The sequence below is a fragment of the Mobula birostris genome, chromosome 14 (assembly GCF_030028105.1).
Source record: "Mobula birostris isolate sMobBir1 chromosome 14, sMobBir1.hap1, whole genome shotgun sequence".
NCBI lineage: Eukaryota > Metazoa > Chordata > Chondrichthyes > Myliobatiformes > Myliobatidae > Mobula > Mobula birostris.
Genome location: NC_092383.1, coordinates 97037030 through 97107011, shown reverse-complemented (window position 1 = coordinate 97107011; position 69982 = coordinate 97037030). Strand labels below are relative to the sequence as shown.

At 46.9% G+C, this 69982-nt stretch overlaps 1 protein-coding gene across 1 annotated transcript; it reads right to left on the bottom strand.

Moving 5' to 3' along the window:
• Positions 1-32953: 32953 nt before the first annotated feature.
• LOC140209574 (SLAM family member 5-like) lies at positions 32954-56979 on the bottom strand. The gene is made up of 5 exons (XM_072277849.1): positions 56863-56979; positions 42519-42839; positions 37165-37452; positions 35927-36025; positions 32954-33197 (listed from the first exon to the last, which is right to left on the bottom strand). Exons 1-5 carry the CDS (start codon positions 56915-56917, stop codon positions 33148-33150), a joined length of 813 nt encoding a protein of 270 aa, XP_072133950.1. The 5' UTR covers positions 56918-56979; the 3' UTR covers positions 32954-33147.
• Between the last annotated feature and the right edge of the window lie 13003 nt (positions 56980-69982).

The following is a 69982-nucleotide window of genomic DNA, read 5'->3' as shown; positions in this document are numbered from 1 at the left end:
TGCGACAAGAAAGCAACGTGCATCATCAAGGACCCCAACCATCCAGTCCATAATCTCCTTTCATTGCTGCTGTCAGAAAGGAGGTACGGACCTCAGGTTCCACACCACCAGGTTCAGGAACAGTTACACATCAGACTCCTGAACCAGCGTGGATAACTTCACACACCGCCACTCTGAATTGATTCCACAACCTATGGACTCACTTTCAAGGATTTCATGTTGTAGAGCATATGAGGAGCATTTGATGGCTCTGGGCCTGTACTCACTGAAATTTGGAAGAATGAGTGGAAATTTCATTGAAACCTATCGAATGTTGAAATACCGCGACAGAGGACGTAAGAGGACACTTCTTATGGTGAAGGAGTGTAGGACCAGAGGACACAGCCTCCAAACAGAGGAACGCCCATTTACCCTGATCCAACACAAACTCCATTTTATTCTCCATTTGCCTCTTCCTCTGCCCACCTGACGAAACAATCTCATCTCTCCGAAGTCTGAAGCTTTCCTACAACAACCCAAGGGATTGAATGCTGGCCCTGTGGATTGTCAGTCATGAAGGGATTAAAAAACTTTAGAACACCAAATGAGCCAGGGACAGGGGAAGCAGTAAAAACAAATATATTCTTGTAGTGGAAGGAATGGAGGCAGCCAGTTTATGTGTCTTCGCTGCGGCCACCATTTTGTGAGCTGGCTCCTCCCCGGGGACGGTTTGATCAGAGCAGCAAAAAGTAGATGCAGTGGGGTTGACAATCTGATAAATAAGGGATAATTTCCAAATAAAAAGCTGTTTTTGATTTTGTCGGACTGACAGGCTTATCAAAGAAACAGCCTGTGTGACCTGAGGAAGACTGAGCTGCGTATTTGGATGAACTGGGTTGAACAAAGGAAGTGACATGGGGCAAGAGCAATAAATTAATACTGTTTGTGGCCTTGTGCCAGATCCAGTGAGAGGCTGGCACAGGTCAGTCAGATGAAACAGAGCCACTGAAATCAAAACACAACAGTTTAATCGACAAGGCAGAGAATACGAATGAAGGGTTTCAGCGACACAAGAAGTGTGTGACCTTGGTGAAAGTCTTGCAAAGTTGTAACATGGTGGCAGGAAGTGGTTGAGGCTGTGAAACAGAAAATGGTGCTGGAGTCCAGTTGTCTCTGGAGTGAGAGAGAAAACACATACAGGTGGGCAGCAGGAAGTTCTGCTGTCTCACAACTTCAGCAAACGCAGTTTAAACCTGGTTTTAGATTCCATCTGTATGGAGTTTGCATGTTCTCCCAGTGAAGGCTCAGTTTACCCCAGGTGCTCCCATTTCCTCCCAGATTCCAAAGATACAAGGGTGGTGGGTTAATTGACCACTATAAATTGCCCCCACTGAGAGGGTGCGGGGTAGAATGTGGGGGAGGTGATGGGATGAATGAAATGGTATTGCTGTAAAGTGGTGTTTGATGATCGGTGTTCACTCATGGATCAAAGGGCCGGTTTCGGTGCTATTTGACGCTGCGATTCTTCTGAAGATCTGTGTAAATGATACCTGTCTCCAGTGGGTCTGTAGGACAGAAAGCAGAGGTGACAGCGTCTGTACTGAAACTATTTCCACTTTACCCCATCTAACCCCTCTCTCCCATCCCAGTTGTCACCTCCCTGCCCACCCGCTCTCTCTCTCCCTCTCCCAAATACCAGCCTCAATGACAGGGTGTCAGATCCACTTGCCTTCAGTCCCTGAAGTTACTTCCCTTCCCTCAGGTCCTCTCTTCCGTGTGTCCGTGAGGATCACAGTGAGGGCAAAGATCAGGAGGGTCCTCACCACGAACAATCTGATCACCCAGGTCACTGCATCTCCCGCTGCTGTTGCTTTAGGGGCTGTAACAGAGAGGAGAAAAGATTTCCTGATGAATCCAGTCCTCAGGTTCCCAGTAACACAGGACTGATGAATTCACTCCATCCCTCCTCAGTTGAAGAAAACACCCTGTCACCTCAGCACGGTCCCTCAGTACCCTACAATCACCATCACGTAACTACCATCCAAACTCCACCTCTCCACTCCGCTCCTCTCCCTTCCAACATCCCTCAGTCCCTCCACCCCTATTCCCTCCAATCTCCATCATATCTTGGTCCTGCATCGCTCCCCTCCAATACTTCTCTCCATCCCCATTCCCTCCGATCACTATCAAATCACTCCCCTCTCTTCTCCTCCCTTCCAATTCCCCTCAGTCCCTCCAATCTCCATAACATCACTGTCTTGTTCTGCTCCCCTATAATACCCATCAGTCCCCTCGGTCCCCATTCCCTCCAATCGCTATCAAATCACTCCCCTCCCTTCTCCTCCACTCCAATACCCCTCAGTCCTTCCATCTATATTCCCTCCAATCTCCATCACATCACTGTCCTGCACTGACCCCTCTAATACCCCTCAATCTTCTTGCTCCCCATTCCCTCTAATCACCATCACATCACTGTCCTGCACCTCTCCTCTCCCCTCCAATACCCCTCAGTCCCCTCATCCCCTAGTCACTATCACATCACTGCTCTCCACCACCCTTCTACACTGTGGTGCCCCCACTGGTACACAGAAGAAGAATACAGTTGACAGACATATTTGGAAATGTTTGTGACAGGAATTAAGGAAATGGTAGAGGAACCAAAACTGAAGTTGCCCACCTTCTCAAACAAAGGTACAAAAAATCTCCCAGAAATACAGAGACCCTGTGGCCTTAAACAGCGAGGAAAGAAAAGATGGCATTAATTAAATCTGTTCTCTAAAGCTGTTATCCTCTCCCTCATCCAGTCCCTCAGTAACGCCTTACACATCTTCAGTTCCCTGTAACACAGACTCTGTCCACTGCTGTTAATCATTTCCCTCATCTATTCCCTCGATAGCCCCTCTTTCTCAGTGCCTGTGCCAGTGACTGCAACTCCGCTCATGTCCATCCAGTTCTTTCTCACTGACTTCAGGATTGAAGGACGTCATTTTAGAACTGAGTTGTGGAGAAATTACTTTAGTCAGAGGGTGGTAAATCTGTGGAATGTGTTGCCACGAGCGGCTGTGAAGGCCAAGGGTGTATTTAAGGGAGAGATAGGGAGGTTCTTGATTAGCCAGGGCATCAAAGGTGTGCGGTGAAAGCAGGGGAGTGGGGATGACTAGAAGAATTGGATCAGCCCATGATTGAATGGTGGAGCGGGATCGAAGGGTCGAATGGCCTACTTCTGCTCCTATATCTTATGGTCTTATGGTCTTGTGATTGTTTTGTGTCTGATATTACCCCTGCTTGTCACAACCACAGATTCGGCAGTACAGTAGATACGGCAATCGCGCTTGTGAATTTGCACGTGTCAGGTAATTATTATTTAATCGTGATAGTATTTAACTACATTCTTGTCGTCGTCGTGCTTGTCGAGACTTGGACAGAGCATAGCAAAGCTTCGCTGCAGTTTTGCATTCGGCCTTCCCTGAGCCATTGGACTTTCAAAATCAACTGATTCTCGTCGTGGCTATCCCTCGAGGTCGAGGATGATGGTCTTCGTTCCGTACAGAGTGAAGACTCCTGTGCGTGTATTTGTTTAACGTGTACTTGATGTTGCACTCCAAGAAGCACACGATACTTCGCAAATCAACCAACTGATTCCAATGGCATGGAAACCACGACGATTGGAGCTGATGGATTTGTTGCAGCCTTCATCCGCCTTCACAGCCGTTGAGTTCGAAGTAACTTTGTCCACCTGTTCCAACTGACTCTGAAGACTAACGGTATTCGTTTAATGTTTAGATATTCTTTTCAGCCACTGTGTAGGCTTCGTTTCCCTTTCGAGAGTTTTAGTTAACGACTCTCTTTGGCCTAGCACTTATTCTTTTATTTCCCCTTGTTTGGATGAAAGTCTGAACTATCGACCTGCTTCAGTGTCTCTCACTCCGCACTTGGGCCATATCGGAACCGCGGTGACACTGCTTCCTGACACTGTCACCAGGAACCCCTCTTCCCCATCACCGTGTATCACTGAATGTACCCACTGATACTGACTGAGTTCCTCACGTTTTCCCTTCATCCCTCCTCTCCACAAACTCCCGGAGTCACTAAATGTATGTCCAGTGATGTCATTCAATCTCCCTTACCTAGTTCCTCAGAAACCCCTCTTCCTCAGTCTCCAGTGCCACTGACTGTTTCTCCACTGATGTTAATCCTGTTCCCTCACACTATCCCTCTGCAGCCCCTCTCCCCTCGTGTCTTTGTCCCTGTCTGTATCTCTGATGATGTTGATCCGACTCCCTGACACTGTCCATTACTGCTCTGTGAGATTTGCCCCGTTCCCCGCAGAACTGAGGCTGAGTCAGTGTCCTGATCCGGCTGCTCCGGGCTTCGTGTCTGCAAACGTCGCAACGATTTTCCCCATTGTGTGATGAACTGAGGCTGAGTTAATGTCCTGATTCACCTGCTCCAGGCTTCGTGTCTATGGACTCACTGGTTAATCTAACTCTCACATTCTCCCTCTGAAATCACTCACAGCAAGGGTCCTGTATCATAGACCAGATCTCCAGAAATATTAGTCCAATTCTGTCAAAAAGAAAACTCTCAGTAAACCCTCTTCCCCAGCACATGTGTCATGGATTGTATTTCCTCTGATTTTAATCCAGCTCCCTCACACTGGCCCTCAGTAACCCCTCTCCTCAAACTCAGCCTCCACCTCCCTGACCACTCAGTGCCTCAGCTATCCTAAATAATCCTTCCCTCCAATCGAATCACTCCCTCCCTCCAGTAACAGTGCACAGTTGATTCAGTGTGGACCTTCTGCAAAATGTACTGCAGTTCCTCACCCAGTCTGTGCTGACAAATATGAGCAGAGGCCTGAGTATAAAATACAAAAAATGAAGGTTGCCGATAAAGTAAATGGTTCTCTACAGTATTCTCTCAAACAGTGTCAGAGTGCAGAATAGATACAAACTGAAGCTCCTCTGTGCTGTCCCATCTCACACTTCTGGGACGGGGAGATAACTAAATCCCAACTTCTTCCTCTGACACTCACGACATGTGTCCAGATTACAGACGTCCCCCAGCCGGACCTGTGCGGTGTCCTCACTGATGGGGTTGCTGGCCTCACACCTGTACACAACATCCTCGATCTCTGCTGTGCAATGAACCTGTATCATCTTTCCGTCTTTCCAGATGTGATGGCTGCTGTTGTCTCCTGTAACTTCTCTCTTCCAACTGAATCTGGTGGGGTTGCCAGAGGTCACGGAGCAGTCAGGGTGAGGTTACAAGTCCCAGTGATGTTCTGAACTGTGATGTTTGCTCCTGACACGGGCTCTGAGGGTGTGAGGGAGAGATGAAAGATGAATAATGAAGATCCTTGTGGACACCTCAATCCCCAACTCCCCCATCCCATCCCCAACACTCCAGAGTGAACTTCAAGCCAACCCCACCTCAATTTTACCCAACGGTTTAACCCTTCCCTCACCAGTCACTTGCTGCTGGAGAAAGTTCCCACGTGCACTACCCACACTCATCGACAAACTCTCCTCCATTTCCTGTTTCTAGCTCTTTATTCCAGGAATTCTCTCCATTTCCATGTCTTTAGTTCTTCCTCTGTGTGGACGCGGCACACAGGGAGAGAGTGTTTCTCAGACAGACACTGCTGAGTGAGATTATTGTGAATGTGATATTACTGTTGGAGTGAGTCAGCAACCATATTGCTGTGTGTGAGTGTGCTGTTGTGTACATGTACTGTGTCACTCACTGGGACACTATATTCAGTGTAATGTTACATACCTCATGGATACTTTCTAGGAAGTTTGGGGTGAGATTACTGGGATACCCTCACTGTGAGTGTGCAGGGGTCAGGAGGTCGACTGAACGGACTCACGGTGACCACCACTCAGCCGGAATTGTCACTGGATCTACGTCCCCCAAGCTCTCCTGCAGAGCTGGTTCAGCACAACTTGAGCCGTCTCTGGGAAATGTCCCACAGGCTGCACCTCCCGTCCCCAGGTGGTTCCTTGCACCGGCTGCCCCTGTGCACTCTGCACTGTCTGACCCTCACCTGTTGCCTGGACCTCCAGTGTCAGGTGGTGAGGGTGGAGTCCCAGTTAGAGTCTGTCTGTGAGGACTCTGCCACTCCTCATCAGACCTTGGAGCAAAGAGGGTGTACAGTCCAATGCTACAGTTTCTGTTGTGCGAGAGGGTCAGAATTCCCTGTTTAGATGGATAGAGGTGTCTAGTGAGCTGCTGTCAGCAGCCTGTGCCCCACCAGGGGTGATTGGCTTAAGAAGAGTGTAAGAGAATCTAGCTGGATGTGGTAGTGGAGATGGTGTCTAGCCTGACCTACCGGACCAGGCTTCCTGTTGAATAGTTCACGTCTATACATTGTCGTCAATCTCCTTTTGTCCATGTTCTCCCTGTTCCAACTGCTCCCAATCACCCATTGACCAGATAATCCTGTAGCCAGCTTATCCCCATGGCACCCTGTCAGAGACACCCCAACACCCACTTTCCCTATAGTTTTTACTTCTCCACAGTTCTAATGAACAGTCTTTGACCTGAAATGTTGTCTCTTTTCTCATTCTACAAATGTGTCCTGAACTGCTGACTGCTTCCACCTCCTGTATCATATGATAGAGACGGGGAGATTTTAAAAAATGGATCAGAGTGTGTTTGGGGCAGCTTCTCTGGTTCTCACCCATTTCCCAGCCAAGTGCGGCTGTACAGTGAAGAAAGTGCAAAATACTCCTGTTAGTTGGACCACACAGATCTTTAGTACTCGGCCAGGTACGCCGTCTGGACCAGACACGTTAATGTAGTATGAGTGTAAACAGGTGGTTGATGGTTAGCATTGACCTGGTGGGTTGAAGGTATGAGTTCCCTGCAGTATCTCTCTCTGTCTCACTGTGGATGGCTTCTCCACACTGAGATGCTGGACACTGAATGCACTGCAGGGCTGTGCCTGGATCACACTCAATAGTCACTTTATTGAATACAACCCGACACCTGCCCGTTAACAAATACCAAATCAGCCATCATGTGGCAGCAACTCAATGCTGATCTCCTGGGATTTTCACACACATCAAACTCTAGATACGACAGATAATGGTGATTGAAACTAACACACACACTCTCACGCACACACACTCACACTCACACTCACACTCACACACACTCTCATGCAACCAGTCACACTCTCTGCTCTTTTGTTCCATTGTGTGATCCGGGTTCACAAACACTTTGCTGAGCTCGTGTCAACATGACGAGCAGGAGCAGGGAGCAGACGTGCGACCATTGAACCAGACAACATATTCAACTGATCCTGACTGAAACATTTTCTTGCCATTTTCCTTGATCTCCTTAATATCTAGAAATCTATCAATGAAAGAAGAATTTCCGGATCACCGGAGAATCCCAGTGATTTACCACAGTATGCCGGCTGGCTTCGTAATGGCCTGGTATGGGAACACCATGTATTTGAACGGAAAATCCTACAAAATGTAGTGAATTCGGTCCAGTATATCATGGATAAAACCTTCCCACCCACTGAAAGCATCTACATGAAACATTGCCATAATCAAAGATCCTCACCACCCAGGCCATGCTCTTTTCTCACTGCTGTCATCAGGTAGAAGGTACAAGAGCCTCAGGACCTACACCATCAGGTTCAAGAACAGGTTATTTATTGATATTTATTTATATTTATTTGCGCAGTTTGTTGTCTATTGATCCTATTTACAGTTACTGTTCTATAGATTTGCTAAGTATGCCCGCAGAGAAAGAATCTCAGGATTGTATGTGGTGACATATCTCTACTCTGATAATAAAACTTATTTTGAACTTTTTGAATAGAGACCTAGTCTATTACCCACACTAGTGACATGTCAGACCCACCACATCACAAACCAGTCTGGTGAATCTTTGTGATAATTCCCCTTCAGCATTCATTTCTCACCCATTATCACAGATTCCAACATTCTCCCCGCTCCCAGTGTCAGCTGGAGAGTTGTGTGGTTCCCAGTTTTCTCTCTCTCCCTCCTTTTTGAAACAGTCTGTAGGAACCATTCCTGAAACTGTAGAGTTTGCCAGATGATAACCATAAAGTTGAGTAACTCTACTGACACCTTGTCACAGACTCCGGGATGGAGATCATCAGGCCTGTGTCAATTATCCATTTTCGTGATGTTATTTCATCATTGACGCTGATTGATTTTATTTCTACACTAGCATTCAACACTTGTCTATCCTGTATTTCTGGCAGGTTTTTGTGTGTTCCACAAAGACACACAAAAAGCCATGGTTATTTCCTCTACTGTTCCTTCATTCCCCATTACAAAGACCCACGTCTGTCTGTAAGGGAACTACAGTTGTACCTGCTGCTGTGTTTGTTTCATGTCCTGATTCCGGCTCTCACAGTCTGTTTTTAATATCCTTCAACTTTCCATTTTCGCTTTCTTCAACGATATATCTGTTACCCTTTGCTGTGTTCATAATCAGTCTCAATCCTCAGACTTACGACTAATTCTACAGGTTAACAACCATTTTGGGCAATGATATCAGGATTTTATTTATCATTCTCTCTCAATGCTTGTATGTCCAATATTGTGATGTGGCTATTGACAGATCGGCAGTCTGTCTGCCGAGAGAGAGAGAAACCCAGCACTTGGGACCAAAAATGAAGATGACTGTTAACAATTTCCACTCTCTTTCTCCATTCCAGTGCCCCCCACACCCGCCACTTCCTGCCCCCACCATCCACCATTCCTACAGCGATTCCCCATCAGGATCTTTTCCCATGAAACATCTCCAGACCAGATCCCAGTCCCTGGGTTCTGAGGGGTCCTGGGTCACATGTACTTAATTCCACATCCCTGCCAATCCTTCCCAATCCTGTGAACAACTGATACCTGTTTCTCAAGCTCCGTTTCCAGAATTAGAAGCAGGATGGTTCTATGGCTACAGAAAGAGCCAATCCTCTGTCCCAAAACCCACCATTAACCAAACTTTTCTTGCTCTCCATGTCAAACTGGTGTTTTATGAGAGTGTGACAGGAGAGGCAGCTTCACTGTGTCCGACCTACACTCTCCTTGCCCTGGTAGTGTGGGACCCAGAAATGCCCGAGTCCAGAAAGTAACAGCGAACCTGGAGAGAAGAATGTTAAAGACAAAGACTTGCTCTGAATCAAACTTGCAGAGTGAGGCACAGAGAGTTAGCCAGCAGGAGATAAGCAGATGCCTGGTGTTCATTGTTCTCACAGAACAGTATAGACGTTGGTGGGCTGCACAAAGCTTCCTCTCCTATTCGGTACGTTGTGAAGAGCAGTCGACAAGAAAGTAGGTGTTGTGCAAAAGGTGAAGTACAGAGGTGTGATCACAAGCAGAAAGCCACAGCGCTCGACGTCACGAGCGGACTGACTGATGTCAGTATTTCACCTCACACCAAATAAGAACAATAAAATCAGGAGGATTTTTGACCCCTCGTGCCTGCTCCACAATCAATGAGACTCTGACTGATCTTTTATCACATCACACAGAAGATCACACAAGACAAAGGAGCAGAAGTAGGCCATTCAGCCCATCGAGTCTGCTCCACAGCTCCCCCATGAACTAAACTATTCACCCATCTAGTTCCAATTTCCAGCTTTTCCCCATATCCCTTGATACCCTGACTAATTAGATACCTGTCAATCTCCTCCTTAAACACCCTCAATGATCGGGCCTCCACAGCCATATGTGGCAATGAATTCCACAAATCCACGACCCTCTGGCTAAAAAAATTTCTCCTCATCTCTGTTTTAACTGGGTACCCTCTAATTCTAAGACTATGGCCTCTTGTCCTGGACTCACCCACCAAGGGAAACAACCTTTCCACATGTACTCTGTCCAATCCTTTCAACATTCAAAATGTTTCTATGAGATCCCCTCTCATTCTTCTATACTCTAATGAATACAATCCAAGAGCCGACAGACACTCCTCATATGTTAGCCCCTGCATTCCAGGAATCATCCTCGTAAATCTTCTCTGATCTCTCTACAACATCAATGTATCCTTTCTAAGATAGGTGGCCCAAAACTGCACACAGTATTCCAAATGAGGTCTCACTGATGCCCCATAGAGCCTCATCAACACCTCTTTACTCTTACACACTATTCCTCTTGAAATGAACGCCAACATAGCATTCGCTTTCCTTACCGCCGATCCAACTTGGTGGTTAACCTTTAGGGTATCCTGCACGAGGACCCCCAAGTCCCTTTGCACTTCCGATTTTTGAATTTTCTCCCCATCTAAATAATAATCTGCCAGATTATTTCTTCTTCCGAAATGTACAACCGTACATTTGTCAACTTTGTATCTCATCTGCCATTTCTTTGCCCACTCTCCTAAACTGACTAAGTCTCTCTGCAACCTTTCCGTTTCTTCAACATTTCCTGCTCCTCCACCTATCTTGGTGTCATCCGCAAAGTTGGCCACAAAACCATTTAATCCATAATCCAAATCATCGATATACATCATAAAAAGAAGCGGCCCCAACACCGACCCCTGCGGAACACCACTAGTAACCGGCAACCAATCAGAATAGGACCCCTTTATTTCCACCCTTTGCTTTCTGCCTATCAGCCAATGCTCCATCCATTTCAATTCTTTCCTATAATTCCATGGGCTCTCATCTTATTAAGCAGCCTCATATGCGGCACCTTATCGAAGGCCTTTTGAAAATCCAAATACACAACATCCACAGCCTCTCCCTTGTCAATCTTATTCGAGATTACCTCAAAAAATTCCAATAAGTTGGTAAGGCAGGATCTTCCCTTCATGAAACCATGCTGGCTTCGGCCTATCTTGTCATGCACCGAGGTATTTCATAACCTCGTCCTTGAGGATTGACTCCAATATCTTTCCAACTACCGATGTCAGACTAATAGGTCTGTAATTTTCTTTTTGCTGCCTCGTTCCTTTCTTAAATAACGGAACTACATTTGCGACCTTCCAGTCCTCTGGAACAATGTCAGAGTCTATTGATTCCTGGAAGATCATTTCCAATGCTTCCACAATCTCCAAAGCCACCTCCTTCAGAACCCTTGGGTGCACCTCATCCGGGCCGGGAGACTTATCTATTCTTAGTCCACTTAGCTTCCCAAGCACTTTCTCTCTAGTTATCTTGACTGTACCTAATTCTATTCCCTGATACCTCTGGCTATCAGGTATATTGCTCATGTCTTTCACTGTGAAGACTGATGCAAAATACTCATTCAGTTCCTCCGCCATCTCTTTGTTATCCATTATAATTTCTCCAGCATCATTTTCAATCGGTCCCATATCTACCCTTGTCACTCTTTTACTCTTCATATATTTAAAAAAACACTTAGTATCCTTTTTTTAATGTTGATCGCCAACTTCCTTTCATAATTCATCTTTTCTTTCCTAATGACTTTCTTAGTTTCCTTCTGTAAGCTTTTAAAAGTCTTCCAGTCCTCATTTTCCCACTAATTTTTGCTTCCTTGTACGCCGTTTCTTTTGCTTTTATTTTTGCCTTAACCTCTCTCGTTAGCCACATTTGCGCCATTTTTCCATTCATGAATTTTTTTTCTTGGAATATATTTTTCCTGCATTTTCCTTATTTCTTGTAGGAATTTCATCCAATTCTGCTCTGCCGTCCCTCCATTTAGTTTACTTTTCCAATTGACTTGGGCCAGTTCCTCTCTCATACCACTGTAATTTCCCCTGTTCCACTGAAATATCGATACACCTGATACCAGCTTCTCCTTTTCAAATTTGAAACTGAACTCAATCATATTATGATCACTACTTCCGAGGAGTTCCTTTACCTCCAGCTCCCTAATCGCCTCAGATTCACTACACAGCACCTAATCCAAAACAGCCGGTCCCCTGGTGGGCTTCTGGACAAGCTGCTCCAAAAAGCCATCCTGTAGGCATTCTACAAACTCCCTCTCCTGAGATCCATTACCTTCCCGACTTTCCCAATCCACTTTCATATTAAAATCCCCCATAATTATCTTGACATTTTCCTTCTGACACGCTTTTTCTATTTCCAGCTGCAACTTGTAGTCCACATCCCGACTGCTGTTTGGAGGCCTGTATATAACTGCTATTAGTGTCTTTTTACCCTTGCCATTTCTTAATTCTACCGATAAGGATTCTACCTCTTCTGATCCTATGTCCCTCTTTCTATTGATTTGATATCATTACTTACCAACAGGGCCACGCCACCGCCTTTACCTACCTTCCTATCCTTCCTGTACACTGTGTATCCTGGGATATTCAGCTCCCAATTACATCCATCATTTAGTCATGACTCGGTGATGGCCACAATGTCATACCTTTTAACCTGCAGCTGTGCAGCAAGGTCATCCACTTTATTTCTAATGCTGCGTGCATTTAAGTACAGTACACTTAGATCAGTATCTGTTGTCGATTTTGCTATATTTCTATTTTGCAGCAAATTATCCTGTATATTCACCGGCCTGTCCTTCTTGCGATCTTTGCTGCACAGTATTTTTGACTTATTTCTATTTCCCTCTTCCTCCACCCTAACACCTTGGTTTCCTTCCCCTTGCTAACTTAGTTTAAACCCTCCCTAACAGCTATATTAAACAATCCCACCAGGATATTAGTACCACTCATCAAAGTTGCTGGTGAACGCAGCAGGCCAGGCAGCATCTCTAGGAAGAGGTGCAGTCGACGTTTCAGGCCGAGATCCCAATGATTCAAGAATTTGAAGCCTTGCCCCCTGCACCAGTTACCTAGCCACACATTCATCTGCTTAATTCTGCTATTCTTACCATCATTAGTGCGCAGCTCAGGCAGCAATCCTGATATTATTACTCTGGAGGTCCGGCTTTTCAATTTTCTTCCTAGCTCCCAGTAATCTTTCTTTAGGACCTCCTCTCTTTTTCTGTCTATGTCATTGGTACCAACATGTACCAGACTTCCGGCTGCTCGCCCACATCACCGCAGTCCTGACCAAAAGAATAGAAAAGCCAACATAAAGTGGTGGATATGGCCCAGTCCATCACAAGAAAAACCCTCCCCACCACTGAGCAGATCTACAAGGAGCACTGCGACAAGAAAGCAACGTGCATTATCAAGGACCCCGACCATCCAGTCCATAATCTCCTTTCATTGCTGCTGTCAGAAAGGAGGTACGGACCTCAGGTTCCACACCACCAGGTTCAGGAACAGTTACACATCAGACTCCTGAACCAGTGTGGATAACTTCACACACCATAACCCTGAATTGATTCCACAACCTATGGACTCACTTCCAAGGATTTCATGTTGTAGAGCATATGAGGAGCATTTGATGGCTCTGGGCCTGTACTCACTGAAATTTGGAAGAATGAGTGGAAATTTCATTGAAACCTATCGAATGTTGAAATACCTCGGCAGAGGACGTAAGAAAATGCTTCTTATGGTGAAGGAGTGTAGGACCAGAGGACACAGCCTCCGAATAGAGGAACGTCAATTTACCCTGATCCAACACAAACTCCATTTTATTCTCCATTTGCCTCTTCCTCTGCCCACCTGACCAAACAATCTCATTTCTCCGAAGTCTGAAGCTTTCCTACAACAACCCAAGGGATTGAATGCTGACCCTGTGGATTGTCAGTCATGAAGGGATTAAAAAACTGTAGAACACCAAATGAGCCAGGGACAGGGGAAACAGTAAAAACAAATATATTCTTGTAGTGGAAGGAATGGAGGCAGCCATTTTATGTGTGTTCTCTGCGGCCACCATTTTGTGAGCTGGCTCCCCTCCCGGGGACAGTTTGATCAGAGCAGCAAACAGTAGATGCAGTGGGGTTGACAATCTGATAAATAAGGGATAATTTCCAAATAAAAAGCTGTTTTTGATTTTGTCGGACTGACAGGCTTATCAAAGAAACAGCCTGTGTGACCTGAGGAAGACTGAGCTGCGTATTTGGATGAACTGGGTTGAACAAAGGAAGTGACATGGGGCAAGAGCAATAAATTAATACTGTTTGTGGCCTTGTGCCAGATCCAGTGAGAGGCTGGCACAGGTCAGTCAGATGAAACAGAGCCACTGAAATCGAAACACAACAGTTTAATCGACAAGGCAGAGAATACGAATGAAGGGTTTCAGCGACACAAGAAGTGTGTGACCTTGGTGAAAGCCTTGCAAAGTTGTAACATGGTGGCAGGAAGTGGTTGAGGCTGTGAAACAGAAAATGGTGCTGGAGTCCATTTGTCACTGGAGTGAGAGAGAAAACACATACAGATGGGCAGCAGGAAGTTCTGCTGTCTCACAACTCCAGCAAACCCAGTTTAAACCTGGTTTTAGATTCCATCTGTGTGGAGTTTGCATGTTCTCCCAGTGAAGGCTCAGTTTACCCCAGGTGCTCCCATTTCCTCCTAGATTCCAAAGATACAAGGGTGGTGGGTTAATTGGCCACTATAAATTGCCCCCACTGAGAGGGTGCGGGGTAGAATGTGGGGGAGGTGATGGGATGAATGAAATGGTATTGCTGTAAAGTGGTGTTTGATGATCGGTGTTCACTCATGGATCAAAGGGCCGGTTTCGGTGCTGTTTGACCCCATGGACAGCAGAGGAAGTCAGAGAACGGACAAGGCAGCTGAGAGAGCAGCAGACAGAGACGTTGAAGAAGACAAGGAGCTTCATGGATGTGAATTCCCAGTGAGAGAGCTCGAGAATGTCTGCGGAGAAGAAAGAAACAGCGGGAGGGATGGAGTTGTCAGTGCTTTCTGATTCAGGGTGTGGACAAGCAGAGAACCCAGGAGTGACTACAATGATGAAGGGTCTGCACACCCACTCAACAAGTCTCAAACATATGTTCCAGCTCTCTACTCAGAGTCCCCCATTACAACTGGTCTTGCCCACCAAGCAGACATGAGAGAGCGCAGAGGAGGGAGGGGCCCCACCACGTACAGACTCTACATCTGCTTCTGGAACAATGGCGGCGTGCTCAGACACAGCGGCCACTCCGGTGTATTTGTTCATCCTGTACGTCTATTTTACATCCACAAGTCACTGCCGGAGACTCAGAACATCAGTTACTGCAGGACTACCCCATCAGCGACTTGCTCGATATTGATGGAGCTGGACTTGTCGTGTACATTTGTGCCCAGACTGTGCGCGGTCCTAAAAAGGTACGGTCGATTGCCTTGGACATTTCGTATAGTGATCGCAAGACCCTGCTGGACAACAAATATTGCAAGTTTAGTTTACTCATTCTTTTGAGAGACCAATGACGGGGGAGTTGCATTGACTTAGTTGTTACGTGAACAAGATGTGCTGCTGGATCTCCAGATGACCATTTGGCCCATCGAGTCTGCTCTGTCATTTCATCATGGCTGATCCATTTTTCCTCTCAGCCCCAATTACCTGTCCTTCCCCAGTATCCCTTCATGTTCTGACCAATCAACAATCTATCAACCTCTGCCTTAAACATAGTGAATTGGCCCCTACAGCCGCCTGTAGCAACAAATACCACTGATTTACCACTCTCTAGCTAAACAGATTCCTCCTCAACTCTATTAGTAAAGGATATCAATCTATTTTGAGTCTGTCCCCTCTGGTCTTCGAAACTCCAACCATAGAAAACACCCCCTTGACAGCCACTCTATCAAGGCTTTTTACCACTTCACAGGTTTCAATTAGTCTGTCATCCGTCATCCTCCATTACAACTGGTCTTGCCCACCAAGCCGACATCAGGGAGCACAGAGGAGGGAGTGTCCACAGCACGAAGTTTACTTGTTCTTTGGAGAGACCAATGACGGGGGAGTTTGCATTGCTTTAGTTGTTGCGTGTAAAGATGTGCTGCTGGATCTCCAGATGACCATAAGATATAGGAGCAGAATTAGGCCATTTGGCCCGTCAAGTCTGCTCCGCCATTTCATCATGGCTGATTAATTTTACTTCTCAGCCCCAATTACCAGCCTTCCCCCTGTATCACTTCATGTTTTGACCAATCAAAAACCTGCCAACCTCTGCCTTAGATATACATAAAGAATTGGCCTTCACAGCTGCCTGTGACAACAAATACCACTGATTCACCACTCTCCAGCTAAACAAATTCCTCCTAAACTCCTTTCGAAGAGGGTGCCAATCTACTTTAAGTTTGTCCCCTCTGGTCTTCAAAAATCCAACCATAGAAAACATCCACTCTATCAAACAACAGGAATTCTGCAGATGCTGGAAATTCAAGCAACACACATCAACGTTGCTGGTGAACGCAGCTCTGTCCGCCAGAGAAAGCAGGATCTCCCATTGGCCACACATTTTAATTCCACATCCCATTCCCATTCTGACATGTCTATCCACGGCCTCCTCTACTGTAAAGATGAAGCCACACTCAGGTTGGAGGAACAACACCTTATATTCCGTCTGGGTAGCCTCCAACCTGATGGCATGAACATCAACTTCTCTAACTTCCACTAAGGCCCCACCTCCCCCTCGTACCCCATCTGTTACTTATTTTTATGCACAATTCTTTCTCTCACTCTCCTTTTTCTCCCTCTGTCCCTCTGAATATACCTCTTGCCCATCCTCTGGGTCCCTCCCCCCCGTTTTTCTTCACGGACCTCCTGTCCCATGATCTTGTATCCCTTTTGCCTATCACCTGTCCAGCTCTTGGCTCCATCCCTCCCCCTCCTGTCTTCTCCTATCATCTTGGATCTCCCCCTCCCCCTCCCACTTTCAAATCCCTTACTCACTCTTCCTTCAGTTAGTCCTGACGAAGGGTCTTGGCCTGAAACGTCGACTGTACCTCTTCCTAGAAATGCTGCCTGGCTTGCTGCGTTCACCAGCAACTTTGATGTGTGTTGATCCACTCTATCATTCGTTTTACCAGTTGGTAGGTTTCAATTAGGTCATCCTGCATTCTTCTAAATTCCATTGACTATAGGACCAGAACAATCAAGCACGCTTCATATGACAAGCCGATTTATCCTGGAATAATTTTCATGAACCTCCTTTGTTCCCTCTCCAGTTTCAGCACATCGTTTTTAAGATAAAGGCTCCAAAACTGCTCACAATTCTCCAGGTGTGGTTTCACCAGTGCTTTATAAAGATTAAACATTTTATCCTTTCTTTTATGTTGTAGTCCTCGTAACATAGATGCTAACAGACTCAATTTGTGACTTAACCTTTAGGGAATCCTACACAAGGACTCCTAAATCCCTCTGCACCTCAGATTTTTGTATTTTCTCTCCATTTAGAAAATCGTCAGTACTTTAATGTCTTCAGCCAAATTTGCATGACCATACACTTCTCAACACTGTATTCCATCTACCACTTCTTTACCCATTCTCCTAATCTGAGTTCTTCTCTAATCTCTATACTTCCTCAAAACTACCTGCCCTCCACCTATCTTCATATCATCCGCAAGCTTTGCAACAAATCCATCAATTCCACCATCCAAATCCTTCACATATAATGTAAAAAGAATTAATCCCAACAGAGACCCTAATGGAACATCAATACTCACCGGCAGCCAACCAGAAAAGGCTCTCTTTATTCCCATTCTTTGCCACCTGCCTATCAACTACTGCTTTAACCATGCACGAATCTTTCTTGTAATACCATGGGCTCATACGTTGTTAAGCAGCCAGACGTGTGGCACCTTGTCAAAGGCCTTCCGAAAATCCACGTGAAACACTTTGGTTCCGTTGGCTATGTAAGTCTAGGGAAGACAATCTCCAGCCCGGCAAACGTGTGAGATTGAGGTGCACGCCGACCCCAAAACCCCGTTTGAGTGGATGCTGCATGATCTGTTATCCTGTTGCAAATAAGTATCACAACATAACAGAGAGTACACTGCATACAATTAAATGATTTAGATTTATAATTCATAATTGACTAACGGGTTCATAAAGAAAATCAAAAAACAAGGGCCTATTTTATTCTAACAGTCTGATGTGCACAAGTTGGAGCTCACAGCTTCCCCTTCGCCAATCTTCCTTCGATCTCCCTAGGTTTCATAGAATCATGGCCCCGCTCCGGTCGAGTCCTACGATCTCTTCTCTCCAGTGTCTCCTCCCTTCATCTCCACCAAACCAAAGACCCAGCTCACACCGGTGTCAGGCACACAACACGAAAACTCACTCCCTTCATTGCACGGCTCAGATTCCAAAACACCCGTTATCACTAACCATAACCCAAACACTGCTTCTACAGAAAGACCATTACGTTAGCTCTGCCTTTACTCTTGCAGTTCCTTAGCTCTATCCCCAACAACTCAACATCTTCTGACCCTATGTCACTTCTTTCTAATGATTCAATTTCATTTTTTATTAACAGAGCCATGCCAGCCCCTCTGCCTTCCTGTCTATTCAGTGATGCCTACAATATCATATTTGCCAATCTGTAACTGTGCTACAAGTTTATCAACCTTATTCCATATTCTGCCCGCATTTAAATATAACACCTTTAGTTCTGAATTCACCTTTCTCGATTTTGAACACCTTTTACATTACAACTCTTCTTGTTGTTTGCAATTATTCCCTATCATGTAGGTCTCTCTGCTAGGAGTCTCACTACACATTCCATCTGATAGCACTTATCTTCAGCACTATCATTCCAGTTCCCAAACCCCTGCTGAACTTGTTTAAACCCACCCAAACAAGTCTAGCCAACTTGCCCACAAGGATATTGGAGACCCTCGGGATCAGGTGTTACCTGTCCTTTTTGTACAGGTCATAGCTGTCCCAGGAGAGATCACAAAGACCCATAAATCTGAAACCTTACCTGATGCTCCAGTTCCTCAGCTACATATTCACCTGCCAAATCATCCTATTCTTACCTTCAGTGGCACATGGCACGGGCAGCAATCCAGTGATTACTATCCTGATGGTCCTGTTCCTCAGCTTTCTCCCCAGCTCCATAAAACCTCTCTTCAGGACCTCCTCACCTTATCAACCTATGTCATTGGTGGCAAGATGTTTCAGGATTTCTGCCTGCTCAGCCTCGCCCTTGAGATTGCCACGGACGGGAATCGAGATATCCCTGATTCTCGCACCAGGGAGGCAACATACAATTTGGGTGTCTCTATCTCACCCATAGAACATTTTCTCTGTTCCTCTGATGAAGGAATGTCCTATCAATACTGCAGTTCTCTTCACCTCTCTGCTCATCTGAGCCACAGCACCAGACTCAGTGACAGAGACCCGGTCATTGTGGCTCCTCCCTGGTAGGTCATCCCCCTCAAGAGTATCTGAAGTTATTATTGAGGGGAATGGCCACAGGTGTACTCTGCACTGGCTGTGCATTTCCCCTCCTTCTCCTGGCAGTCTCTCAGTTACCTCACTCCTGCAATCCAGCGGTAACTACCTCCTTCTAGTTCTTTTCTATCTCTTCTTCATTCTCCCGTATGAGTCAAAGATCATCGAGCTGAGATCCTGTTTCTTAATATGTTCTCTCAGGAAATGAAACTCAGTGCACCTGGTGCAGTTGTATTTATCGGAGAGACTGGAGGTGTCCCAGACTTCCCATATACCACACAAAATACACTGTCCCCGCAATTATTCTCACTACACTGTGTGGATTGTCCAAATCAGATTTCATACTGGGTTGGGGTCTGAGATCTCCTGTCTGTGCTGCCCTCCAGTGTTCACTTGCTGGAAGAACAAGCTGGACCAGGACAACTCAAAGTCTCGGGCTATGAATTTTTTTTCTCTTTGTGACTATGTTTATCTGAACTGATGAATAAACAAATGTGCGATCTGAGCAATGTGCTATGTGTAGTGTGCTGTACGCTATTGGTATATGTTTTGAACCTTGTCGTGTGGCTCTATCCATGTATATTTGAATGATAATTAAAGTTGAAAATTGGGCTTGAATTCAAAACTTGTATTTCATTTGGTTCAGCTTGGAGAACAAATATTAGAATCAAATAAACTTCAAAGCGATCAAAGTAAACTTTATTAATAAAGTACATATATATCACCATACACAACCCTGAGATTTATTTTCCTTTGGGCATACACAACAAATCTACAGAATAGTAACTAAAACAGAATCAATGAAAGATCCACCAGAGTAAAGACAAAAAAAACTGTGCAAATGCAAATATAAATAAATAGCAATGAATGTTGGGAACATGAGATAATGAGATTATGAATCCTTAAAGTGAGATCTTTGGTGGAAGAACATTTAATGATGGGACAATGAGGGTAGTTATCCTCTTTTATACAAGAGCTTGCTGGTCGAGGGGTAGTAACTGAAGGCATGGAAACTGGCTCTGTCACACCTATCCAATACAGTGTGATGGGGAGCTGGCAATACTACTCCAAACAAGCAAAGAGCACAAGCAGTAAACTCAAACACATCCCATTAACTCTCTCCACATATCCAACCACAGTCCCTGTCCATCTCTTGCTCTCTCCCTCTGTCAGACTCCATACTTTTACCCACAACCTCTCTGTCTAGCTCTCTTGTCCATTGATTCTCCCTCTTTCTCATAGGCTCTGAACGCACATCTCTTTCAATTTACCTTAATTTCTCTTCAGAAGTCTCTGTGTTCACATTCCTCTCTCGGTTTCTTAGTCTGTCTCTCCCTCTCTGTCTGCAGTTTTCCTCAGTTCTCAAGATCTCTCCACTCCTCTCTCTCTCTCTCTCTCACACACACACACACACACACACACACACACACAGAGGGAAACAAGAACAGGAGTTGACTTTGGCCCCTCAAGCTACCCAGTCTCTCTCACCATTGAATGTACTTTATACTTTATACTTTATTGTCGCCAAACAATTGATACTAGAATGTATAATCATCACAGCGATATTTGATTCTGTGCTTTGTGCTCTCTGGAGTACAAATCAATAGTAAATATTAAAAATTTAAATTGTAAATCACAAATAGAAAATAGAAAAGGGAATGTAAGGTTGTGCAAAAAAACCGAGAGGCAGGTCTGGGTATTTGGAGGGTTCGGCCCAGATCTGGGTCAGGATCCATTCAGCAGTCTTATCACAGTTGGAAAGAAGCTGTTCCCAAATCTGGCCATACGAGTCTTCAAGCTCCTGAGCCTTCTCCCGGCTGGAAGAGGGATGAAAAGTGTGTTGGCTGGGTGGGTCGTGTCCTTGATTATCCTGGCAGCACTGCTCCGACAGCGTGCGGTGTAAAGTGAGTCCAAGGATGGAAGATTGGTTTGTGTGATGTGCTGGGCTGTGTTCACAATCTTCTGCAGCTTCTTCCGATCTTGGACAGGACAACTTCCATACCAGGTTGTGATGCACCCTAGAAGAATGCTTTCTACAGTGCATCTATAAAAATTAGTGAGGGTTTTAGGGGACAGGCCAAATTTCTTTAGTTTCCTCAGGAAGTAAAGGCGCTGGTGGGCCTTCTTGGCAGTGGAATCTGCTTGGTTGGACCAAGTCAGGTCATTTGTGATATTGACCCCGAGGAACTTAAAGCTTTTGACCTGTTCCACTTGTGCACCACCGATGTAAATTGGGTTGTGCGGACCGCTACTCCTTCTGAAGTCAACAAGCAATTCCTTCATCTTGCTGACGTTGAGGGATAGGTTATTGTCTTCGCACCATGCCACCAGGTTCTTAATTTCCTCTCTGTACTCAAACTCATCATTACCCGAGATACAGCCCACAATTGTGGTGTCATCAGCAAACTTATATATTGACAATGGATGACCTACCTCAGTCATCAACCCCCTCCCCCCTCCCCACTCTCCGATTGCTGTCTCCACCCTGACTCTGTGTGTGTGTGTGTGTGTGTGTCTGTGTGTGTGTGTGTATGTATGTGTGTCTGTGTGTGTGTGTGTCTGTCTGTGTGTGTGTGTCTGTGTGTGTGTCTGTGTGTGTGTGTGTGTCTATGTGTGTGTGTGTGTGTGTGTGTTTGTGTGTGTGTGTTTGTGTGTCTGTGTGTGTGTGTGTGCATGTGTGTGTCTGTGTGTCTGTGTGTGTGTGTGTGTCTGTGTGTGTGTGTCTGTGTGTGTGTCTGTATGTGTGTGTGTGTCTGTGTGTGTGTGTGTGTGTGTGTGTGTCTGTGTGTGTGTGTGTGTGTGTTTGTGTGTGTCTGTGTGTGTGTGTGCCTGTGTGTGTGTGTGTGAGTGTGTGTGTGTCTGTGTGTGTGTGTGTGTGTGTGTGTGTGTGTCTGTGTGTGTGTGTGTGTGTCTGTGTGCGTATCTGTGTGTGTGTGTGTGTGTCTGTGTGTGTGTGTCTGTGTGAGTATCTGTGTGTGTGTGTGTGTGTGTCTGTGTGTGTGTGTGTGTGTGTGTGTGTGTGTGTGTGTCTGTGTGTGTGTGTCTGTGTGTGTCTGTGTGTGTGTGTGTGTGTGTGTTTGTGTGTGTGTTGGGGTCGGTGGTGAAACAGTGCGGAGTTGGCCTTTGCAAGGGAGACAAAGTGTGGAGACTTTGGGGAGAGAGTTGGGGGAAGGCAGCATGTGGGGTCAGATGTTCAGGAGAGTAGGACAGATTTTTGGGTCAGTGGGACAGTGTGGGGGCGGACTGGGGAGAGAAGAGAGAATGACTGTGGTGTGTGGGCACTTTGATGATGTTGTCTCCTTTCCTGAGGTGGTGGTAAGTGAGGACACAGTCCATGAAAGGGAGGTTGCTTGCTGTGACAGATTGGGCTGCATTCACAGCTCTCTGCCATTTCATATTCAGAGCAGTGGCCGTACAAAGCTGTGATGCATCCAGACAGGATGCTTGCTACGGTGCATCTATAAAAAATGGTGAGTCTCATCCGGGTTGTGCCAAGTTTCCACATCCCGTGGAGCCCATTTTAATTGTAGCCACCTGTCTCCTTGGGTGCTGGGGCGGGTTGGGGGGGGGAGCTCAACACGAATCATTCCATTTTAATTTCCAGTGGGAGTGTTGGCATGTGGCCAAGCAGTTAAGGCATTCGTCTAGTGATTTGAAGGTGACTAGATGGAGCCTTGGCTGAGGCAGCGTGTGGTCCTTGAGCAAGGCACTTAACCACACATTGCTCTGCGATGACACTGGTGCCAAGCTGTATGGGTCCTAATGCCCTTCCCTTGGACAACATTGGTGTCGTGGAGAGGGGAGACTTGCAGCATGGGCAACTGCTGGTCTTCCATACAACCTTGCCCAGGCCTGCGCCCTGGGAACTTTCCAAGGTGCAAATCCATGGTCTCATGAGACTAACGGATCCCTATAAAGGGAGTGCCTCCTTGTTGAAATTCAAATCTACCCCTCAGAGGGGTTGTTGCTCCAGTCCCAGTGTGATCAAGCATTGGTGTAACAGTTGAAGGGGGCTGAAGGAGGAGACCATCTATAATTTGAGCAGCAAACATCTGATATCCACTATGAGGCCAGTTTCATACTCAGTCCATCACTTGGCGTGGGCAGAGTTCATCCTGCCGTGCACACGAGTGGGGTCCACGTAAGCACTTTAGCAACTGGCTGCTGGAAGGTGGCCGACTCCAGGATTCATTCCAAAGGTTCTGGACCTTCCCTTTTTGAAGTCTAGGTGGGACGTGGGCAAGACTCGTTACCATCACTTTTATCAAGTGTACAAGAAGAGCACGACCAAGAGGGAGAAGTCTGAGATGAAGCATTTCAAAAGAATCTGCTGAGCTTACAGTTATACCTGGACCTAGCTGTTGGCTACCTCCTTTGTAGCAGACAGTGTCACAGTGTGTGTCACGGTGTGTGTCATGGTGTGTGTCACAGTGTGTGTCACGGTGTGTGCTGGGAGACAAATGAGCCCAGGTGCAGTGGAGCAACAGACTCCCATGTGGAGATAGAAGATGAGTTCATGCATTGGAATCCCAACAGAACATCGGTGGCATGTGCGAGCGACTCTGTGAAACGAATCATTGTCGAAACACAAGGACCCACAATTGGGTGTTAATTGGGACTCCATTTTAAATAATCACAGTGCATAGAAAACCTGTGTCAGTCAAAATAGGCTTGACAAGATTAAACAAAATGCACAAGGCTTTAACGACTCTAGGTTGGACAACAATTAAGAGACCCACAGTCCTCATGAAAGACAGAAGTACATACTGAGGGATCATCCCCTCCGGGGATCACTCAGAATAGTCTTTCAATTGAGACAACAGTCCACATTGTGCACTGCTACTCAACTGAAAAATGGCAGGACACTGCAAACTGCTAACTGAATCTGGCTCCAGTGCAGCAGATCTGCTGAGAATCAGTAACTCGGCTCAATCCTTTGATGGGATTTTGGAAAGAGAGTATGTACTGTTCACTGGCACCTTGGATGCGTTCAGGTGGCAGTGGGCATTACAAGGGCTGGGTTGCATCCTGGAGAAGGATAATCATGCTTTAATTTGATGTTTTAATTGCATGAATATTTGTAAAGATTGAACTGTGAGCAGTGTCATTATTGTAAAGTAAATAAATGTGCACATGTTTGACATAACGTGAAGCTCCATCTACACTGTCCCATCACACTGCCCATGTACAGGTTAAGCTGTGTGATGAACCTCCACCATCTCTCCATGATTCCAGAGGTGATGTATGCTGGCGTCTCACACATCTTCTCCTCCCTTCACCACTTCAAGCTGGTGGGACGTCCAAGGTCTTGAAGCAGGTCCAGGTGAGGTCAAATGTCCCGGTAAAGTTTGGAACCATGAGCAACACACACAAAATGCTGTAGGATCTCAGAAGTTCAGGCAGCGTCTTTGAAAATGAATAAACCATGACGTATGTTCTTGACACGGGGTCTGAGATTGAGCGGGAATGATGAAAGATGAGCTAAGGAGATCCTTATGGACACCTCAGTCCCCGATTCCTGCATTCCGTCCCCGACAGTCTCAAGTGAACTTTAATCTGGTCCCAGCTCATTTCCACCTACCACTTTAACCCATCCCTCAACCTTCAGTTCAGCCAGTTGTTGCTGGAGTAAGTTCTCACTTTCCCAACCACTGCCTACATAAAAAATCCACAGCGCCTGTTTATGGCTTTGATTCCCAGCGAACCTCTCCAGGCCCACATCTGTTATCACTATTGTAAGTGGTCTCAGTTTCCCTTCTACACCCAGGTGTGACCCAGCCCAGACCGTGTCTGAATCTGGTCCAAGAGCAGCAGACCATGACTGGGACTGTGTGCAGTGTTTCAGTGTGAACCTGGCACTGGGGTCTGACACACCCACTGCCCCCATTCATCAGCTCATAGCTTGGGGGTGGAATCAGAAAGTTAATTCCAATCTAGTGATGTGGCACATTCTCAGACAGGAAACAAGGAGCGGAATGGGGGATCAGTCACAGGGACAGAGGCAGGGATGTGGGACAGAGGAGTTAAACATTTACTTTGCATCTGTTTTAAGGGTAAGGACAAAATAAAACCTGCAAATATGAGAGAACCAAGAGTCACATGAGAATGAAAGTCCATTAAAACAGGTTGGTGTCGATAAATCCCAAAGACCCAGAGGTCTACATCCCCGTGGTTTTGGAAGAGATGGCAACAAAAAAGGGATGCTCTGGTTATCAACTTACAGAATTCCATAAATTCCTCTGCATTGGAGAATAGCAAATATTATCCAACTATTTAGGAAAGGATAGAGGGAGAAACAGGGAGCCATCAATCGTAGCATAGTTGGCATAATGGTAACAGTAACCATAATGGTAGCATGATGGTTAGCGCACGTCTTTACAGTACAGGTGACGCAGGTTCAATTCCTGCTGCTGCCTGTAAAGAGTTTTGTGCATTTTCCCAGTTTTCCTCCCACAGTCCTGTGCTGTTGTGTGATCTGGGTTCACACACACACATTACTCCAAAGTCCCTTTGTGTGATCGGGGCTACAGACAATGTTAGCAGTATCTAACCAGGCAAGAGAGCTGGGCCAGCACCTTCTGGTGCCTCCTGATAATCTGGTTCTCCTTTCTGCTTGCCATGCCCTGCCCCATCTATATCTCCCTCCTGCTTTCCTTCATTCCTCTCTCCCTCCATCCAGTCCCTCTTCCCATCATGAGACCCTTCTCTCTGATCCTGCAAAATGACTCCATTTTACATATGATCCCTGTTGCTGGGCTCTGGGAGGACAAAGTTCAAAGTAAACTTTATTATCAGAGTATATGTGAAACTGCATACAGGTACAGGCCTAAGCTTCATTTTCCTCTGGGTATGGTCAGAAAATCTATAGAGCAGTAACTATTACAGTTCAAAGAGAAATCAAGTAGAGTGCAGAAGACTACAAATTGTGCAAATGCAAATATAAATAGATAGCAATAAATAATGAGAACATGAAATAACCTTAAAGTGAGCTCTTTGGTTGTGGGAATATCTCAGTGGATGGGCAAGTGAGTGTACTTAACCCTGATGTTTGAGGGGCTGAGGGCACTTTGTCCACTTGGCCTCTTTACGTCCCTGGTAAGTCCTTCCCCACTCTCCATGTCCACTTATCGGTATCTCGAGCTCTAATTTGAGAAGTAGCAGCGAGCATGTTCAGCTCTGAACCCACTGCCTCTTGAGTTACTGAAGCTGTTCATCACTCTCTGATCACAGCCTTTGAACTATGATGGGACAGAGAAGAGGGAGCCTTGCTCTGTATCTAACTCACACACCTTCCCTTCCTTGAAGAGTTATTAAGTGATTACAGGAGCACCTCATAACAAATTACAACGTTCCACTGGTCAAACAATTTACAGTAAATTCCTTTATACTGCCTGTCACCCTTCATCTTTCTTTAGAAGAGCCACAACACCACGCCTCTGGCAGATGTATAGCCCTAGAAGTGTACTGGGACAATGTAGAAAAGAGCTTTGTTTGACCACTTCCTTTCACATTTTACATCAATGATCTGGAAACAGAGTTGATGGCTTTGTGGCCAATTTTGCAGATGATACAACAACAAATGTACTGCTGAGGAAGCCATAAGTCTGTGAAAAAATTGAGACAGATTAGGAGAAAGACAAAGATGTGACAAATAGAATATTGTGTAGAGAAGTGCATGGTCACGCACTTTAGTAGAAGGAATAGAGGTGTAAACTATTTTCTAAATGGGGAACAAACTCAGAAAGCAGAGATGCAAAGCAACTGGAGTCCTGATCCAGGGCTCCCTATTGGGTAACTTGCAAGTTGAGTCTGTGGTGAGGAAGGAAAATGCAATGTTAGCGTTCATTTCATAAGGGCTAGAATATAAAAGCCAGGATGTAATGCCAAGGCTTTGTAAGGCATTGGTCAGATCACACTTGGAGTATTGTGAGCAGTTTTGGGGCACAGGAGAGGGCTCAGAGGAGGTTCACGAGAACGATCCTGGGAACAAAACGATTAACATATGAGGAAAGTTTGATGGCTCTGGGTCTCTCTTCACAAGAGTTTAGCAGAATGAAGGAGATTCTCATTGAAACCTATCGAATATTCAAAAGCCCAGATAGAGCAGACGTTGAGAGGATGTTTGATGATTTGGAAGAGGGGACTGAGTGTAACATAGCAAAATTTGCTGATGACACTAAACTGAGTGGAAAGCAAATTGTACAGAGGATGTGGAGAGTCTGCAGAGGGATATAGATAGGTTAAGTGAGTGGGCCAAGGTCTGTAGATGGAATACAAAGTTGGTAAATGCAAGATCATCCACCTTGGAAGGAATAATAGAAGAGCAGATTACTATTTAAATGGTGAAAGATTGCAGCATGCTGTTGTGCAGAGGGACGTGGGAGTGCTTGTTCATGAATCGCAAAAGTTGGCTTGCAGGTACAGCAGGTTATTGAGATGGCAAATGGAATGTTGGCCTTCATTGCTAGAGGGATTGAATTCAAGAGCAGGGAGGTCATGCTGCAACTATACAGGGTACTGGTGAGGCTGCACCCGGAGTACTGTGTGCAGTTCTGGTCTCCATACTTGAGGAAGGATATACTGGCTTTGGAGGCAGTGCAGAGGAGGTTCACCAGGTTGATTCCAGGGATGAAGGGGTTATCCTATGAGGAGAGATTGAGTCGTCTGGGACTATACTCTCTGGAGTTCAGAAGAATGAGAGGGGATCTTATAGAAACATACAAAATTTTGAAAGGGAGAGACAAAATAGAAGTAGGAAAGTTGTTTCCATTGGAAGGTGAGACTAGAACTAGGGGACTTTGCCTCAAGATTCAAGAGAGAAGATTTAGGACGGAGATGAGGAGAAACTGTTTTTCCCAGAGAGTGGTGAATCTGTGGAATTCTCTGCCCAGGGAAGCAGTTGAGGCTTCCTCACTAAATATATTTAAGAAAAGATTAGATAAGTTTTCACATAGTAAGGGAATTAAGGGTTATTGGACAAGGCAGGTAGATGGAGCCGAGTTTACGGACAGATCAGCCATAAACTTATTGAATGGCAGGGCAGGCTCAATGGGCTGGATGGCCAACTTCTGCTCCTATTTCTTATGTTCTAAAAAGAAACAAGACTCACAGACCCCAAAATCCCCCCTCCCCCACAGGAAAAAGCAGCCACAATAACAGTCCCCGAACCTCTCACTTAGAGAGAAAAACAGCCACAGTAACAGTTCCCGAACCCCTCACTTGCAGAAACAAACAGCCACAATAAGTCTTCGAACCTCTTGCAGAAACAAACAGCCACAGTAACAGTCCCCGAACCCCTCACTCGCAGAAACAAACAGGCACAGTAGTAACAAACCCCCAACCTCTCTCTCACACAAAAATTACAGTGGAAAACAAAGATGTTGCTTCCTGAATACTTTTAGGTGTATCTTATGAATTTTGGGCTACTGATCATGAAAATCACCATGAAATTTCCCTATCACGCACCATTTTTAAAATAAACTTATGTTTATTATTTCAATTCATAATTCAAGTCAATTAAAATGTTGCCTACAATGTAAGCTGGAAAGTTTCCTATCTTGTCCAGGTATGCTTGGGCATGCTTAGGCGGCGCAGCTGCTGCATGGCAGGGCAGGTTTTAGTAATAGTTATTGGGTTCAGGACTGTAAGGATGGAATTTGCTATCACCAGGCACAAAAATTTCTATGAAGGATTTTGATATTTGAGACAGATGCTTCCCAGAATAACTGATGCCAAGATTAAGGAAAGCATTTTTGTTGGTCCACAAATCAAACAGGTCATCAATGACAGGCAATTTGAAGAATTTCGAGTGGGACCGGAGAAAATCACATGGAAGGCATTTAAGGAAGTTGTTGAAATTTTTCTCGGCATCTACAGAGCACCAAACTACATGCAGCTTGGTTGAAAGCATGCTTCAAGCATATAAAACCATGAAATGCAACATGTCACTAAAGATTCATTTTCTGCATTCCCATTTAGACTTCTTCCCTGCAAATCTTGGTGCTGTTAGTGACGAGCATGGTGAAAGGTTTCACCAGGACATTGCGGTCATGGAGAACAGATACTAGGGCAATTGGAATCCATCAATGCTGGTGAATTATTGTTGAACACTTAAGTGAGAAGTCTCAGACACTGAGTACAAATGAATATCATCAACAAAATATTTTTAACTTAGTTGAACTATTGCAAAGCATCAGCACCATTATGCAATTAAACACATTATATTCAATAAAAGTTAATTTGTTGTTTCTCCAAATTCCTACGTGATACAAATAGTCTGAAATTATATTTGTGTTCATCTTCAAGCAGTCTATCATAAACAAAAAAAATTCTGAGGAAGCAACAGCTTTGAAAATTTCTTTTTGCCCAGTGTTAACAGATCACCCACCCACCATTAGTCCACAAGAAAGAAAACACAGGAAAGTGAAGGAAACCAATATAGAGTACAGTCAGAAATGACAGAAGGGGAACAGTGAGGGAGGGTCTCACAAAACTCCCAGCGGACAGAGCAGTAAAACCTCTCCAGAGCAGCCGTTCCTCGAAGGGATTTGACAGCGAAGCGGCAAGGACGGGCGCTGTCCGTCCCGCTGAGCTCCTCCGGCAGCTGCCGTCTCTGGAGCCTCCCGTCAGTCTGCCCTACCGGCCTGTGACCCCCTGCCCCGCGACAACGAGGCTGAGGAAAAGACCCTCAGTCGGCCCCGGAACACCGCAGCCATCTCGCCTCCATACTGAGCTGCGCAGCGGCACCGCGGGTACGTAGCCGACTCAAGCGGGAAGCAGCGAGAGCACCGGGAGCCTTCAAACTCATCTGGCCGTGCGGCCAGGCACGGACCAAGGAGAGAGGTGCTTTCGACCTGGCAATCTGTGGCGATCTGAGTGCCCCGGTCGTGCGGGCTCCTGTCTGCGATTTTCCTGAATATTTCCAGCATCTGCAGAATCTCTTGCGCGACAGAATGCAGAATGAAGTGTAACTGCTACAGAAACTACATGGGGTATTTAAATGTTTGATTATTATCAGATTCGACATTTGTCAAATACCATTTTCCGATGTATTGCAACTGAAGTCTACGAAAATCAACATCGTGATGCTAAATTTAACATCGGATTGTACTGTACATTTTGAAGTTATTTTGAAAGTCGTTTGAACGTCTGGAGTCCTGACGAAGGGTCTCGGCCTGAAACGTCGACTGTACCTCTTCCTAGAGATGCTGCCTGGCCTGCTGCGTTCACCAGCAACTTTGATGTGTGTTGCTTGAAAGTCGTTTCCCACTTTACCGGAACCATCTCACAGCTCATGCCTCTGATAGTTTGCTTTATTCAGATTTAGAGAGGTGTGGTATTTACAGAGAAACTGGGAAGACCACCACAGACCCACCTACCCACCTACATCCAGCATACCTCACAGTCCCCACCATTCCAACAACTTCAGATTCCCTGCCCTCCGCTGCCTCACCTTCACCCCGGACTGACATCCCCCATCAGGGAGGCGTAAGGCCTTTCCATTTCTTTCCAAAACACAGATCCAGACAGTTCTCCTCGACTAACACCCTCCTCCACCAGGCACGAGTGCTCACGGTCAACAACGTCGTTGCCTGGAGATTAAATGTGCAGCCACGGCACTGGAATTGGCCCCAGCTATGGCTGCCTTTTCTCTGGCTATATGAAACGAACTTTCTTCCAAACCTACCCAGACATCTCTCCCCAACTCTTCCTCATTGATAACCGCACAGGTGACAATTCCTGCATGGATCTGGAATGCAATTTCATTAATGTCCCAACTAACTTCCATCCCAACCCTTCAAATTCCCCTGTTCTATTTCTGACACCTTTCTCCCCTTTCTTGATCACTGCCTCTGTCTCTGGAGACATTTACTTCAAACTTACTGACTTCCACAGCTACCTAGACCACACCTCCTTCCAGCATGTCCCTTGTTCGGACTCCATTGCTCTCGCAGTTTGTGGATTTCTACTGTACTTGAGATGAGGCTTTCCACTACAGGATGTCTGTGATGCTCCTTCTTGAAGAACTGCCCCCCCACCACCCACCAACACTCTGTCAGAGGGCACCCACATCTCCTCCCTTGTACATCTCAACTCACCTTCTCTCAGCCAAGACAGAACAGGGAGGGAGTTCTTACATCCAACCAGCCCAGGTATGCAGCACATCACCTACCAGTCCTGTCAACTGCAACGTGATCCCTACACTACCCCACCTCCCCAATTCCCTGACCCCTTGCTGATTTCCATATCATCACTCTCTCCATGATTCCCCACCTCACTCATCTCTCCCCCTCCCCAGACACGATGCTGTGTGACTGTAGGAGGTGTAATACTTGTCCCTACACCTCCTCCCTCCCTCATCACCTTCCAGATGAGGCAGACATTCACAAGCCCCTCCTCTGACCTTGTCTGAAGCATTCAGTGCTCTTGTTGTGCGCTGCTCTGCATTGGCGAGTCTCAGCACTTGCAGTCCACCCACCAGTGCTATCTGGAGCTCACAGATTTGAGCAATTTTAATTCCTGTCTCCGTTCTCATAATGACATGGATGTCCTTCTCCTCTTCATCTGCCAGGATGAGGCCAAACACAACTAGAGAAGCAGCACTTTGTATTCTGCCTGGGTAGTTTACAACCCGATGGAGAATTCAATCATGTACATGCCAATCTCAGATAAACTGCCCCTACTCTGTTCCTTTTCTTTCTCCCACCTAATCTTCCCAGTTCCTCCTATACCCAGCATACACTCACTGCCACCTATCAATCCATTTATTTCCCTCTTTTTCTTTCTCCATGTCTCCATCCGCCCCACTTCTCCCACCAGGTCCCCACCCACTCTCTCCTCATCTGCTCACTCCACCTGTCACCTCCCAGCCGTCCTCACTATTTCACTTCTCCTCTCCTTGTTCTATCATCCAATAATCTGGATCCACATGTCATCTCCTCCACCCACTCTCTCTTTATATTGACCACTCTCTCTCTATCAGTCTGGTGAAGGGTCTCATCGCGAAATGTTGACAGTTCATTTCCTTCCACAAATTCTGGCCAACCTTTGAGTTTCTTCAGCAGATTGTCTGTTGCTTCAGATTCCATCATCTGCAGATTCCCGTCTCCCCACAGAACGATCAGTGTTGCTTGGCAGCTGCAGGGATATTGTGCCATCCTTTGGGAAAGGTCTTGCAGTCCTTTTGTTTCAAGGAATGGTTCCATAGTTTCCCAAAATAAATGGGCAGGCACAGGCTTCCTCCGGTCCTAATCCTGCATCATTCTCCCCTACTGGTTTCACTCTACAGTCCCTTTATCTCACCACCCTCAAATCCCACTCCTTTATTTTCCCTTCCTCTCTTTCCTCCAATCTCCAAATCCACCCATCTTCCCAACTGCCCCAATCTGTCTCTCACCTGCACCAGCTCCCCTGTCGTCCTCTCACTGTGTCTCACCTGCTCTGCTCCAGGTCCGTGTATCTCACCACCTCAGATCCCCTGTGCTTCCCCGACGAACCCACTCCTTTCTCTGCCTCCTGCCTTCCCTCACTCTGCCCACCCTCCCTGCTACCCCTCCCAGTATATTCTTCCCTCCCTCCCCCTCCCCCCCAGATTTCATGCTCTCCTTCTCTTGCCCCTTCGATCACTCCGAGTATCCTCACACCTCTCCCCATCCACACTCCATACCTTTCCCTCCTCTCCACTCTCCTGCCTCCTCTCCTTCCCTCTGACCTTTGAAATCCCTTCCTCCACTGCCCACCCCCAACTGTCCCTCTGCCTTCCTCCCTCCGTATTCCGTACCTCATCCCCTCTGCCTTCCATTCAACCGACCCACCCATCTGTGTGTAGTGGTGGGGGGTCAGAACAGGAGACAGGAGAGGCAGGTAGGGAGAGGGAGGGAAGGGAAAGAGAGGAATGAGGAGGGAGGAGTGGAGAGGAAGAGGATGATGGGGATGGGGAGAAGGGAAGAGGTGACGGGGAGTCATTCAGCCTTGTGGAGTCTGCCTTCTGCTCCGGTGCCTGGATGGGAGCCTGTGGGGGGACAGAGGAGAGAGGTCAGTTCACCCTGTGAGGGGTCTGAGGTTTCAATTCCTTTCTCATCACACTAGGACCCCTTCACTGAGGGCAATGTCATGTGGTCTCTCTTGTCTGATCTGGAAGAAAACTCTCTCCCTCTCCCAGTCTCAATGAAAAGTCTCAAGTCTCCATATCCCCCCTTGTGGTTTGTATCTCATATTGTCCCGGATTTTACATCTCCCCCTTCCCTATTTTCATATCTTCCTCTTTAGAACTGCATATCTGCATGTTCCCAATCTCCACATTCCACCATCCCTCTGACCTTATCCCAAACCCCTGGTCTCTGTTAGACTCGGTGGGATTAAATGAGGAGTGAAGGATGAAGAGTGCAGAGTCTGGGACAAGAGGGATTCAGAGAACTGAGGTGGGAGAGATTGAGAGATCTGGGACAGTGGAGGTGGATGGGATTCAGAGTCAGTGTTATAAGGGGGCTTTGGGAGCGGACCCAAATGCAAGACACAGACACTGAAGTACTAGGAACTGGACTATGTTTATTGAGATAGCAAGGTGAGTAAGGAAGAAACGATGCTGGACATTGACACAGGCCCTGGGCGAGACTAGGATTCACGGCCTGGGCTAGGACTTGGAATAGAAACACGAGATCCAAATGGGGAACTAGTAATGAGGAGCCTGGACAAGGACCCGGAACCTGGGTCTTGGTTGAGACTCGGAACCTGGGTCTTGACTCAGAATCGGAACCCGGGTCTAGGCTAGGACTCGGGACTAGGATCTTGGCAAGGTCAGGACGTGGCTCCAGGACAGGATGAGGTACCCCAGCACAGGATGAGGAATCTCCAACACCGGGCTGGGAGAGGAACTCCTGGGTTGGGTGAGGAACCGGAACTAGATGAGGACATGAAGCTCAGATCTGGACAGGGCTGGAACATGGTGCCTGGACTTGGTCTTGGAACACTGGAACACAGGAACACAGAGCCTTGGACTTGAACTGGACGCTCAGAGCCTTGGACGTGGACTGGACAAGATACTCCAGGGCAGGACGTGGCTCTTGGACTAGGTTTGGCTCGGCTCTTGGACTCAGCTTGGTTAGGCTCTTGGGTACGGAGCCTGGGCTCCTCATTGGAGCACAGGGCCAGAACCCTTTCTAGGACGCAAGGCTGGGATGACTGCCGAGGACACTTGCCGAGGGACTTCTTGACTGGACGAGGGACATGGACAGGACGAGAACACGAAGCCTTGACTTGGACAGGACTGGAACATGGTGCCTAGAACTTGGAACACAGGAACACAGAACACAGAGCCAGGACCCCTCCTCAGTAATAGGACTTAGGGCTGGGGCTTTACACAGAGTCAGGACCCCTCCTTGGGAACAGGACCTAGGGCCGGGACTCTTCTTTGACACGAACACTAAACACGGGGACACAAAGAGATAGTTCCAAACTCAGCGATAGATAGTTCCTTATCTTGGCATGGCAAGGCTCCGGTCTCACTCCGGCAGTTGAACTTGACAGGGATGCAGGCGAGGCTTCAGAAAGAAGGGGAAGGGAACAGTCCAGCCAGGAATCCTTGGTTTGAGAGGTATTTATATGCCAGCCCAAAACGAGAATCAGGTGCCTCAATTAAGGCACTCAGTGGAACAAGGGGAAACAGGAAAACCCGGAATAAGGAATCGATGGACTGGACCGTGAACCAGAATGCAGACTTCACAGACCGGACCATGACAGTACCCACCCTTCCTTATGGGAGCCTAACAGGCTTTCCTGGACTATGGACGACCCGGGCGGGTGGGGAGGATATTCAACAAGAGGGAACCCAGAATGGAGAGAGTTAAATGACACTGTCTGCGTTGCTGGGTCCATGTATGGCTGGGCTGTTCTGTCATAAGAGGGGCATTCATGGCATACCCAAATGCAAGACACAGACACTGAAGTACTAGGAACAGGACAAGGTTTAGCAAGAAAGCAAGGGGAGTCAGAAAGAAACGATGCTGCGGATGGACACAGACCCTGGATGAGACACATGGACTGGACAGGACAAAGCCTTGACTTGGACAGGACAAGGTTCTTGGACTAGGCTTAGAAAAGATGAGGTTCTTGGACGTGGCTTGGACTAGATGATGTTCTTAGACATGGACTGGACAAGGGAACTCCTGGACAGGACGAGGGAACTCCAGCACAGGATTACCTCTCCCAGCCCTGTGCTGGAGATTCCTTGTCCTGTGCTGGAGATTCCTCATCCTGTGCTGGAGTTCCCTCGCCCAGCCCCAGAGTACCTCGCCCAGCCCCGGAGTACCTCGTCCAGCCCTAGAGTACCTTGACTAGCCCAGTGCTGGAGTTCCCTCATCCAGTCCAGGAGTCCTTAGTCTAAGCCACGTCCAAGAACCTCGTCTTCTCTAAGCCTAGTCCAAGAACCTCGTTCTATCCAAGTTAATGCTTTGTGTTCTTGTCCTGTCCATATGTCTTGTCCAGGGTCTGTGTCCATGTCCAGTGTCGTTTCTTCCTGACTCCCCTTGCTTTCTTGATAAACGTTGTCCTGTTCCTAGTACTTCAGCGTCTGTGTCTTGCGTTTGGGGCCGCCCCCAACGCCCCTTTACGACAGTCACAGGGGGGTGGGATTGAGAGACCAAAACAGGGATTTTAAACACCGGGCTGAATCCACCCCTCACTGTTGACACTACCCTTCAGAACAGCAGATTTTCACTGGAAACACACAAAAACAGTTCTCACTGATGACGTGTACGGCGACTGTGACTGAGAAGAGAATCAGGAGCAGGACGGCAATGACTGTGGCCCTCAGCCGACATCCACAGAGGCAGCTTCTCTCCGCTGGCGAAAGAGAGAGGATCGCGGATTATAGAGACGGTACCAGGCCTTCTCCAGCCCCACCCTCCCAACACTGACTAACATCACAAACCCATGGACATCACTGTCCCATCACAAACGTCCAGGGCAGGGATTAAGTACTAAGTAAAACTCTCTAAATCCAATCATACCCTGCCGAGCTACAAGTCAGATACTGGATTATGCTAGTGTCTCATTACACACTATCCTGGTCAGGGAAACACCACCTTCTCCTACTGAATGTCAGCAAGACTCGGGGGCTGATTGTTGCCTTCAGGAGGAGAAAAGCAAAGGTTCAATTGCCAGCCCACATCGGAGGATCAGAGGGGGCAAAGAACATCAACTTCAAAGTCCTTTGTGTTATAATTTCAGAGGCCGGTCCTGGGAGTAGCACGTAGCTGCGTTTATGATGAAAGCACGGCAGCACCTTGACTCCCACAGGTGTTTGTTGAGATTCAGCATGACATCGAAAACTTTAACAAACATTTATGAGGTGCAATGGAGACTACCTTGCCCGGCTACATCACAGCCTGCTATGGAGATACTAATGCTGTTGATGGGAAAATCTTAGTGCATATGATTCACTCCATCCTGTGTAAAGTCTCCTCCACATTTGAGCACATCTACACAGGGCACTGTTGCTGGAAAGCAGCACCATTATCAGGGATCGCCACATCCACTGTCACGCAAACCTCTTGCTGCTGCCATCAGGAAGAAGGTACAGAGCCTGAGGACTCACACCACCAGGTTCAGGAACAGTTACCACCCCTCAACCACCAAGGCTCTTCAAACAAAGGGGATAACTTCAATAAACTTCACTAGCCTTGTCACTGAACTGTTCCCACAACCTATGGACTCACTGTCAAGGACTCATCTCATGTTCTCGATATTTATTGCTTATTTATAGTGATTATTACTGCTTCTTTCATTTTGTATTTGCAGTTTGTTCTCTTTCACACACTAGTCGAACACCCAGTTGGTGCAGTCTCTCACTGATTCTGTTAGGATTTATTTAGAAAGCTGCAAGACAATGAATCTCAGGGTTGTATATTGTGACATATTTGTACTTCCATAATAAATTTACTTTCAACATTATAATTCCAATTCCTGCCCCAGACACTCACCAGACTTGTCCAGTTTACAGACATCCCCCAGCCGGATCTGAGCTGTGTCCACACTGACGGGATTCCTGGCCTCACATCTGTACACAACAGCTTCGCTCTCTGCGGTGTGATGAACCTTCAGTGTCTCTCCGTGTCCCCAGAGGTGATGGGTTCTGTCGTTCACCACAGCTTCTCCTCCCCTCCACCATCTGAAGCTGGTGTGGTCACCAGAGGTCACAGAGCAGGTCAGGGTGAGCTCACAGGTCCCAGTGATGTTCTGAACTGTGATGTGTGTTCCTGACACCGGCTCTGAGGTTGGATGAAGAAATGAAAGATGAGCAAAAGAGGTCTTTATGAACACTCGATCTGTCCACTGTCTCTGACAGTCCCAAATATGGTTTAGGCCTGTCTCAAATCATTTCCACCCACCTGTTTAACCCTTCCCTCAGCATTCAGTTCAGTCAGTTGCTGCTGGAGGAAGTTCCCAACTATTCTGTGCCCTCTTTCCCGACCACGCCCCACACATTTCCATAAGAAATCCCCAGTATCCTATTTATGCTCCTGTAGCCCAGCAATTCTCTCCAGTTCACAACTGTTGTCACTGTTGTAACTGGCCCCAATGTCCCTTGGACACCTGAGTGTGTCCCACCCGGACCAGCCGGAATCTGGTCCAAGAGCAGCAGCCCTGGGACTGTGATCGACACAGACCCAGACTGGGACTGTCTGGTGAAACTGGCACTGTTCAGATCCTGGGTACACAGCCTCTCCACCACAGAGCCACTGATTAACACACAGATCGGGGTGGAACCAGGAAGTTAATTCCAGTCTGGTGATGGGACACATTCTGAGCGGGGAAACAAAGTGTCAGAATGGGGAGTCAGTCACAGAGACAGTGCTGGGATCTGGAGCGAAAGATTCACCCTCGCTGTAAGCAGAGACAGATTAATATGGTGATGAACAGCAAACCAATCAAAAGATTCTCAGACTGAACAAAGAAGCAAAGGACCAGGCATTAAAATCGGACTGCAAATATAAGGCACAGCTGATAACAATGAACTAAGATAAGCGAATAAGGTGGGCAGGAAGGAGTTGGCCTTCTCATCTCTGCCTCCCTCTGGTGGCCAGTCCGAGGTTGACAGTTGGTTTCTGCAGAGCCATCGACTGCCCACCAACTGGAACCTTGAATGGGCAACTTGGGAAGGACACAAGCAAACGGACCAGGAGATGCCCTGAACCGCCCACCACCACTCGCGAGGCTGAAGTGGAGTCAAAACGGGAGGAGTCCACAGACTGATACACAGACTCATCCCAGCCACAGAAAGGGAAAACAGCGTGGGTGCCCAGAAACTGGCTTAGGAATCTGTTGCACGGTACAGCTCTGTACAATACTCTCCACCCCAGGACCCCAGTGTAAAGGGGCAGTTGTAGCGAGGATGAGGCCTCAAGCCTCGAGCTTGCCTGCTGTTGCAGACCAGGTGAGAGATAAAGAATCACTACAGCATGGTGTCTGTGGTTGGCTGGGACCTGACCTCTCCCATCGTTACTCCCCGTCAGTGTTCGAGTGGTGGAACGACAGGCTGGATGGCATGCGTCTGCACACTGCCGGGAGACCGTACCATCGATTGCCGGACATTGTCTCTGAGGGACTCGGACTACATATATGTTTTATTTTTTGAGTCAGTCTGCTTCTTTGCAAGCTGTTCCTTGCTATTTTGAATGTTCGTTGCTACTTTGAAGTTTGCTTTGTATTTTGAATGTTTTATCCCATGGCCCCAGAGGAACTGTCTCTTCGGCTGTATCTGTGTATGGTTTGAATGATAATTAATCTTGATTTGATTTGATTTTGAATTTGATTTGGAGCTACCATGCTCCCCAGTGACGTCCTCCCGTTCTAGGTACATGAACAGCTGGTGCTGGAAAGGAAAACCACGGTGAAGGAAGTTCTCCCGAAGTCTGAGCAGGATTTGGGGGGGAAACCAAACCCCCAGAAGAGACAGCTGGGGGAGGAGGAACTCACCAGCAACAAGGGTTGGAGGTTAGAAATGAAGACCCTCTCTGCAAAAGCCTCCAGTGGGACCGCCAGCAGCAGGTTCCCCCACCCCCACCACCATAATTCATCAGTTCAGGGTCAGGGACACAACCCTCTCAGCCATCAGGGAGAACGCAGCTTCCCAGTTACCATCAAGGCTGAAGGGCCAACACCTCCAGCCATTGCTTTCACAAAGACCCCAGCTGCATATTTGGTTATTCAGGGCTTTTCTGTCCATTTTCTCAAGCCAACATCCTGAAAGGTGACATGGCCACAGGAATAACCGGAACTGTAGAACTGTGGCTGGATCTGACACTGTCAGTCATTTGGCTCACTATGTTTTCCATTCCCCACTCTAGCCTCTTCTGTCTTTTCCTCAGCCACCTGTCAGCTCCCCCTGCTGTCCCTCCTTCTTCCCTTTCTCCCATGGTCTGTTTCCTCTCCTGTCAGATTCATTCTTCTCCAGTTCTTTACCTTTCCCACACACCTGGGTTCACTTGTCTCCTCTAGCTAGTCCTCCATCCCCGACCACCACCTCGATCTATTTATCTGTGGTATTCCCCCCTCAGTTCCAATTCTGAAGAAGGGTCTTCCTCTCCATAGATGCTGCCTGAGCTGCAGAGTTCCTTCAGCATTTTGTGTGTGTTGCTCTGGATTTCCAGCATCTGCAGAATCTCATGGATGAGTATCAATATGATGCTGTTTTTAGCACCGATGCCACCAATTACTGCAGAATCACAGACAACATGGCAATATACTGTAGAACCAATCACAGGGAGATGGGAAAATGAGAGTGAAGACAGGAACACAAGGGACATGTCGGTGATCTCTCTACACTGACCCTGCAGCTTGGGAGAGGCTTCTTCACCCAGGTCAGTTGGAGCCTCATGAAGGTTCAAGAAGTTGACAGAATATAGACTCTGCCTGTTTCCCGATTCTGGATTTTGGATTTCTCTGGATGTTTTGGTCTCTGCCTGAATTTTGACAGCAACTTTGATTGCACCTTGGGATTTGCTCCTCAATTAATATCACTGTGTGCAGAGTACAGGGTCTGTGATTGGATCCCTGCTCCAGCGTCCTGACGGAATAGCCATTGAGTGTTATGGACCATCAAAGTCATTTGTTGCATGTAAATATGGGACTTAAACTAAATTCATTTATCTTTTTAAAATTTAAGCTGAACCGCATGCATTGTATGGAAATATCAATTTTGCATGGACAGAAGATGTACCACAATCTCATTGTCCAGAGCAATGACAATAAGGTCCTGTTTTATTCTGTTATATTCTCAGTTTCCTCCGAGTTTGTTGAAAACTCCACTCTGGATCAGATCATCCTGGGAGCATCGTGCACACTTCCAGTCTGCAACACTTCACATTTATCAGGATTAAATTCCACCTAGCATTGCTCTGCCTGATTTACCAGCTGTTCAATGTTTTCCCGTACACTCAGGATCTAAAACTCCACCAAGTTTCATGCCACTGTGCAGTTACCTCTCACACCTCGTTTGCAGATCAGCACTGTAAGAGTCAAGGTACTGATCTCTATAGCACACCCTGGGTCACAGGCTTCATGTCTCCAGCATAATCCTCCATCTCCCTCAGCCTTTGATTTCCAAGTGTGTGGTTGTGTCTGTGTACTGTGTCACTCACTGGGACACTATATTCAGTGTAATGAATACACAGGGTCTCACTCAGCACAGACCAGCATGAAGGCTGAGGAATAAACACGTTGCTGAGCTCAGACCTCAGTCTGAGCAATTACCAAGCAGCGCTTTGAGAAACCTATGGAATATCTGGAGTCCATGTACATGACAGACCAGACCTTTGACCGGGGGATACAGTGGGATCTGTTGAACTGTGACCCACAGATACAGAACACTGATAAGGATGAAATCCTGAGGCTTCATTAGACATTGGTCAGACCGCACTTGGAGTATTGTGAGCAGTTCTGTGTCCCTTATCGAAGAAAGGATATGCTGGCACTGGGGAGGGTCCAGAGGAAGTTCTCAGGATTTGTTTTAGGAATGAGAGGATTAACATATGAGGCACATTTAGTGTCTCTGGGGCTGTACTCACTGGAATTTAGCAATATGAGTCAGGGGGGATCTCATTGAAAGCTATCGACTGTTGAAAAGCCTTGTTAGAGTGGATGTGGAGAAGATGTTTTTTGCAGTGAGAGAGTCTGGGACCAGAGGCCACAGCCTTCGAATAGAGGCACATTCATTTAGAACAGAGGTGAGAGGGGATTTCTGTAGCCAGAGAGTTGTGAATGTGTGGAATTCATTGTAACAGAATGCTGTGGAGGCCACCATTTGGTATCTTTGAAGTGAAGGTTCATGGGTTCGATATTAGGGCATGAAAGTTACAGAGAAGGCAGGAAAATGGGGCGAAGAGAAGTAATAAATCAGCTGTCATTGAATGGTGGGGCAGAATCGATGGACTGAATGGCCTAATTCTGATCCTTTATCTTATGGTCTATACCGCTGAGCCCAACCAGTCCAGCCCTCTCCTACCCCATCGACCTATCCCCCTCATTCTCTACTCCCTGTGTGCTCAGCTCCTCCAGTCTCAAGCCACGCGGTCTTTGCTGGTGAATCCTTCACAGCCTCTGGTCCAGTCTCCGGGGATGTGGTGAATGTATCCCCCAGACTCACACTGACTCAGCCACAATACACTGGGACCGCCAGCCAGCTCTGGACACGGACAGTTAGAATCAGAATCAGGTTTATTATCACCAGCATGTGATGTGAAATTTTGTAACTTAGTGGCAGCAGTTCAAAGCAATACATAATAGTAGAGAGAGAAAATGATAATAATAAATAAAATAAAACACAATAAATAAACAAGTAAATCGATGACGTATATTGCCCGTCCCAATGTCCCTCTGATCCAGCACCTAGGCTTGAGATCATCGAATTTATTCACCAGAGACTGCATGTTCGGCAGCAAGACCGTCGGTCTGGGGAGTTTAAAACTCCGTTTCCCTAAACGCACTTGTAATCCTGATCTTCACTTACGCTTCCTGCGAGGTTTTTTCCGTGGGCACTTCCGACCAGAGACTCTGTTGTTTCCGTCGGTTTTAAGCAGCGATAATTCGTTTAAACGCATTAAGACATCTTTGTTGACTACTGACCTTGGAAGCAGTTGTGCTTTTTAGCTGTAACAGGCTGAAACGGGAATATTTAATCGTGTCCATTGAGTGTTCTGCTGCGACTCGAGTCGCCCCTGGTATGGTGGAGTGGGGTTCAGTAAACAAGGGAACACATAGGATCTGCCCTCACCCATTAATTAGGAGTGTTTCAGGAACTGGTGAAACCCAGGTCCCTCCGCAGTGTCTCACTCACCGTACACCTCCAGTCGCACTGTTGTTATACTTTCAGCTCCTGAAACTGCTACAAACATCACCTCGTAATCACCGGAGTCCTCTCTCCATAGATCATGGATTTCCAGACTGAAGTCCCCAGGATGAAAGGTTATCCTTCGCTTGTACTCCTCAGGACCGAAGTAGCTAACTTTCCCCTCCGAGTACTTCACTATCATGTTTCTGGGTGATACCCGATTCCACTCAACACCAGCAACGTCCGGTCCGACTGAGATCCCAGAAGGTAAGGAGACCGAGTGTCCCCGAGCTCTGTTCACGGTGGTCGGGGAAGCCCCAGTCCCAGCTGAGGAGACAAGAGGAGACAGTCAGCAGATCAGCTCAGTGACTGGTGGAGGAATCAGAGCTGTGAGAATCACTGATATAGCAACAGGCCGTACATCGTCTGTTTCCCAGCCCTGTGAGAGAGCTGACCCACAGATCCTACACCACACAGTGAGCCCATGGGGGTGGGGGGGGGGAAACAGAGTGAAGACTCTCTGCACCCCGCCCTGAGGAAGAAAGTTACAGCCTGCAGCCAGGTTGGGGGAGGGGGCTGGGACACGAACATGTCAAATGGGACCTAATCCAGAAAATAGGGTGGGTAGAGATTGTTTGGGAATTGGTGAAAAACTGTGAGTGAACTCGGGATAAATAAAACAACAGTGCGACTGGAGGTGTACGGTGAGTGAGACACCGCGGAGGGGCCCGGCTTTCACCAGTTCCTGAAACACCCCTAACTACTGGGTGAGGGTAGATCCTGTGTGTTTTCCTGTTTACTGAACCCCACTGACTGCCCGGGTCCAGAGCAGTGTAGTGAGGCTGAGTCAATGCCAGACTGAGGGTGCGAGTGGGTGGAGGGAAAGAGGGGGCTTTGAGTGTATGTCTCCTGATCATAAAGGTTACAGGACAGGTGAATAAGGGGTTAAACAGACAGATGGCTTCTGTAGCTAGGACACACGGAGGATGAGATCGGGACGGGATGCTGGAAGTGTGGCCAACCGCAGTTTGAACACAGTTCGACACTGAGATGAGTATGTTCACCACATCCCAGGACAGACCGGGTCACTCTTGGAAAGGGTGAAGGGGGAATTTACCAAACTGTTGCAGGGCTTGGAACATTATTATTGAGAGGAAAGATCAGAGAGTCTAGGTTGCTTTTGCTTGGAACAGGGGATATCGAGCAGGAGACTATGGAGGGTGGAAAATAACAAGGGGCCTGAGCAGAGTAAATGGGAAGGAGGGATTTCCCTGAGCAGAGGGCTGGAGATTCACAGACACTGTGAATGATGAGTTGCAATGTTAAAGAGGGACAAAATCTTGATGAATACAGGACTGAAGGTGTTATATTTGAATGCACGCTGTATATGGAATAAGGTAGATGAACTTGCAGGATAGTTACAGATTGGCATTTATGATGTTGTGGACATCACTGAATCAGGGCTGAAAGAAGATTATAGCTGGGAGCTGAATATCCCAGCACACATTGTGTCGAAAGGGCAGGTAGTCAGGCAGAGAGGGTGCGGTGGCTCTGTTGGTAAAAAATGAAATCAAGTCTTTAGAAAGAGATGGTTTAGGATCGGAAAGTGTAGAATCATTTTCGGTAGAGCAAAGAAATGCAAGGGTAAAAAGCTTCTGATGGAAGTTATATACAGACCTCCAAACAGCAACAAAGATGTGAGCTACAGATTACCATGGGAGACAGAAAATGCACATCAAGAGGGCAATGTTACAACAATCATGGGGAATTTCAATATGAATTTTATTGGGAAAATCTGGTTGGTGCTGGAACCCAAGAGGGGGAATTTGTGGAATACCTACAATATGGCTTTTTAGGGTAGCTTGTGGTTGAGTCCACTAGGGGTATTCTGGATTGGGCGTTGTGCACTGAAACAGAATTGATAGCGAGCTTAAGGTAAAGATCTCCTTCATGAGCAGTGATCGTAATATAATAGAATTCACCCTGCAATTTGAGAGAGAGAAGCTGAAGTCAGATGTATCAGTATTACAGTGGAGTAACGGGAATTTCAGAGGCGTGAGGGAGGAGCTGGCCCAAACTGATTGGAAGGGTCTCTCGCAGGGATGACAGCAGAGCAACAGTGGCTGGAGTTTCTGAGAGGAAACTGGAAGTTATGGATATATACATCCCAAAGAAGAAATCTTCCAAAGGCAGGATGAAGCAACTGTGGGTGAAAGGGAATTCAAAGCCACCATAGAAGCCAAAGAGAGGCCACACAATAGAGCAAAAATTAGTGGGAAGTGAGAGGACTGGCAAGTTTATAAAAACCACCAGAAGGCAATTTAAAATATCAAAAGGAAGGTAAAGATGGAATATGAAGATAAGCTAGCCCATAATACTTCAGAGGATACTGAATGTTTCTGCAGATATATAAGGGGTAAAAGAGAGATGAGAATCGATATTGTGCTGCTGGAAAATGATGCTGGAGTAATAGCAATGGGGGACAAGTAAATGGTGGATGAACTGAAGTAGTATTTTGCTTCAGTGTTTACTGTGGAAGACAACAGCAGTCTGCTGGGGGTTTGAGAGTCTCGGGTGGAAGTGAGTGAAGTTGCCATTACAATGGAGAAGGTCTTTGTGAAAGTAAAAGATCTGAAGGTACCTAACTCACCTGGACCAGATGGACTACATCCTAAGATTCTGAAAAAGGTGACTGAAGAGATTGTGGCAGCATCAGTAATGATCTTTCAAAAATCTATAGAATTTGGCATGGGTCCAGAGGTCTGGAAAATTGCAAATGTCACCCCCCCTCTTCAGGAAGGCAGAAGAAAGGGAATTATAGGCCAATTAGTCTTATCTTAGTGCTTGGGAAGATTTTGGGATCACTTGTTAAGGATGTGGTTTCAGAGTGCATAGAATAGATGCAGGGATGACAGCAGAGCAACAGTGGCTGGAGTTTCTGAGAGGAAATAGGAAGTTAAGAACACAAGAAGTAGGAACGGGAATAGGCCATCTGGCCCATCAAGCCTGCCCTGCCATTCAATGAGATCATGGCTGATCTGTCTGTCAGCTCAGCTCCATTTACATGCCTTTTCCCCAGAACCCTTAATTCCCTTACCATGTAAAAATCTATCTAACTCTTTCTTAAATATATTTAGTGAAGAAGCCTTCACTGTTTCCCTGTGCAGACAATTCCACAGGTTCACCACTCTCTGGGAAAAACAGTTTCTCCTCATCTCTGTCCTAAATCTTCTCCCCTGAATCTTCATGCAATGTCCCCTAGTTCTAGTCTCACTTACCAATGGAAACAACTTTTCTACTTATATCTTATCTGTCCCTTTCAAAACTTTGTATGTTTCTATAAGATCCCCTCTCATTCTTCTGAACTCCAGAGAATATAGTCCCAGGCAACTCAATCTCTCCTCATAAGTTAACACCTTCATTCTGGAATCAACCTGGTGAACCTCCTCTGCACTGCCTCCAAAGCCAGTATATCCTTCCTCAAGTATGGAGACCAGAACTGCACACGGTACTCCAGGTGCAGTCTCACCAGTACCCTGTATAGTTGCAACATGATCTCCCTGCTCTTGAATTCAATCCCTCTGGCAATGAGGCCAACATTCCGTTTGCCTTCTTAATAACCTGTTGTACCTGCAAGCCAACTTTTTGCGATTCATGCACACACACTCCCAAGTCCCTCTGCACAACAGCATGCTGCAATCTTTCACCATTTGAATAGTAATCTGCTCTTCTATTATTCCTTCCAAAGTGGATGATCTCGCATTTACCAACAATGTATTCCATCTGCCAGACCTTGGCCTACTAACTTAACCTATCTATATCCCTCTGCAGACTCTCCACATCCTCCATACAATTTGCTTTTCCACTCAATTTAGTGTCATCGGCAAATTTTGCTACGCTACAATCAGTCCCCTCTCCCAAATCATCAATGTAAATGGTAAACAGCTGCGGGCCCAGCACCAACCCCTGCAGCACCCCACTCACCACTGACTGCCAACCGGAGAAACACCCATTTATACTAACTCTCTGCATTCTATCGATTAACCAATCCACTATCCATGCCAATATACTTCCTCCGACTCCATGTATCCGTATCTTATTTATAAGTCTCTTGTGCAGCACCTTATCGAATGCCTTCTGGAAATCCAAGTATATGACATCCACCTGTTCCCCTCTATCCACTGCACTCATTATGTCCTCAAAGAACTCCAGTAGTTTGTCAAACAGGACCTGCCCTTTCTGAATCAATGCTGCGTCTGTCTAATGGAACCACTCCTTTCTAAATGTTTCGCTATTTCTTCCTTAGTGACAGCTTCAAGCATTTTCCGGACTACAGATGTTAAGCCAACTGGCCTATAGTTGCCCCTCTTTTGCCTACATCCTTTTTTTTAAAAAGTGGCATGACATTTGCTGGCTTCCAATCCACTGGGACCTGCCCAGAGTCTAGAGAGTTTTGATAAATGATTATCAACGCATCTACTATAACCTCCGCTAATTCCCTCAGCACCCTAGGATGCATCCCATCAGGACCAGGGGACTTAACTACCTTCAGACCCTCTAGTTTGCTCATCACTATCTCTTTAGTGACAGTGGTTTTATCGAGGTCCTCACCTTCCATTTTGTCCCTAACATCATTCTTTGGCATATTAGATGTGTTCTCCACCGTAAAGACCAACACAAAATAGTCGTTCAATGCCTCAGCCATTTCCTTATCACCCAATATCAATTTCCCCTTCTCATCTTCCAAGGGACCTATGTTGACTTTAGCCACCCACTTCTGCTTTATATATTTATAAAAAACTTTTGCTATCTGTTTTTATATTTTGTGCTAATTTATTTTCATACTCTATCTTCCCTTATTTCTTGTTTAGTTGTTCTCTGTTGCTTTTTAAAGTTTTCCCAATCCTCCAGTCTCCAACTACTCTTTGCAACTTTGTACATGAGCTTTTAATTTGATACTATGTTTTATTTCCTTTGTTATCCAAGGCTGGCTCTCCCCACACTTACTGTCCTTACTTTTGACTGTAATAATAGTGAAAATCTCTTTGAACATATTCCACTGTTCCTCAGCTGTCCTACCAAATAGCCTGTGCTCCCAATCCACATTAGCCAACTCCTCCCTCATCCCGTTGTAGTCTCCCTTGTTCAAGCATAATACACTAGATTTAGATCTAACTATTTCATCCTCCATCTGAATGCGAATTTCAACCATACTATGGTCACTCTTTCCAAGAGGATCCCTGACTACAAGATTGTTAATTTTACCTGTCTTATTGCACAGGACTGGATCCAAGACAGTATTTTCCCTTTAAGGTTCACTAACATGCTGCTCAAGAAAGCCATCACGGATGCATTCTAGAAGTCCTCCTCAAGACTTTTTTGACCAACCTGATTCCCCAATTTATGTGGAACTTAAAATCCCCCATGACATCTGCCGTTCTGTTCTTACAAGCCTCAGTTATTTCTTGGTTGGTTGCTTCTGCCACTGTAATATTTTTATTTGGTGGCCTGTAGACAACACCCACCAGTGTTTTTTTTTCCCTTTACTATTGCCTTTAACCTCTACCCAGATGGACTCAACATTCTGCTCTGTAGATCTTATATCGTCTCTCATAACCGCCCTGATCTCATCCCTAATCAAGAGCGCCACTCCAGCTCCTCTGCCTTCCTGCCTATCTTTCCGTATTACCTGATCCCCTTAGGTATTTAATTCCCAGTCATCTCCACCTTGCAACCAGGTTTCTGTAATGACCACTAAGTCATATGCCTTGGTACTGATCTGTGCTACAAGTTCACTAACCTTGTTTCTAATACTATGGGCATTTAGATAAAGTGTCCTTACACTCATTGTCCTTTTAATAGTAGGATATTTACAGTGGCATGCCAAGGCTTGGGCAGCCCCGGTCAAAATTTCTGTTACTGTGAATAGCTAAGCGAGTAAACGATGACCTGATTTCCAAAAGGCATAAAGTTAAAGATGACACATTTCTTTAATATTTTAAGCAAGATTACTTTTTTATTTCCATCTTTTACAGTTTCAAAATAAAAAAGGAAAAGGGCCTGAACCAAAAGTTTGGGCACCTTGCATGGCAGTACTTAGTAACGCCCCCTTTGACAAGTATCACAGCTTGTAAACGCTTTTTGTAGCCAGCTAAGAGTCTTTCAATTCTGTTTTGGGGGATTTTCGCCCATTCTTCCTTGCAAAAGTCTTCTAGTTCTGTGAGATTCTTGGGCCGTCTTGCATGCACTGCTCTTTTGAGGTCTACCCACAGATTTTCAATGATGTTTAAGTCGGTGGACTGTGAGGGTCATGGTAAATCCTTCAGCTTTTGCCTCTTGAGGTAGTCCATTGTGGATTTTGAGGTGTGTTTAGGATCATTATCCTGTTGTAGAAGCCAACCTCTTTTTATCTTCACCTTTTTTTTTTAGATGGTTTGATGTTTGCTTCCAGAATTTGCTGGTATTTAATTGAATTCATTCTTCCCTGTACCAGTGAAATGTTCCCTGTGCCACTGGCTGCAACACGAGCCCAAAGCATGATCGATCCACCCCCGTACTTAACAGTTGGAGAGGGGTTCTTTTCATGAAATTCTGCACCCACTTTTCTCCAAACATTGCGGCCAAGAAGTTCTATTTTAACTTCATCACTCCACAGTACCTGTATCCAAAATGCATCAGGCTTGTGTAGATGTTCCTTTGCAAACCTCTGACACTGAATTTTGTGGTGAAGACGCAGGAAAGGTTTTCTTTTGATGACTCTTTCATGAAGGTCATATTTGTGCAGGTGTCGCTGCACAGTGTAACACTGCACCACCACTCCAGGGTCTGCTAAATCTTCCTGAAGGTCTTTTGCAGTCAAACTGGGGTTTTGATTTGCCTTTCCAGCAATCATACGAGCACTTCTCTCGGAAAGTTTTCTTGGTCTTCCAGACCTCAACTTGACCTCCACCGTTCCTGTTAACTGTCATTTCTTAATTACATTGCGAACTGAGGAAACGGCTACCTGAAAACACTTTGCTATCTTCTTATAGCCATCTCCTGCTTTGTGGGCATCATTTATTTTAATTTTCAGAGTGCTAGGCAGCTGCTTAAAGGAGCCCATGGCTGCTGATTGTTAGGATAAGGTTTGAGGAGTCAGGATATTTATAATGCTTTGAAATTCAAACAAGAGGACATGAGTTGAGAATTAAAGGGCAAAAGTTTAGGGGTAGCTTGAGGGGGAACTTCTTTACTCAGAGAGTGGTAGCTGTGTGGAACGAGCTTCCAGCAGAAGTGGTTGAGGCAGGTTCAATGTTGTCATTTAAAGTTAAATTGGACAGCTATATGGACAGGAAAGGAATGGAGGGTTATGGGCTGAGTGCAGGTCGGTGGGACTAGGTGAGAGTAAGAGTTTGGCACGGACTAGAAGGGCCGAGATGGGCTGTTTCCGTGCTGTAATTGTTATATGGTTATGGTTATATAGTTCATCTTCTACTCACTTAACTATTCACAGTAACAGAAATTTTGACCGGGGTGCCCAAACTTTTGCATACCACTGTACATCCCAATGAAGAAATCTTCCAAAGGCAGGATGAAGCAACTGTGGGTGAAAGGGAATTCAAAGCCACTATAAAAGCAGAAGAGAGGGCACACAATAGAGCAAAAATTAGTGGGAAGTGAGAGGATTGCCAGGTTTTTAAAAACCACCAGAAGGCAATTTAAAATATCAAAAGGAACATAAAGATGGAATATAAAGATAAGCTACCCAATAATACTTCAGAGGATACTAAATGTTTCTGCAGATATAAGGTGTAAAGGAGAGGTGAGAATTGATATTGTGCTGCTGGAAAATGATGCTGGAGTAATAGCAATGGGGGACAAGTAAATGGTGGATGAACTGAAGTAGTATTTTGCTTCAGTGTTTACTGTGGAAGACAACAGCAGTCTGCTGGAGGTTTGGGAGTGTCGGGGTGGAAATGAGTGAAGTTGCCATTACAATGTAGAAGGTGCTTGTGAAAGTGAAAGACCTGAAGGTACCTAACTCAACTGGACCAGATGGACTACACCCTAAGATTCTGGAAAAAGGTGACTGACGAGATTGTGGCAGCATCAGGAATGATCTTTCAAATATCAATAGAATTTGGCATGGGTCCAGAGGTGACTCCAAGAAGGGAGAGAGGTAGAAGAAAGGGAATTATAGGCCAATTAATCTTATCTCAGTGCTTGGGGAGATGTTGGAATCGCTTGTTCAGGTACTTGGAGGCACATGATGAAATAAGCCAAAGTCAGCCTCGTTTCCTCAAGGGATAATGTTGCCTGACAATTCTGTAGAACTTCTTTAAAGAGATAATAGGCAGGACAGACAAAGGAGAATTAGTGGAGGTTGTGTACTTGGATTCTCAGAAAACCTTTGACAAGTTGACACATATGAGTCTTCTTAACAAGAGCCCATGATATTACAGGAAAGATACTAGAATGGATTGAGCATTAGCTGATTGTCAGGAGGCAAAGATTGAGAATAAAGGGAGCCTTTTCTGGTAAGCATTTGATGTCTCTTGTCCTGTACTTCCTGGAATTCAGAAGGACGAGGGGGATCTCATTGAAACCTATTGAATGCTGAAAGGTGTCAACAGAGAGTATTTGGAGATGATATTTCCAATGGAAGAGGAATATAAGACCAGAGGACACAGCCTCAGAATAGAGGGATGAACATTTAGAAAGGAGGAACTTGCTTAGCCAGAGAATGGTGAATCCGCAGAATTCATTTCCAGAGGCGGCTGTGGAGGCCAAGTCACTGGGTATGTTTAAAACAGAGTTTGATAGGTTCTTGATTAGTCAGGTCATGAAAGGTTACGTGGAGAATGCAAGAAATTGAGGTTGAGGGGGAAATGGATCAGCAGTGATGAATCTTGGAGCAGACTTGACAATCCACCTCATCCCATTTCTTGCCTGCTGTACCTCAGAAAATAAAGTCCTTGTGCAAAGTTTCTTAAATGTTTAGAGAGTTTCTGTCTGCACCACCCCCTCAGGCAGTGTGTTCCAGCACTCAACCCTCCTCCTGCTGACAAGCTTTTTCCTTTAAGACACCTTTTACGTGCCACAGTCCTGAGGAGAACAGGATTGCATGGAAGGAGAGACAGTTTAAAAGAAGTGTGTGTGGGCAGTCGGCACATTACAGCACCCCACAGACCCAAGGAGACACTGGATTGCATAGAGTGAGACAGACGTTAAAAGAAGCAAGCAGGGACAGTGGGCACGTTTTGTGCACCACATTTCCCAAGGAGACACTGGATTGTGCATAATTAGGCTCTTGGTAAGGTCCAATAAAATTTGTTAGGTTTAAGTGGAGCATCAATTATATGAGTGGGCCAGTGTTGGAGAAGGGAGCTGAGGCTTTGATTCATTAAGGTTTCAGTGATGAGAAGTGCAGGCACATTTAGAACAGTGGGGATGCCAGTCGGGACAGTGGATTGCTTTTCTTGCAGGGTGGGGGAAGGCAGGCAGACTTCCAGTCTCCTTGGCAACCAGAGCTGCAGAAAGTGCATCCAGCTTCTGCTTCGAACAGACCGTGTTGAGGAGTTGGAGCTGGATCTGAACGAACTTTGGGTCATTCAGGATGCTGATGGGTAGAGAGACAGGACATACAAGGAGGTAGTTACACCCGAGGTGTATGATACATCGGACTGGATGACCGTCAGGACGGGGACTAAAGGACAGGAAGCCCATGCAGAGTTCCCCTGAGGCTGGTCCCCTCAGCAACAGGTGTTTCACTTTGGATACTTTGGAGAAGGGGGTTTACCTGGCAGAGGAAAGCCACAGTGGTCAAGTCTCTGGCCCTGAGTAGGGCTCTATGGCTCAGAAGGAAGAGTGTAGAATAGGCAAGCTACAGTGTTAGGAGATTCATTGTTCAGGGGAACAGAAAGGAGGGTCTGTTGGTGAGAACGAGATTCCCCGATGGTTTGTTGTCTCCTGGGTGCCAGGGTCAGGGAAATCTCTGATCATGCCCACAGCATTCTTAAGTGGGAGGGTGAGCAGTCAGTCATCATGGTCCGTGTTGGTACCAATGACATTGGTTAGGAAGAGTGACATGGTTCCACAAAGGGAGGAAGAGTGACATGGTTCCACAAAGGGAATTCAGGTGCTAAGATAAAGGACAGGATTTTGATCTCAGGATTGCTACCTGTGCCATGTGCCAGAAACAGTAAGATCAGACAGTTTAATACATTGGAGGGCCTCAGGATTTGGGATCATTGGGTTCTCTTTCAAGAAAGATGAGACCTATAAATATTGGATGGTTTGGACCTAAACCAGAAGGAGAATTATTATCCTAGTGGGAGGGATTGCGAGTGCTGCGCGAGTTGGGGTTCAGACTAGTGTTGCAGGTGGATAGGGGACGGAGTGCCAGAGCAAATAGTGGAATGGTGGTGGAGAAAGATGCTGTGAAGCCTACATACAAAGTTAAGAATCAAAAGGACGAGCATGGTGGGACCAATGTTTTGGGCTGCATATATTTCAATGCAAGGAGTATTGTAGAAAAGGCAAATGAGCTTAGGACATGAATCAGCACATGGAATAATGACATTGTAGCCTTTAGTGAGACTTGGTTACAGGAGTAGAAGGAGGGCAGCTTAATGTTCTGGGGTTCCTTTGTTTCAGACGTGATGGAGCAGGAGTGATTATAGGGGGAGACATTTCTAGTCAGGGAAAATGTTACGACAGTGCTCAGTCAGGACAGACTGGAGACCTCATCCAGTGACACTTTATGGGTAGTACTAAAGTATAAGGCAAGTATGACTAGATTAATGGTATTATATACTTTATACTTTTACTTTATTGTCGCCAAACAATTGATACTAGAACATATAATCATCACAGTGATATTTGATTCTGCGCTTCGTGCTCCCTGGAGTACAAATCGATAGTAAATATTAAAAATTTAAATTATAAATCATAAATAGAATATAGAAAAGGGAAGTAAGGTATTGCAAACAAAAAACCAAGAGCCAGGTCCGGGTATTTGAAGGGTGTGGCCCAGATCCGGGTCAGGATCCGTTCAGCAGTCTTATCACAGTTGGAAAGAAGCTGTTCCCAAATCTGGCCGTATGAGTCTTCAGGCTCCTGAGTCTTCTCCCAGAGGGAAGAGGGATGAAAAGTGTGTTGGCTGGGTGGGTCGTGTCCTTGATTATCCTGGCAGCACTGCTCTGACAGCGTGCAGAGTAAAGTGAGTCCAAGGACGGAAGTTTGGTTTGTGTGATGTGCTGGGCTGTGTTCACGATCTTCTGCAGCTTCTTCTGGTCTTAGACAGGACAACTTCCATACCAGGTTGTGATGCACCCCAGAAGAATGCTTTCTACGGTGCATCAATAAAAATTAGTGAGGGTTTTAGGGGACAGGCCGAATTTCCTTAGCTTTCTCAGGAAGTAAAGGCGCGGGTGGGCCTTCATAGACCACCCAACAGTCCGCGGGATTTAGGGCAGTAAATTTGTAGAGATCACAGACCGTTGTAAGAAACACAAAGTTGTGATTGTGAGTGATTTGAACTTTCTACATATTGACTAGAGCTTCCATTTTCTACAAGGGCTGGATGGAAAAGAGTTTCAAATGAGTTCATGAAAGTTTCCTCAATCAGTACATAGAATTCTCAGCTGGAGAGTCTGATACTAGATTTCCTATCAGGGAGTGAGATGGCAGGAGACAGAAGTTTATGCAGAGGAACATTTTGCATCTGGTAATCATATTGCCATTAGTTTCATGGTAATTATGGAGAAGTTGAGGTCTCAGGTTGAGATTCTAAACTGGAGAAAGGCCAGTTTTGATTATATCAGTAAGAATGTGGCACCTGTGGATTGGGACGGTTTGCTCCCTGGCAAAGTGTACTTGAGGAGTAGGAGGCCTTCAAATGTGAAATTTTCAGAGTACAGAGTTTGTGTGTTCCTATCAGAATATAAGAGAAGTCTAACACATTTAGGGAACCCTGCTTTGAAATATGTTGAGGCCCTGTTTAAGGAAAAGAAGTTGCAAAGCAGGTATAGGCAGATTGGAACAAGTGAGGTACTTGAGGAGCATAACAATGCAAGGGATCATGAAAGAAGGAAATCGGGAGGGCTAAAAAACAAGACATGAAGTTGCTTCAGCAGTCCAGGCCCCAGCAGAAGGGGAATTCCAAAGGATTCTACAGATTGATTACATGCAAAAGGATAGCAAGGGACAAAATTTGTCGTAAGGGAGACCAGAGTGGTATGTTTGTGTGGAGCTGAAAGAGATGAGAGTGAACTTCACTGGATTTTTTGCATATACAGTTTATTTGAGGGATGGTCACAGCATCTACAGATGTGAGGCAAAGTGGCAGCAAGTTCATAGACCCTCTACAGATTACAGCCAAGGATGTCTTTGCTGTCTTGAGAAAATTAGGCTGAATAAATTCCCAGGACATGACAATGTGTTCTTTTTTACCCTCTGGGAGGCAAGTGTGGAAACTGCAGGGGCCCCAGCAGAGGTAATTTAAACATCCTTAATCACGGTTGAGGTACTAGAGGATTGGAGTACAGCTCATGTTGTTCTGTTGCTTAAGAAAAACTCTAAGAGCAAGCCAGAAAATTATAGACCAGTGAACCTGTAATCAGTAGTGGGGAAGTTATTGGAAGGCACTGTATTCCAAGACACCAGATATGTAAGTATTTGGATAGACAGGGACTGATTAGGGGAAGTCCACATGGCTTTGTGCATGGCAAGTCACAGAACCACAAACTGTTCCTGCTGCTATCATCCGGGAAACGGTACCGCAGTATTAAAGCCAGGACCAACAGTCTCTGGGACAGGTTCTTCAACCAGGCCATCAGACTGGTTAATTCACACTGATACAATTGTATTTCTACGCTATATTGATTGTCCTGTTGTACATACTATAAATTGCACGTTGCACATTCAGATGGACACGTAACGTAAAGATTTTTACTCCTCATGTATGTGAAAGACGTAAGAAATAATGTCAATTCAATTTAATTTGTCAACTCGCTCTGGATCCCATGGACTCTCACCTTTTGGTCCACTCTTCCATTTCAAAGGTCTTACTTTAGACAAGGTCAGTTATGTCAACCACACTGTCTGAATCAATGCATTTTGCTCCCCTTCAAAATATTCCATTAAATTTTAAAGACAGAATCTTTCCTAATTAAGCCAGGTTGACACACTTTGAATAAATTCTCCCTTTCTAGGACATTAATCTCTCTTTTTTCAATCATTCCTTTACCATTGATGTTAGACTCTCAGGTTTATCACTGCTATTATTGAAGAAAGGAATCACATTTATTGACCTCCAGTAATCTGCAGCTCACCTGTGACCAGAGACCCCAACAAATATTGACTTGAATTGAAATGAATCAACTTGATTACTTACATCCATCATATACATGCACTGGCTTGTGCCCTGGAGGAGCCACTCCCAGTGACAATCAGAGACGCAATACCCACGGTCGACCACGACTGACAGAGGCCACAAACGCACACACACACACATATACATGAGGCGTAAAAATGTTTATGTTACGTCTCTGTCTAAATGTGCAATTTATAGTAATTAATAATAAATAGTATGCAGAACAGGATAGTCAATATAACATAGAAATACAGTTGTGTCAGTATGAGTTAATCAGTCTGATGGCCTGCTGGAAGCAGTCTGTTGGTCCTGGCTTTTATGCTGTGGTACCGTTTCTCGGATGGTAGCAGCTGGAACAGTTTGTGGTTGGGGTGACTCGAGTCCTCGATGATCCTTTGGGCCCTTTTTACACAGCTGACTTTGTAAATATCCTGAATAGTGGGAAGTTTATATCTACAGCTGTGCTGGGCTGTCCGCACCACACTCTGCAGAGTTCCGCGATTGAGGAAAGTTCAGTTCCCGTACCAGTCAGTGATGCAGCCAGTCAGGGTGCTCTCAACTGTCGCTCTGTAGAAAGTTCTTTGGATCTGGGGGCCCACACCAAACTTCTTCAACCATCTGAGGTGAAGAATGTCTAAGCTGCCAGATACGGTGTTATACAGTTTCACCAAGACCTTCTGAAATCTGCTTCTACAAAAATCTCCTTAGTGAGTACAGATGACAAGTATCCATTGTAGATCTGACCCACATCCTGTAGTTCTATCTCTGTACAATTGCCACTTTGACTGCTGGAAGCAGTATAGACCCAAGAAATTCTCTACCACATGACCTCATCTGAAAAGCCTTCGACAATATCCTCCCTCATTGCTGGAGCAATGGATTCCCAAATCCATGCTGCAGTGTCATCTCCACTTATGAAACCTCCTTCCCTGGTTTGCCTGTTCAGGGGATAGAAAGAGAAGTGAAACACAGTAACTTGCACAGAATATAACTCACGGTTGATGATGGAGAGAGTTAACCAGAAACAGCTGAACAGGGACACTGCATCCATCTTTCTTCAAGAACCGGTGGAGAGTGTTGCCAAACCTGGGACCCAGAACGAGGAAGGGATGAGTTCAGTAGAGGATGGGAGAGAAGGCAAGGGAGACTTCACTTACTCAACGCGTTCTTCCTTCCCTACTAGTTTTGGATGTCAGTGTGGGTGGAGTTATTGGTGCAGCAAGAAAGCCACAGATCAGCAGTGAGAAGATTTATTATAAATAACTTAGATGAAGAAGTGGAAGGGTGAGTTTGTAAGTCCTGACGAAGGGTTCCGGCCCGAAACGTCGACCGATCTTTTCCACGGATGCTGCCTGACCTGCTGAGTTCCTCCAGCGTGTTGTGAGTGAGTTTGTAAGTTTGCAGCTGACACAAAGATTGATGATGTGACAAGTGGCAGATGGGGTTCAATCCGGAAAAGTGTGAAATAATCCATTTGGTAGGTCAGAATTTAAGGCAGACTAGAAGGTCGATGGCCTGATCCTTACCATCCATAAATCATTCAAGGTTACCATGTAAGTTGATATGGTGGGTAAGAAGGTACATGATGTGTTGACCTTGACTAATCAAGGGACTGAGTTCAAGAGCCGTGAGGTAATGTTACAGATCTACAAATCTCTGGTCAGTCCTCATTTGGAGTATTGTGCTCATCTCTGGTTACGTCATTATAGGGAGGATGTGAAAGCTTTAGTGAGGGTGCAGAAATTTACCAGGAAGCTGCCAGGATTACAGAACATGGTTTATCAAAAAACCTTAAGCAAAGCAGGACTTAATTTTAGAGCAAACGAGGGTGAGAGGCAAGTTGATAGAAACCTCTAACATAATAAGGGACATAAACAGAATGGATAGCCTGCCTCTTTCTTCCCAGGGCACCAATGACTAATATGAAAGCACATACTTATAAAGTGAGTGAAGGAAGGTATAGGAGGGATGTTAGAGGTAAGATTTTACAAAGAGTGCATGGAAGTATTGCTATGGGAGCTGATAGAGGCAGACGCATTCGGGACATTTAAGATATTTGTATCAACACATTGATGAAAGTAAAATGGAGGGCTATGTTTGAGGGAAATGTTAGATTGATATTGGAAATGGACATGTGGTTGGCACAACATCGAGAGTCAAAGGGCCCACATGGTTCTGCATTGTTCTATGTTCAGTACAAGAGTTGTTGCTGTGATCCCAGACCCTAATACCTCAGACCCAGACCATTTTGATTTAGTGGCACAAATGAGTTTCCTCGAACTCCAGCATCTAGTCCTCTCCTTCTACCAACACCAAACAACACAAATACTGCTCCTCTCATGGAGAGGTCTGTAGTGACTGGTGTCTCAGTCCCTCTCTCCCAGGGGGATATCTGTACACTGAGCAGTGTCTCTCTCCATCTCTCGGGGGATATCTGTACTGACCAGTGTCTCTGAGTCCTTCTCTCCCAGAGGTCATATGTACCCTGACCCATGTACCCTCTCCCTTGGGGACATCTGTACACTGACCCATGTACCCTCTCGCTCGGGGTCATCTGGACACTGACCCATGTACCCTCTCGCTCGGGGTCATCTGTACACTGACCCATGTACCCTCTCGCTCGGGGTCATCTGCTCACTGACCCATGTACCCTCTCGCTCGGGGTCATCCGCTCACTGACCCATGTACCCTCTCGCTCGGGGTCATCCGCTCACTGACCCATGTACCCTCTCGCTCGGGGACATCTGCTCACTGAGCCATGTACCCTCTCCCTTGGGGACATCTGTACACTGACCCATGTACCCTCTCGCTCTGGGACATCCGCACACTGACCCATGTACCCTCTCGCTCGGGGACATCCGCTCACTGACCCATGTACCCTCTCGCTCGGGGTCATCCGCACACTGACCCATGTACCCTCCCCCTCGGGGACATCCGCTCACTGAGCCATGTACCCTCCCCCTCGGGGACATCCGCTCACTGACCCATGTACCCTCCCCCTTGGGGACATCCGCTCACTGACCCATGTACCCTCTCGCTCGGGGACATCCGCTCACTGACCCATGTACCCTCCCCCTTGGGGACATCCGCACACTGACCCATGTACCCTCCCCCTTGGGGACATCCGCTCACTGACCCATGTACCCTCTCGCTCGGGGACATCCGCTCACTGAGCCATGTACCCTCTCGCTCGGGGACATCCGCTCACTGAGCCATGTACCCTCTCGCTCGGGGACATCCGCTCACTGACCCATGTACCCTCCCCCTTGGGGACATCCGCTCACTGACCCATGTACCCTCCCCCTTGGGGACATCCGCTCACTGACCCATGTACCCTCCCCCTCGGGGACATCCGCTCACTGACCCATGTACTCTCCCCCTTGGGGACATCCGCTCACTGACCCATGTACCCTCCCCCTTGGGGACATCCGCACACTGACCCATGTACCCTCTCGCTCGGGGTCATCCGCTCACTGACCCATGTACCCTCTCGCTCGGGGTCATCCGCACACTGACCCATGTACCCTCCCCCTTGGGGACATCCGCTCACTGAGCCATGTACCCTCCCCCTTGGGGACATCCGCACACTGAGCCATGTACCCTCCCCCTTGGGGACATCCGCACACTGACCCATGTACCCTCCCCCTCGGGGACATCCGCACACTGACCCATGTACTCTCCCCCTCGGGGACATCCGCTCACTGACCCATGTACCCTCCCCCTCGGGGACATCCGCTCACTGACCCATGTACCCTCCCCCTCGGGGACATCCGCTCACTGACCCATGTACCCTCCCCCTCGGGGACATCCGCTCACTGACCCATGTACCCTCCCCCTCGGGGACATCCGCTCACTGACCCATGTACCCTCCCCCTCGGGGACATCCGCACACTGACCCATGTACCCTCCCCCTCGGGGACATCCGCTCACTGACCCCTGTACCCTCCCCCTCGGGGACATCCACACACTGACCCATGTACCCTCCCCCTCGGGGACATCCGCTCACTGACCCATGTATCCTCCCCCTTGGGGACATCCGCTCACTGACCCATGTACCCTCTCGCTCGGGGACATCCGCTCACTGACCCATGTACCCTCCCCCTTGGGGACATCCGCTCACTGACCCATGTACCCTCCCCCTCGGGGACATCCGCTCACTGACCCCTGTACCCTCCCCATCGGGGTCATCCGCACACTGACCCATGTACCCTCTCCCTCAGGGATATCTGTATACTGACACCTGTGTGACTCTCACTGTGATTCTGTGGGGTTCAAGGCTCAAAGTTCAAAGTATATTTATTATTAAAGTATGTATTGCTGGCTGGTAGCGTAGTGGCATCAGCGCCAGACTTCAGAGTGAAGGCTCCTGAGTTCGAATCCAGCCGGCTCCCTTGCACGCTTTCCATCCGTACTGAGTTGAGTGTCGAGCTAGCAACTCGGCCTCATAAAAACAAGAAAGCCTGCTGAAAAAAATGCTGTCACGACAGCATCCTGATGACTCCACTTGGAGTTAAGGGCTTTCTTCTCCTCTCTTCTTAATTATACATTATACCACCGTGAGATTCATCTCCTAACAGATAGCCACCAAACAAAAAAAACCCAAAATAAATGATAAAAAGATGGTGAAACACCCAATGTGGAGAGAGAGAGAGAGGGAGAGAGAGAGAGAGAGAAACAAACCATGCAATCAATAATCACAAGGAAATTGCATTTAGAACTGCAGTCACAAAGAGTGATAGTCTGTGATCCCCTGCTTCATCGCAGAGCTGAGCAGTGATCTGAACCGTTCCGCCCTTGACTCCAGCCCGACACCCTGACCTTTTCACTCTGGCCCAGTGCCTAAATCATGTTATAAATATTGGGTTCTGACCCTTCTAAATGCTCTGGAATCTGTACCTAACCTTTCCGATTTGGCACAAAGCTTAAATCAATCGAACCTCAGATCTTCCTCACTCTCCAGTTACAGAGAGACTGGGAAGTCCACCACAGAACAATCTGTGACAGACTCACCTGCTGTACATCCAGCACACCTCACCTACTCTCCATTCAATTCCCTGAGCCCACTGCCTCATCATCCCCATGGTGGTCAATGTTGTCCTCTCATGCCTCTCTGTTTCCTTGTGGCAAACAGATAAAAGACAATTCTCTTCTTTCAGCACCTTCCTCCACGTGGAACAACTTGTGCTCAGTTTCAATAACTTTGTTTCTGATTGATTCCACTTTGAACAAATTAAATGTGTAGCCATGGACACTTGAATGGGCCCCAGTTATGGCTGCTATTTCATTTGCTACATGGCGCAGCTCCTCTTCCTGAACAGACCCGGGCACCGGTCCCCCACTCTTCCTCAGCTACACTGACAGATGCAGTGATAACATTTCCTGCAGCCATGTGGACTCATCAGTTTCATTAATTTCCCGACTAATTTCCACCCACCCTCAAATTCATCCACACCATCCCCAGCTCCTCTCTCCTCTTTCTTGATCTGTCTCCATCTCAAGAGACATTACCACAAACCCACTGATTTCCACAGTTACCTTGACTACACCTTCTCCCACCATACCTCTTGGAAGGACTCTATTTCTTTCTCACAGTTACTGTGTCTCACCTTGGGTGTCTCACACTGCTTCCACGAGGTCCCACCCCACCTCCCTTATTCAGTTCCATGTTCCACTTCATTTTCTATCAGATTCCATCATCTGCAGCCCTTCATCTCCTACGCCTGTCACCTCCCAGCCTTTGTCACTATTTCAGCTCTCCTCTCCTTGTTCCGCCTGTCATCCCATCATCTGGATCCAGCAATCACCTGACACCACACCCTCCCATCGTACTCGATCGGACCCGATGCGAGAGCAATTCTACCACGAAAACACTAACTCACGTAATTCTTTTTCAAACCTTTATTCTCTACTCATAGCATGCTATGGGGGAAGTTACAGACTGATCTCCCAAAAGAGCCAGTCCAGACACTGTCCCCGAATTACAGAATTCTCCACAATTTATAACATTGATCAGGTCGCAGGAAATCTTATGATTACAAGTTTAGACAATATTAAAATCATTTCAATCACATGCTAAGATACAATTAGATGTAAGATAATCATTGTTCAGTTAGTTATAATTATTTTAAGCCAAAGCTACACCAACAGTTCCTCATTCAGACCCCTTCCCCTTTTCTCCAGAACATTCTAGCCCCTGCAGTATTCTTCCCATATTTAGCTATACTTTGAGCTGCTTCTGCAAGATCAGACAGTTCCTTATTTGAGCCTTTGCCTATCTTTAGAGAATAAAGACTAGTAGGTCACCGGTTGCTGGGTAATGCTTCTCTTTGACTGTCCAAAACAGTAAGCTAAGGCATTTACAAGGTGATTGATTACAAGTTAATCATTATCCTCTGTTTTTCCCCCTATTTACCTATCCCTTCATTCTATCATTCCCCCCTTTTTATCACTTTATGATAAAGAATTAAACAGGGACCGAGCAAAGCATCATCAGTCTCTCTGTGCAAAGTCAGCAGCCAGCATTCAGGCAGGTCATTATCACACCGCAAGCAGTAATTATAACAATGAGAATAATCGGCCCATGCAGTAAATAAGACCCCCATGATCCTCCCTGCAACCATCCTAACCAGCCATCCCCCTTCCCTGAACCCTGCCTGAAATCATCCAATTGTTACTTAATAGACTGAATGGCATGGGTCACGTTGTATGATCCGTCAGTAACATGGGTGATACATTGGTCTCCGACTATTGCGCACATCCCTCCCTGTCGGGCCAACTGATGGTCCACAGCATACCTGGTCTGCTGTGCGGAGAGTCGCAACTCCACCAGTTCTGTGTTAACAGCCTCCAGACCTTTCATCGTACTGTTCCCCAATGCCGCCAGCCCACAAATGATGCAGTTGCGGTTCATCGTGGCCACGGTTCCTGCCGAACTCCCTAGAGAGAGAGCACCCAGGACCCCATAGCCCAGAGAAGAGCCCAGAGTAACGGGACTCCTCCAGTCAGCACAGAATTCTTTACTCTCGGCTCGAACTGTCAGTCGCCGTTGAACGTGGGCAGCCTGGGGGCAGGGAACAGAAAGTGGTCTGATCGTTCCCACTGCAAAGAGGTTAGGCAGCATGGTGGTAGCTGTAGTATAGGTACCATTAAACAATAACACATATCCTGTCTTGGTCCTGTAGCAAGTACTTTTGTAACTCACTATTTTATCATACCGCAAGTGCTTCTGTAGATTTAGAGAGGAGTATTCAAAAGTCTCTGAACCTGCCGACACATGAGTCCCATTGCAATATCCACACACATACTGAGTTCCCTTAGAGAGGGGCACGCATAGTTCGTCGATATATTCGCAAGAGAATATTCCCTGGTCTATCCAACATCGGCGGTCCAGACAATGTTTCTTCAGGCAAGGTATCTCCGGGGGTACCTTGGCAAGGACGCACCCCTCCCCTTCTCCCGCAAAACAGAAGGGATAATCCCCAATGCCCTTACCCACAGTCTCATCCCCCACTCTCCAAAGACACTTTCCCCTGACCCCCCATTAAACTTTCCCCTTATCCCATTACACCCTGCCCCTGATCTATCCTCCACTATTAAATCATTTTCTGCCCAGTTTAGCCCTGAATGGTTAGCAACAGACAATGCTTCTACAGATTGTACCAAAGGATAACATGCAGTACGGTTACCATGCAGACACATGTGAGCTTTATAAAATAAATTGTCTTTCAGGCTTAATGCCACGGGGGCAATGATAATAGCGAAAAGTCCAATAACAGTCTTTAGTCCACCTGCGGAGCCCATCGTTTGCAATCACTCATGTGGATCCAGCGGCTGTGCCCTTGAACCTTAACGGCTGTTGGAGTTTGCAGGAGTATCTGGAATGGCTCTTTCCACTGGGGTCCAAGCTTTGGACACTCCCAATCCTGGATCAGTACCGAGTCTCCAATTTTCACCTCCGGACACTCCGCACCCTGACCTCCAGGCTCCTTTAGGTTATTCTGTGCCTGAGAGTCAAGGAACTTAAGAGAGGATGTTAGTTGGCGAAAGTACTTCTACAGTTCGTCCCCCATGACACTTAGATCAATTTGGGTGGGAGGCTGCATGTCAGCGTCCTTCCGGGGCGCCCATAAACAATATCGGCTGCAGATACCCCTGTAGTGGAGTGCGGGGTAATTCTCATATGGTATAAAGCCAGCGGAAGGACCTTCAGCCAGTTCAGTCCGGTTTCGGACATTAACTTAGACAGCTTGTTTATCAGGGTGCCGTTGGCCCGTTCCACTATTCCTGCAGCCTTCGGGTTGTAAGCGCAACGAAACCGCTGTTCAATGTGCAGCACCTCACATAGTTCTTTATTTATATTTCCTACAAAGTGGGGGCCATTATCCGAATTTATTTGTCTGGGCACTCCGAATCTCGGTATAATCCCTGTAAGCAACAACCTTACCACCGTAGAAGCTTTATTATTGGTGGTCGGAAAGGCTTCAATCCATTTACTGAACACATCTACAATCACTAAACAATACTTATAACATTGTACGCGTGATAGTTCGATAAAATCAAGCTGAATACATTCAAAAGGGCCACTTGGCAAGGGGGTTTTCCCTGGGGCACACTTTACTCCCTTTCCCGCGTTTATCTTTTGGCAAATCAAACAAGCTTTTATTTTTGCCGCAGCAGCCTCCTCCAGCCTGGGGTGCCACCATGTGCGGAGTGAAATATCACTCATTCCCCCCTTGCCAAGGTGGCTGTCCGTATGCAAGCAATCCAGCAACATAGGTAGCAATGCATTAGGAATACAAACTTGGCCAACTGGAGTATGCCAGAGTCCTGTGGACACCGAATGCGCACATCCGTGTATCTTCCAAGGTTGTTTTTCTGAATCCATAAGACCATAAGACAAAGGAGTAGAAGTCGGCCATTCGGCCCATCGAGTCTGCTCCGCCATTTTATCATGAGCTGATCCATTTTCTCCTATATAGTCCCACTCCCCCGCCTTCTCACCATAACCTTTGATGGCCTGGCTACTCAGATACCTATCAATCTCTGCCTTAAATACACCCAATGACTTGGCCTCCACTGCTGCCCGTGGCAACAAATTCCATAGATTCACCACCCTCTGACTAAAAAAATTTCTTCGCATTTCTGTTCTGAAAGGGCGCCCTTCAATTCTTAAGTCATGCCGGCGTCATGACTTAAGGGGAATCAGGGGCGTTCCCCTGGAGTTGTTGAACTGTAGCCCTGTCTGGAGTGCCCGGCACTCGAGGTGTTTTAGTCAGGGTGGAGGCCAATCGCTCTGCAATTAAGACTATAGAGGTCGCCTCCTGCGCAGCCTGCTTGGCAGCCAAATCGGCTCTGTTATTTCTTTTAATCACTGCAGATTGGTCTTTTAGATGAGCCAAACATTTAATAATGGCTAATTTTTCGGGGAGGAGTATGGCCTGAAGGAGGTTCCTTACACACATGGCATTCTGGATGGGGGTCCCGGAGGAGGTGAGGAAATGGTTCCGTAGCGGACAGTCATGAGGAGGCTCAGTCAACTCATCAGGTGCCGTCTCTAAAAATGTAGCAAAGTTGATGGTATCACCGTATGCAAAGGTGAGGAGTGGGTTATTAAGTAATGCTATTTCATAGTGGCTCAGTCTGGCCTGAGTCAGATGTTGAGTTTGGTGGGTGGTCAGCAGCGCTACAATGGTGTGGGACAAGTACACTGTCACTGGCTGTTGGAGGGTGATGTTGGAAGCAGCCGTAACTAGGGAGTAAATGGCCGGGAGCATCTGCGAACAGGGGGTAATCCCTTCGCTTGTCATGGTCCGGATCGGGGTCCCTTTAAATTTACCTTGTTCATGTTACGATCCGAACCGTTGATTCCCTGTTTTCCCGTGTCCCTCGACTTTGGTGATTAGAGGCAATTAACACTCAGATGAACCAGTAGTTTACAGTCTCCGGCTTTCAGCCGTTGGGGTGGGGGTGTCTGCAAAGTCACCAAGGTACAGTGTGCTGATGTCATCTGGTCGGAGCAAGCCTAGTCTCTGCCAAAGTGAGTGCCGGTAATTCGCCTTTCCTCATCGGAGCAACTCAGTCCAGTTACCTCGCCAAGGCGAGCCTGCAAAGTTTCCTTACCAAGGTGGGTCCGTCAGTTAACCAGCCGAAGGGAATCAAGAACCGCTATCTACTGTTCCTGGGCCGAGTCGAGAGCTCGCCACTACCCGGAGGCTCCAAGTCATGTACTGGCTCCGGCGGCATTCAAGCACCAAGTCAAGTCCTGGTCCTGGCGGCTTCCCAGTTCTGAGTCAAGTCCTGGCCCTGGTGGTCTGTGATTCCTGTCCTACCCCCTTGTATGAATCCCTTCTCTGCCCCTCTCGCCTCTAGCCCTCGTCTGCAGCCCCCGCCTGCACTTCGGTCTAGATCCATCGCCGTAGCTAGATAGATACTGTCTGGTGTTCATTCGTGTTGGTCTTATCTTGTCCTCGCCTCCATGGGATAAGTCAGGCTGTCTTGCCGTTGCTCTGCGGAGGGTCATGTCTTGTCTTGTCTGGTCCTCACCTCCATGGGGTGAGTCTGGGCGTCTTGCCATTGCCCTGTGGGGGGTCATGTCTTGTGTCTTGTCCTTGCCTCTGTGGGGTAGGTTGGGCCATGTTGCCATTGCCCTGCAGCGGGTCATTTTCTGTCTTGTCTAGTCCTCTCCACCGTGGGTTAAGTCAGGCCGTCTTGCTGTTGCCCTGCGGAGGGTCATGAGTCCTGGCCCTATGTCCTGTACCCAAGGAGGGGTCCAGACTCTGTGTATGTGTCCATGGTTCCATGTACCTGCTCCCCGAGACCGAGGCTCTGTGTTCTCATGTTCCTCCTCTCCCTAGCCCATGTCATGTCCTTGCCTGGTTCTGGGGTCCGAGCCCGAAGCAAGACCCAGGTACTGGGTCCTTGCCCAGTCTCTGGCTCAGAGTCCATACCCTAGCGTCTTCCTGTCTCCTCTAGTTCTGGGAGCTGATTCCGAGTCCAAGCCCAGACCCTTGATCCCAGCCTAGTCGTAGTTCTGAGTCCTTGTCCATTTCACTATTTCCTGCTCCCGCCTTGCGCTCCTGGTATCGAACAATAAACTAAATCTAAGTAACCTCACAAGATGTGTCTTGCATTTGGGTTCATCCTTGCTTCCAATGCCCCGCCATTGTGACATCACTACGGGGTCTAACTTAGTGGAATAATAGGCAACAGGCCTGCGTCTGTCTCCATCAGTCTGAGTGAGCACTGCAGTGGCGCAACCATCTAAACATTCACAAAAAGCTGGAACGGACGGTCAGAGAGTGGGCGGCCGAGAGCAGGTGCTCTCGAGAGGGATTTCTTCAATTCCTCAAAGGTTTCTTTCTATTGCTCAGTTAGTTCTAGGGGCCCCTTAAGTGCACTGGAAGCCAGAGGACTCAAATACATTGGGAATCCACTGTCTGCAAAAGTTTACCAGCCCAAGGAAAGCACGCATGGCTTTCGGCGTTGTTGGCGGGGGGGTCACAAGGATTGGGGTTACCCTTTCTGGGGTTCCCAGAAATCTCACTTGCCGTTGGGCTGTCTTTACTTTTTGGGGCGGGATCACGTATCCCCATGAATGCAGAGCGTTCAGAAGCGTATTGGTGTCCTGCACGTTTGAGGTTTCTGACGGGCTTGCCAGTAGGAGGTCGTCTACGTACTGTACTTCAGTAGAGCCCCCGGGAAATTGTAAATCTCTAAACTGCCTATGTAATTTCTGCGAGAAAATGGTGGGGGAGTGCACGAAACCTTAGGGTAACCTAGTCCACGTGTACTGCTGGTCTTGAAAGGTAAATGCAAAAAGGTCCTGTGACTCAGGAGCAAGGGGTATTGCAAAAAAAAAACCATGCTCAGATCGACTATAGTAAAAACCTAGGAGTCCGGTGGAATGTTGCTTAAAATCGTAGCGGGATTAGGGACCACCGGATGCATAGGCTGCACAATTTCATGCTTTACTCCGGTTGGCTTGGAATCCCTACATGACTCCAAAAATGCTCAATTGCCCTTTTCACGTCCTGCTTGTTCCTATCGGGCCAGTCTGTATCCGTTCTAATAGCCTAGGACACATCCTCGGGGAGGCACTGCAGAATTATCGAAATAAACTGGGGTGAAGTATTCCCGGCATTATAGGCGGCATCTGCAGCTTAGGTTGCAAAAAGGGAGCAGAAGCGTTCCCAAAAATCGCAACCGTCTTCTCCTGGCTTTGGGCGGCACTCAAGGACCTTAGCGATGTCTACGGGACGCTCTAAAGCTTTCCTTAGAGCTTTTTTTAATTTTATCCGCCTGTTGTACAGGCGGGGTTGTGGTGGAAAAGGATTCCCAATTGGCATGATCCCCTATAGCTTCTTTCCATTTCTCCTGTTCACTGGTTGTAAGGGCTATGCAGCACAAGCTAAAAAGATCCTGGGGTGTTGCCTGAAACGTTTGGGTTCTACCAACCATATAATTGACAAATCCCTTGGGATCATTTTTCCTGTTCGGTGCCTGATTCATGATCATAAACACTTCTTGCGGCTTCCAAGGAGTATAAACCTGCATGGTGGCCGCCTGGTTCGGCTGTCCTACCCTGGGATTGGGAACGGTTCTGTTGGGAAATTGCCCCTGGACTCCTCTCCCTTTGGGTCTCGAGTTTTCGGAATCATCATTTTCAACACCAGAGTCATAATCAGTATCGGTCTCAGGGTCTATCAGGGGCCCGTCCCGTACCAAAAGGTTTCGTCGCCTCCCAGTCTGGCGCCTGTTACCGCCCCTTCGCTGAAGTTGTCCCCTGGTTTGGGAGGCCACTGGGCTTGAGGAGGTTGTATGGGAAGGCGTATCAGACGGGGGCACCGGAGGTTGGGCAGCGGTAAAGTTATGGGGGGGTGGTGGCGCCGTGGGCTGGGGCCGAACACGGGCAACGGGGATATGCCATACCGCCTCCTCCTCAGTCTCGTTATCATTAAAGAGCATAGGCAGTCCAGACAGGTCAAGAGGTACCTCAGTTTAACTTGTGCCGGCTTCATCATCATTCTTTCGTCTAACCTTAGCCCACCTATCTCTTTTTTTTCCTGTCCTGTTTTTGATTATTCTTATCGTGATCCTCACAGAATCCTTTTAATATCTCCCACGGTTTCGAGTTTCCTTCATTGTCACATACACTAATCCCTCTGCGACGTGCGTTATGCTCCCAACTACGCAAACACGAGGAACTCTGCAGATGCTGGAAATTCAAGCAACACACATCAAAGTTGCTGGTGAACGCAGCAGGCCAGGCAGCATCTCTAGGAAGAGGTACAGTCGACATTTCAGGCCGAGACCCTTCGTCAGAACTAACTGAAAGAAGACCTAGTAAGAGATTTGAAAGTGGGAGGGGGAGGGGGAGATCCAAAATGATAGGAGAAGACAGGAGGGGGAGGGATGGAGCCAAGAGCTGGACAGGTGATTGGTCTGGGCCAACTGTCCCATGATCCTCTCATATCCCTTTTGCCAATCACCTGTCCAGCTCTTGGCTCCATCCCTCCCCCTCCTGTCTTCTCCTATCATTTTGGATCTCCCCTCCCCCTCCCCCTCCCACTTTCAAATCTCTTACTCACTCTCCCTTCAGTTAGTCCTGACGAAGGGTCTCGGCCTGAAACGTCGACTATACCTCTTCCTCGAGATGCTGCCTGGCCTGCTGCGTTCACCAGCAACTTTGATGTGTGTTGCTATGCTCCCAACTACTTTGCTTAGATCTGTTATTTAATTCTCCGGCCGCTTTTCTCCAATTGGACATTAAAATCTTCCATTTTTGTCCCGTATTACGCTTCCAAATTGCTTCTTCTGCCTTTAGACATTTATCCAAATCCCAGGTCCCACCCAGAGGCCAAATTTCACTCCCCAATTTCTTATTTAGGTATGCCGATAACCTTCGGTAATCACTCTCTCTCTCTCTCTCTGGGTCTTTACGAGGTTTAAACAATGGCGTGTTATTTACAGGCTTATCTAATGTTTGCCCAATGCTTCCTAATCGGGTCGGTCAGCCGCCTCCTTTTCTCACTCCCACTTCAGGGTCCTGACCTTCGCGTGGGGGATTTCCCCTCTTAACAACCGGTCTAAGGCAGGGTGCTGAGACAGGCGAATTGTC

Coding starts and splice junctions, on each gene's coding strand:
- LOC140209574 (XM_072277849.1), bottom strand. CDS start 56,917: ATGGATGCAGTGTCCCTGTTCAGCTGTTTCTGGTTAACTCTCTCCATC. Junction 42,840..56,862: donor AACTCTCTCCATCATCAACC/GTGAGTTATATT, acceptor TTGTCTCCTCAG/CTGGGACTGGGGCTTCCCCG. Junction 36,026..37,164: donor CTGTAAACTGGACAAGTCTG/GTGAGTGTCTGG, acceptor CTCTTTCGCCAG/CGGAGAGAAGCTGCCTCTGT.